Source organism: Corylus avellana, chromosome 9 (assembly GCF_965113065.1).
Source record: "Corylus avellana chromosome 9, dhCorAvel1.hap1.2, whole genome shotgun sequence".
Taxonomy (NCBI): domain Eukaryota; kingdom Viridiplantae; phylum Streptophyta; class Magnoliopsida; order Fagales; family Betulaceae; genus Corylus; species Corylus avellana.
The window spans coordinates 5,802,564-5,871,344 of NC_142498.1; the positions used below are offsets into that span (position 1 = coordinate 5,802,564).

At 37.3% G+C, this 68,781-nt stretch overlaps 2 protein-coding genes and 1 pseudogene across 3 annotated transcripts; 2 read left to right on the forward strand and 1 right to left on the reverse strand.

The window, feature by feature from the left end:
* Positions 1–6,345: 6,345 nt before the first annotated feature.
* Positions 6,346–12,968, reverse strand: LOC132190640 (glutaredoxin-like). Of its 2 annotated transcripts, XM_088510590.1 has the most exons (5): positions 12,912–12,968; positions 12,729–12,817; positions 11,941–12,039; positions 11,753–11,811; positions 6,346–6,378 (listed from the first exon to the last, which is right to left on the reverse strand). In XM_088510590.1, exons 1-5 carry the CDS (start codon positions 12,965–12,967, stop codon positions 6,346–6,348), a joined length of 336 nt encoding a protein of 111 aa, XP_088366716.1. In that variant the 5' UTR covers position 12,968. The 2 variants fall into 2 exon arrangements, with proteins under 2 accessions (XP_088366716.1, XP_088366715.1); XM_088510589.1 differs by lacking the exon at positions 6,346–6,378 and having other exon boundaries at positions 11,732–11,811.
* Positions 12,969–13,062: 94 nt separating this feature from the next.
* Positions 13,063–21,332, forward strand: LOC148583630 (plasma membrane ATPase 4-like; annotated as a pseudogene).
* A 24,644-nt stretch (positions 21,333–45,976) lies between these two features.
* On the forward strand, positions 45,977–51,610 carry LOC132190588 (COP9 signalosome complex subunit 5a). Its single transcript, XM_059605622.2, has 6 exons — positions 45,977–46,439; positions 47,534–47,815; positions 47,898–48,045; positions 48,167–48,249; positions 51,060–51,137; positions 51,244–51,610. The coding sequence occupies exons 1-6, from the start codon at positions 46,005–46,007 to the stop codon at positions 51,331–51,333; spliced, it is 1,116 nt and encodes a 371-aa protein (XP_059461605.2). The 5' UTR covers positions 45,977–46,004; the 3' UTR covers positions 51,334–51,610.
* The last annotated feature ends 17,171 nt before the right edge of the window (positions 51,611–68,781 follow it).

Sequence of the window (68,781 nt, forward strand, 5' to 3'; positions counted from 1 at the left end):
CTTTTAATAAATAAGTAATCTTGTTATCATATCTGTTTACAATCTAGATCCTGCATATATCAATGAAGATATGTCAGTTGATATCTAAGATCACAAAAGCGATCGAGTCCTACGCGGACGCTCTAATTTAGCATGGCCTAAAAGATTACAAAGCTGATTCTCTGATCTCAAGCCACTGAAATCATGGAGCAACTAACAAACATGATCTCTCATTCAAATGTTTGATCAGCCGATATCAAGGGATAAGATTCCTGAATGTGTGGGAAATCAAATTCTCCCCCTGCCTATAAATATAAGTCATATTATCAAAGCAAAGGTAATCACAACTCTCGTTATCTGAGCTCCGTAGTTGTTGACAATATCCTTTCTCTTTCTCATTCTGACTTAGGCATTGGAGTGTTCCCGCCGGCTCACCCCCGGTCACTTCGATCCTTCTTTCTTATTTGTTGTGCAGTCAAATAGTTCGTGTGTTGGTCAACTCAAGCTCGGCAGGCGTGCCACGTCATCATTTGGAAAACGGTGCATCAACAGTTTGGCATCGTCTATGGGAACTTCGATTTTCATCAGTTCTCTACTAATCCAAAATGGTGACTACCCGTTCCACTGCTACAGCCTCCAACGCACCGCCACCATCCGACCTAGCCGAATTCATGAAGCAGATGTCTGAATCCATGAAGGCTCTGAAGAAGCAGAATGAAGACCTGGCTGTAAGGCTCACAGCCGCTGAGGGCCGTAATAGCCAGAGGGACCAAGACCGAGCAAGAAGGCGAGGAGAACGGCTTGAGAGGGAAAGATGAAGGGAGATTTGCGATGGGAAGCGAACTGCAGGTTCGCATCGCGATGAAGAAGCAAGTTCAGTCCAAGCTAGCCATCATACTACTGTCCAGAATGAGGAGCATCATGAGCAGCAGAACCCAGAAAGGTCTCATCATACGAGGCCTCGACGGGAACAACTCCACGACCGGAATGAAGGCCAAATGAGTGCTGACATGGAAGATCTGAAGAAGAAGTACGAAGAGCTAACTCGCAAGTTGGCTGCAAAGGATGAAAAAACCCCTGCTGTGGGGTTTATGGATAACACCGACCTGCCTTTCACCGATATAGTGTTAGGTTTCCCTTTGCCTGACAACTTCAAGATGCCTCGCGTCAAGGAGTTCAACGGTAGTGGCGACCCTTCTGAACATATGGAAAGCGTCTGTGTTCACTTTTCCCTTCATAGGTTTCCAGATGAAATAGCATGCAGGATCTTTCCTCCCACTTTGGAAGGAGTCGCTCAGGACTGGTTCGCCAGATTGCTTGCCAAGTCAATAAACAGTTTCAAAGAACTTGGATGCCTCTTTTTAAGCCAATTCTTGGCTACCAAGAAGAGGATGAAGCACTTGGCTTGTTTACTGTCATTGTGTCAAGGGAAAGAAGAAAGCCTAAAAGATTTCATGCATAGGTTCAATAAAGAAAAATTGTTGGTAGATAACCCGGGGGATCAAACGGTATTATCCGCATTATGGCACGGAGGCAGGCCAAACGGGCCTCTAATGGCTGAAGTATCAAAGAATTCGACAGAGATAACTCTTCCCGAGTTTATAGCCAAGACGGAGGAGTATATTAATCAGGAGGAAATGATTAAGGCTCTCACGAAAGGTCAGGAGGAAGAAGACCAAGAAAAGGAGGACGCCAAAAAGGAGCTACCTGTAGCATCTGCTCCGAAGGAAGAGAAGTTTCAGAAAAAAGTAGTGAAGAAGGCTGTACCATCATTCCCAAAGATAGAACCCCGGCGACGTGAAGATCGAACGTTCACACCTTTGAATACCAGGGTCAACGAAGTGTTTATGGAGATCAGAAGAGACCCATCTTTCAGGTGACCGAGCAAGTAGCGGGGTGATCCGAGGAAGAGAGATCGTACGAAGTTCTGTGAGTACCATAATGATCACGGGCATTTAACGGAAGACTGTATAACCTTGCGACAGGAAATCGAAACTTTCATTAGAAATGGAAGGTTAGTAAGATTCCTAGCAGGAGAAAGGAATCGAGACCCAGTTCACCAGCAGCCCCTCCTGTTGGATGCAAACCGAGCTGAAGGGGGACGAGAGCCGAGACGTGATCGGGATGATGGTCCCAGAAAAGATCCGAGACCCTCTAGGGATCAAGGAGTGGTAGGTGAAATCCACACCATCGCTGGGGGAATAGCTAGTGGAGGACAGTCTAACTCGGCCAGAAAAGCCTACGCTAGGAAAACGCAGGCCGAGGAAGTCTTTACAGTACAAAGACCCTCCAAAGTTGCAAAAAAGGATTCAGTGGTCCTTTCTTTCTCCGAAGAAGATGCTAGGGGGGTAATGCAGCCACATGATGACCCGCTAGTTGTAACAGTGACGGTGGCTAATCACATGATCCATCGAATTTTGGTGGACAATGGGAGCTCGGCTGATGTTTTATATTGGCCAGTCTTTAAGCAAATGGGTATTGATTGTGAGAGGATCGAACCGTTTAGCTCTCCCCTAGTTGGATTTGCAGGAGAGCAAGTCCAGCCGATTGGCCTTATTTCACTCCCTGTAACGGCAGGAACGGCGCCCAAACAAAAGACCGTCATGGTAGATTTCCTGGTTATTGACCGACCAGGTGCCTACAATGCCATCCTTGGTAGACCCGCTTTGAATAAGTTGAAGGCCATAACTTCGACGTACCACCTAACGATAAAGTTCCCGATAGAAGAAGGAGTCGGAGAAGTGAAGGGAGATCAAACCCAGGCGAGAAGATGTTACAATACGTCTCTCAAGAGGGTCTTGGATCTGACTCCTATTGTCGTTGGTACAGTAGGTGGTAATAGCAGGAATGATCTGAAGGGAGAGCCAACTGAACTTCTGGAAGATGTGATAGTTGCAGAAGGCAAGGTTTTGAAAATTGAGACACAGCTCAATCCCATAATTCGAGACGGTCTCGTCATCTTCCTGTGAGGAAACTTAGAAGTCTTCGCATGGACCCATGAGGATATGCCAGGAATCGCTCCTGAAAACATCCTCCACCAACTAAATGTGGATCCAAGTGTGAAACCGGTGAAACAAAAGATAAGGAAATTTGCTCCTGAACGGAATATGGCTATAGCTGAGGAGGTGGAGAAGCTTCTCAAGGCTCGTTTCATTGAAGAAGTATATTATCCTGATTGGTTAGCCAATGTAGTATTGGTGAAAAAATCCAATGGGAAATGGAAGATGTGCGTGGATTTTACCGACCTCAACAAAGCTTGTCCAAAAGATAGCTTTCCACTACCCCGCATCGATGTATTGGTGGACTCAACAGCTGGGTATGGCTTACTCAGCTTCATAAACGCTTTCTCTGGTTACAACCAGATATACATGCATCAAGAAGATCGTGAGAAAACTACGTTCATAACTGACCGAGGCCTGTACTGTTATAAAGTCATGCCCTTCGGTTTGAAGAATGCAACAGCAACATACCAAAGGCTGGTAAACAAGATGTTCCAAGACCAGATCGGACGCAGTATGGAGGTGTACGTCGATGATATGCTAGTCAAGAGTGTGCTACCGGCCTACCGCAGGACCATGTACTCGATTTGCAAGAGACGTTTACAACCTTGAAAAAATACGGGATGAAGTTGAATCCCTCAAAGTGTGTGTTTGGAGTCTCATCAGGAAAGTTCCTCGGTTACATGGTATCAAGCCGAGGAATAGAAGCCAATCCTGAGAAGATACAAGCTGTCTTGGATATGCAGTCTCCAAGAAACTTGAAGCAGCTTCAGCAATTGACAGGGATAATAGCGGCACTAAATCGGTTTGTTTCACGATCAACCGATAAATGTCTTCCATTTTTTAAAGTCTTGCGAAAGGCTTTTGAATGGACGGACGAATGTGAAGAAGCCTTCGAGCAGCTAAAAGAGTATCTGGTGAGCCCGCCTTTGCTAAGCCAGACAATACCCGAAGAAGTACTGTATTTGTATTTAGCCGTATCTCCAACGGCTATCAGTGCTGCATTAATCCGAGAAGAAGAAGGAATTCAAAAGCCTGTATACTTCATAAGTAGAGCTTTGAGAGGCGCTGAAGAAAGATATCCTCAGATGGAGAAACTGGCTTTTGCCTTGGTCATAGCATCCAGAAAACTCCGACCTTATTTTCAAGCTCATACTATCAGGGTGTTAACTGAATACCCTTTGAAGAAAGTACTAAGAAAGCTAGATCTGTCAGGAAGATTAGCTAACTGGGCGATTGAGCTGGGAGAGTTCGACATTGAATTTCTCCGTCGAAGTTCTCTAAAGGGCCAGACACTGCCTAATTTTCTGGCAGAATTCACTAATCTGCCAGAAGTTACCAGTTGGCCGGGTGATGAGACTTGGGTAATTTATGTGGATGGATCATCTACGAAGAAGCATGGTGGAGCTAGGATAGTAATGATTACTCCCGATGGAGAAGAATTGTGTAGTTCCTTGAAGTTAAAATTTAAAACCACAAATAACGAGGCCGAGTACGAGGCGGTCCTAGCAGGACTCGATTTAGCTCTCGAAATGGGAGACAAATTTGTGAAAATGCGGAGTGACTCCCAGGTGGTCGTGGGGCACATCCGAGGTGAATTTGAAGCCAAAGGAGAAAAAAATGAAGTTATACTTAACTAAAGTGCAAGAAATGAAAAGTTTATTCAATAAGTTTAGCATTGTGAAAATTCCGAGGCCAGAAAATGAGAGAGCAGACCAGTTGGCCCGAATAGCCTCAACAGCCACTTGAGAGATTGAAGCCGAGACTCCTATCCAAATTTTTCCACAATCATCAGTTACCAAGACGGTGTCGGTCTCGATAGCCGAGACCATACCTGATTGGCAACTAGAAATCGTGGAATACCTGGAAAGAGGAGTACTTCCCTCAGATAAAAGGCTGGCTACCCGGTTGAAGGTAAGAGCAGAAAGGTTTACAATGGTAAATGAAATCCTATACAAGCGGGGTTTCATGTTGCCACTCTTAAAGTGTGTTTCGAAGGAATAAGGAAATTATATCCTTAGCGAAATCCATGAAGGGATTTGTGGAAGCCATTCTGGAGCCAGAATTCTGGCACATAAAGTAGTCTGAGCGGGTTTCTATTGGCCCAACATGAATCGGGACTCGGCAGGATTAGTCAGAAATTGTGACAAGTGCCAGCGGTTCGCTAATATAACTCATCAACCTCCTGAAGACCTGAGTGCAATCTCTTCACCTTGGCCCTTCTCTCAAAGGGGGGTAGATATAGTTGGACTATTGCCTCGGAGCAGGGGAGGTCTACGGTTTGCCGTTGTTGCTGTGGATTATTTCACCAAGTGGGTAGAGGTTGAAGCCTTAGTGAATATCACAGCTAAGGCAATATAGCGATTTTTATGGAAGAACGTCATATGCCGGTATGGCATTCCCCATGCTTTTATCACAGATAATGGCAAGCAGTGTGACTGCGACTCATTCCGGGCCTGGTGCGCCCAGCTGCGAATAAGGAACTATTACTCGTCTTCAGGGCACTCCCAAGCAAATGGGCAGGTAGAGGCTACCAACAAAACAATTTTCAAGATCTTGAAGAAGAAGCTGGATGATCGGAAAGGAAACTGGGCAGAAGACCTTCCAGAAGTATTATGGGCATACCGAACAACCAAGAGAATTCCAACCGAAGAGACACTATATGCCTTAGCATTCGGAACTGAGGCAGTCATTCCAGCCGAGGTAGGCTCAGGCAGCTATCGTGTAGAGACCTTCCAATCCGAGACTAATAACGAGGCTTTACAACTGCACTTGGACTTGCTACAAGAGAAGTGGGATCAAGCCCAGGTGGCTATGGCAGCATATCAGGCAAGAGTGACTCGGTATTTCAACAAAAAGGTCAAGCCTCAAAGCTTCAAAGTTGGAGATATGGTCCTGCGTAAAGCTACTCTCGCAACCAAGGACCCAGCTGAGGGAAAACTGGCTCCTAATTGGGAAGGACCTTATAAGGTGGTTGAATGCAAACGAGCAGGAGCATACCACTTGGAAGATTCCAAAGGTAAGGCTCTTCCGAGGCCTTGGAACGCTGAGCACCTTAAAAAGTACTATGTCTAAATGCAGTGATATGTGATTTATTTGTCATTTCATTATTTTCATGAATAAAAGTATCTCGGAGTTATGCAGCATATAAAGTTCATATGTACAAATTAAATTATTAGTCTCGGAGAAGACAGCTGAAAAGGCTCTTCCGAGCCCTAAAATGATGCAACCGAAAGGAGCATTCTCTTAACATAACATAACCCAGACTCGAAAAACCTAATAGAACTACCCGAGACCTAACTCGAAATAGCATAACTATGGGCAAGTCTGAGGATAGATCAAAAAACCTAATCAAACTCCCCGAGACTTAACTCGAGGTAGCAGCCGAACTCCCCGAGACCTAACTCGGGGTAGCAACCAAACTCCCCGAGACTTAACTCGAGGTAGCAATTAAATTCCCCGAGGCCTAACTCGGGGTAGCAATCAAAATCTCCGAGACCAAACTCGGGGTAGTACAGCTAAAGGATAAGTCGAAATCTTCGAGACCTAACTCGGAGAAATATAATTATAAATTTTCTGACTACCATAAGCAATAAAAAAGTTATTATCTCAAGATTCGTATAAACACGAAAACTCATTTCATTAAAAAAGAAACTTGAAATATATACAAGGAACCATTAAAAAATGATACATCATTTTGCCTTGGGAGCAAAAACAGGAGTAACATCAGGGGCTTCGGCAGATGCAGACTCGGCAATGTAGGCCTCGGTAGAGCGGGCATCATCAGGAAAGGACTCGGTGCCTTGGTGCTGTCGATCCAAAAAAGGATTGTAGAAACATTCTTTTATTCCTGCTGCATCAGGCATTTGTTCTTGGCCTAGGTTTACCAGTTGTGCCATAGTTGCATCCGAACAGGGGATGTCCTCGACTTTCACCTTGTCAAGATCTATCCTCTGAGTCGAGTCCTTAGCCCATGCTCGAAAAGTTTTGAAGCCAAGGATGAGCCTGTCGGCCCAGACAGAATTCCGAACCCATGAGGCAAAGGACAGCTGACGTAAATAATCGGCAACTCGGGTTTTAGCTTCCTTCAGCTGAGCCCTTCCTTGGGTGTACTTTCCCTTAAAGAATTTGAGCTTTTCCTCGGCTACCACTTTGGCTTCATTTGTCTTGGTCACCAAAGCCTTCAAATCCGAGACCTCATCTTGAGCCAATTTCAGCTGGTCCGAGACCCCTGCATATGTTTCTTCCAGCTGATTGAAGTCCTCCTTAATAATAGAGTTATCCTCTTGCAGGCAGTTCACTTCAGCTCGGAGGCTTTCAATTTCAGTCAGTAGATTATTAACCTTTGATTCAGCCTTTGCCCGAGCCGCGGCGGCCTGGAAGTCTCGCCCAGCAATTTAGACTGTTCCTGACCCGAGATTAGCAGCTCCTCGTCTTGCGCCACAATAACTTTCGTCAGTTTTGCATTCTTGGCTTCCAGTTCAGTGACCTTGTCTTTAAGGCGACTTGTCTCAGTAGCCGAGCCCTGTGCCGTCTTCTGAAAATAACAGTACAATATCAACGACTTCATGAAACTCTGCAACAAAAATTCAGTTAGCCTGAGTAGGGAAGGAAAAGCAAATCAAGGCAAAAATCAGAGAACTTACGACAAGTTGGTAGAAGAGCATCTTCTCAGTCATGCCTTGAGCAGTGGTGTCACGTTCCATAATGAGTCCCTCATGAGGAATCAAATCCACTAGTGCCTGGAAAGGATTGCCCCTCAGGTCGCCACCGAACGTAGCAAGGGGTCTGCGGACTGTCCAATCCACCCCTTTCGGTCTCACAAGAGCCTCGGAAGAAGAGGAGGTCTCGGCCGCAGGAGCCTTAGCTGCAGAGGCCTTCTCAGCACCAGGATCCATCTTGGCAGTAGAGGCCTTTTCGGCATTTGAAGGTGTCGACTGACAGGCCTCGACAGGCTTCGGAGCCTGAACCATACGCTCACCTTCAGCGATGGGTGATAACGGCCTTACTCCTTCCTCTGCGGCCGCGGTGGTATGACCCTTGGTTCCCTCCTGTACCATCCCTACTGAGGCCTTGGAATTCTCTTCTAGCTCTATATCATCCAAAATATATTGGATGTTCGAACCAAGAGGTTGGAACAACAGGGACCCAATGGGGATAGTATTATTTGCAACAGCTCTCGCTGAGCCGAGAGGTGTAGCGTTCAGCGGCCGAGCTGAGATGGGCTCGTTTGCAAGGAAGGCCTCGACTTTCGCAGCAGATCTCACCACGGGCTCAGGACCCGCCTTTCTCCTAGCAGCAAGAAAGTTAGCAAGTTGGTCTTGCGCTTTTACTTCAGCCACCTTCTTCGATTTCTTTTTTTCCGGTTGAGGGACCTCGAGGTCCTCAGGCTCGTCAACGAACCTCAAAACTCTGGCTGCCCGAGGAGGAGTGCTAGGCTTTTTGGCCTTGGCATCCATTTTTAGGGGGCCAGTAGTCTGAAACTGAGGGACCACAGGTGGGGCTGGACCACCACGTATTTTTAAGGCCCCGCCGATTTGAAGAGGGATATTCTTCTGCTTAGGCTGTTCAACCATTTTGCCCTTGCCTTTGTTAAGACGAGATTTTCGCGGAGTAGCTCCTCGAGTGTTTGCGGCCGGAGAACCTAAGGTGGCAAGACTTGGGTCTCGGACGACCACGGAGGCGAGTCTCTTCCTTTTTCCGCCAGCGCCTCCATCAAGGTTTTCGATGCCCTTCCCTTCAGAGAAGGTCTCCATCAATTTGGTGTAAAACATCAAGTTTTCATGTCTCCGAGCCCATGCGGCAACGTTCGGTGTAAAAACGGTTCCTTGGAAGCGTTTTTAGCAGGAACACTCGTCTCCCGCGGCACCCTTGGACCTTCAGCAATTTCGGTGGGGTGAAACTCCCATTGACCAGTGGCGAAAAAATACTTAGCTTTCCACCCGTGATTTCTGGAATATTTGCCATCCATGTGTATAAACTTCCCCCGTCGAGACTGGAAGTTGTACAAGCCCTCACACTTCGGGTTCTTCTGAAGCCGATAGAACCACAAAAACTCTCGGGCGGAGAGGTAACGGCTTGGTCTAAGGGCCATTGGCCAGAGTAAAGTACAGGCATAAAAGACCCGCCATCCGTTAGGAACAATCTGGTGCGGGGCCAGATTTATGAGACTCAACAGCCCTCGCACTACCCTTGGGAAAGGTAGTCGGAAACCAGAACGAAACATAGTTTTGTATAAACAGACCTCGTGTGCGTCAGCTCGCACAATGGCACCTACTTGCTCCTTATCGAACCGAAGCTTCACTGATTTGGGAATAAAGCATTCCTCTCGGATTCTAGCCTTGTCTACTTTGGCTAGTTCTGACCGCCAGCAAGCTGGATAAGTATTGCCATCGAGACCATCGGAGCCAGATCCCTCGTCGCCGGACATATTGATAAGGAAAGAGAGAGAGTATAGGAGCAGGCGTTTGGAGAATGAAGAAGAGAAACCAGAATTTTATCACCATAACAGAAAATGGATAGATACAAAAAAGATAGCACCTTATTTAAAAAGGATCTCACCTCGGTAGCAGGGGTATTAAATGGGCCAGATGCGACAGGGTCTCGGGATGCCAACCGACGCCGCATGTAGGTGAGGCGTGCAGGGTACTCAAACGCCAGAATTAATGATGCGACAAGGTCTCGGGATGCCAACCGACGCCGCCTAGAAATTTGAAATTTGGAATTTGAAATTCGAATTTTGCCGCCTTAGTTGTCCGAGATGAGGTGGGAAAGTCATTGACTATCTCAGAACTTCTCCTAATAAAGCTGGTCTCGGTAAGTAGGCCCGTTCCGTCAAGACATAAAATTTCCTTAGTTCTACAAACATCGAAATTGAGGGGTAATTGTTGGGTCATGGACTAGCCCACTATTTATTCAGCAGTCCCCAAGCACAGCCTGAAAAGGCCCAAACCCGCGACCATGAATCCGAGACCTGCTTATCTGAGTTTGAGAGTCCGAGTCTGGGAGTCCGAGACCATGAATCCGAGACCTGCTTATCCGAGTTTGAGAGTCCAACTCCACGAGTCCGAGACCATGAAATCCGAGACCCCCTCTAGCCGAGATCGTAAAGTCCAAGATTAACTCAGGACACGCAAGTCTTGGTAAAGGGGATAACTCCGATATCTTGAAAGATGCTACTTTTAATAAATAAGTAATCTTGTTATCATATCTATTTACAATCTAGATCCTGCATATATCAATGAAGATATGTCAGTTGATATCTAAGATCACAAAAGCGATTGAGTCCTACGCGGACGCTCTAATTTAGCATGGCCTAAATGATTACAAAGCTGATCCTCTGATCTCAAGCCACTGAATTCATGGAGCAACTAACAAACATGATCTCTCATTCAAATGTTTGATCAGCCGATATCAAGGGATAAGATTCCTGAATGTGTGGGAAATCAAATTCTCCCCCTGCCTATAAATACAAGTCATATTATCAAAGCAAAGGTAATCACAACTCTTGTTATCTGAGCTCCGTAGTTGTTGACAATATCCTTTCTCTTTCTCATTCTGACTTAGGCATTGGAGTGTTCCCGCCGGCTCACCCCCGATCACTTCGATCCTTCTTTCTTATTTGTTGTGCAGTCAAAGAGTTCGTGTGTTGGTCAACTCAAGCTCGGTAGGCGTGCCACGTCATCATTTGAAAAACTGTGCATCAACATATTCTTTTTTTGTTTTTGTTTTTTTTAATGACTTTTGGAAAAATTAGAAATTATATAGGCTTTTTATAAATTTTGATTGAATTCCAATTATGAAATGTGTTGCTACCAAACTAAATAATTGAAATAATTATTCCACTCCAACCTCTTCTATTCCCAGTAAATAGTAATACTTATTCCGCAAACCAAACGAGACATAAAAGAATAAAAAATCAATAAAACTTCAGTCATCTCTCTCCTCCACTTGTTTTTATTCTTATTTCGTTCTCGTTTTCGTTTTTGAACCAGGATTTGCCTCGGGGGCTTCAGCCTTAAAAATTTTAAAAATTCAATTAAATATATAATTTTTATAATATTGACACCCAAAAATTAAAATTACCCCCCTCCCCCCTGAATGAAAAAGTCTTTTTATAGTTTTACTCCCATATCACAATTTCCCGTTCCGCCCCTGACCTCATCGGCCTCAGATCAACTGCCTTGAATCCGAATGACTTGCTGCATACACCCATAGTGATCCACAATCCACAATGACCAAAACCCACGAGTGCCAATCACTCCCCTTTGTGACAACTTCCTAAAGGAAAGTTATTAATTTGAGTATAATGATCCAGCTAATAATCACAACCTAAAAAGGAAGGTTATTAATTTGAGTATAATGATCCAGCTAATAATCACAACCGAAAAGGGACCTCCTTCACATCCAAAATCAGAATCAAAAGCCAGGGCAGCTAGGGTCGCACCATGGAAACACAAAATCAGGTTTGGACAAACCCAAGCCCACAAACAAGAATAATCAATTCCTAAAATGACAAACTACATAACTCTAAACCTATAAGCAATGCACAATTCATATCTTCTGACTGGGAGTAACAAGAATATCAGGAAAATTTCAAAACAGAAATATCAAATACCCACTAGATTCTACCTCAATACACCACTTCAAGTCCAATTTTATTTAGGATTTTGAAAAGTTTGACACAAAATACAGAAACACCATAAAGCTACCTCTTATAAAACTTTACTCATTAACAAGATAACTACATTTCTTCAAGCAGAAAGCTTGGCAACAGCTCCAGCTTGTGTCAGCAGAGGAACCAGCTTTCCTTCCTTGTGCAAAGCAGTAGTAGCTGCAAGACAATAAAATAGAATAGAATATTTAAACCTAAAGGCCCAAAACAAACAATTAATCTTTACATTCATATCGATATGAACGTGATTAGTGATCCTATAGTTTGTTTAAGGGATTGAGATCCTACTGTCACAGCCACCGATGTGGTTCCCGCCAATGAATACATTGGGCACAGTCTTTTGTTTGGTCCACTCAGCGAGTGCTGATTGTATCTCGCTTCCATCGCCTTCAAAACATCAAAACACAAACAATATAAGTTAACCATTTGCACACTATAAATAATTCACACGTAGAATTTTTCCTAGGGTAACTTCATATTAGAGTGGTTAAAATCCTAACCATTGTTTTAATCTATTGTATCTTCACTAAGTTATATGCCGAGATGGTAAAAACTGAACCCATTTAATTAAAAGTAATGATTAGGGTTTAAGAACTTTACCAAAGAGCCATCCTAGAAAATCAAGAAAATCCTAATCCAATCGAAGTAATCATGAAGCAACAGCTTCATTGTTCATGATAGCCCTCAAACCTTACAACCAGAGCTCCACAACACAATGCATTACTTCCTATTATGCATTTACACACTTTCAAACCGCTTTTAAGGCAAGATAGAGCAATTAGGCTAAAATCATGCTAATATTGCATCTATTATATATGGCTTTCTAACACATGCAATCAAAAATTAAATTGCGTGAAAGCTATAATTCTCTAAAATTACAAAGCTAAAGTATTTGAAGCAAATATATTCAAAGCCATAATAAATTAAACCAATCCTTCTGCACACAAAGAATCCGATTTAATTGATTAATTCCATAATCAAATGCCCTTAGAATTCAAATTCTCAATCCCACATATATACAGAACAACCGAAAATTGGATTCAAAAACAAAAGAAAAAGAAAAAAAATTATCTCACTTTCAGTGTCCAACTCAATAGCCTTGAAATTCGCTCCCAATTGAGTCAACAGCTGCTTCACGTTCACGCAGAACGGACAGTGCGTCTTGCTGTGGTTACAACCCCCGACATCAACGTCCATATATGTATAAACATGTAATTTATCAAATCAAAAAACGAACGGTTTGATAAACGAAGAGAAACCTGAAAACGACGACGGGATTGGACGAAACGATCTCCTTGGCCTTCGGCAACGCCATTTCTCTCTGCCTTTAGTAAATTTTCTTCGCACAAAATATCTCAGTAAACAAGAACCGGTCTCGGGCTTTCGCAATTCGCATACGTAGCGATAGAAATGGCGGTGGTTATTACGTTACGTGGCCATCTTTCAAACCCGAGTGATGTGGAATGAGAAATGATCTAGACCGTAGATGTCTATAAGGGAATAAGGCATTTTGGATTTTAGATACTATGGTGGGCATTTTAAAGTTTGAGGGTAAATTTGAAATTTGAAAAAATAGTTAGGGGTATAAGAGTCATTTGATCATTTTTAATGTTTAAAATCTGATGAAAATGGTATATTACATCAAATTGAAAGTTCAGAATGTAAAATTTGAAAGAGTTTTCTAAAAGAGAAATGTTGTACATCCCAAATTTTCTTCGTAAAAGTTGATTCCCAAATGATTTCGCCAAATAAAACGTGGAGGTGATAATAAGTGAAAAACCAAACCAGCAATAATTTTTCTTCTTTCTCAAAGAAAATATAGGAAACCAATAAAAGTGGGATTTGTAGATACGTACTTCTCTAGTGGGATTATATATATATATATATATATAAAAGTAATGTTATAAGTCTTTCTAAAATCTTTCTAGAGTCATTCAAATGTAATGTGACTTTTAAAATCATTAATAGATCAAAAGTCAATAAATCACATCTCAAATTCAACGGTAATTTTAAAAGCCACATCATATTTGAAATGACTCTAAGAAGACTCTAAGAAGCCTTATAACATTACTCATATATATATATATATAACTCTTTCACAACTCAATATATATAAAAGTGAGTGCTGACCTTTTCCAAGACTAATGGATATGAGTAAATGACAAACGGTGATAACATATGATGAATAGTTAGTGTACTTTTTGTGTGATCTTTGTCTAGAATCAGCTAACATTTGTTGGCAATGCTTTAACAAAGTAAATAATCATGAGACGCTACATGGCGAGTTGCACTTGATTAATTCAAAACACTTTTTGAGTCATTCATCCATTTAGCATGAAGAATATTAACATTTACATGAACAGATACCAATTGAGGAAGTGTTTGAGAAGTTGAAATGTACCAGGGAAGGTCTAACATCACAGGAAGGAGCCAACAGGCTTCATGTTTTTGGACCAAACAAACTAGAAGAGAAAAAGGTCTACTGCATGATCTCTTGTAGATAACAATTGTTTCCTACTCTTCATTTTTCCATATTATTTTCTTTTCAGTTGGCATGCAATGATTTCATGTTTTGCTAATAGGAAAGCAAACTTCATAAGTTCTTGGGTTTTGTGTGGAACCCATTATCTTGGATCATGGAAGTTTCTACTATCATTGTCCTATGCAGATCAACTCCACAATCAGATTTCTCGTAGAAAGCAATGCTGGTAATGCACATACAACCCTTATGGCTAGTCTTGCTCCCAAGACTAAGGTGAGAAATATATGATCAAAATGTGAGATTGAATTTTGTGTAATTGCCTATTGTTAACGTAGGAGTACTTTGCTCATTATAGATGAAATAGTTATAAATCATTTTACATTCATTTATAATCTATTACAATTTACAAGTTTGAAATACAAATGTACACAATAACATCTTATCCTTTCATTGAAGTTGATCACGGGTTATGATCCACTACACCTACTCAATCTCGACGTGCTAGTGTAAAGGTTGAGATTGGAGTATAACCATCAAAACCAAGTGGATACAAGAGTCTTGGTGAGAACATCAGCTACTTGATCCTTACTAGATAGGAATTGGACATTCAAATCCTTGGCTGCTACCTTGTCTCGCACAAAGTGATAATCGATTTCGATGTGCTTTGTGTGAGTGTGAAAAATAGGATTGGAAGAAAGGTAGGTAGCACAAATAGTATCATAGTAATGAATGGGGTGGTAGATAGAGCAATACTAAGCTCACAAAATAATGATTGCAGGCAAAAAATTTCTGCGGTACCATTCGTCAAGGCTTTATATTCAGATTCGATGCTTGACCTTGAGACTGTGGGCTGCTTCTTAGAGATCAAAGATAGATGATTTCGATTAAGGAAGATGCAATAACCAGAAGTTGACTTCTGACCATTAGGACAACCCACCCAGTTGGCATCAGAGTAAAGAAACAATTGAGAGGAGGAGGATTGATGAATGAGTAAACCATGAAAGATTATATGTTTCAAATAGTGAATAATTTGCTTGACTGGAGTCCAATGTACATCTCTAAGGGCGTGCATGAACTGTGCAACCTTGTTAACATTAAAGGCGATATTAGCCAGTGTAAGAGCAAGGTATTACATTGAATCCACAACACTTGTATACAACATAGCATCAGTGAGACCACTGGCATCAAATTTGCTAAGTGGAGAGCAAGAAGACATTGGAGGTGCTAAGTGGTTTAGTGATACAGCATGACTTGGTGGGTTGCAACGAAGAACATCAATAAGGAACGGATAAATAATTCTAGATCTAGAGTTTATCAATGATCTGAGAATTCTTCTCAAAATATAGAGTCTATCTATGATTTCAAGGAAAAATATGAAGAAAACTCACCTATGAAAAATTCTTATTCAACAAAGTTCAATAAACAACATAAACTGATAAACTAGAGGTTATAAGCATGCATTTATAGCCCCAAGACTCCTAAACCTAATAAAATATGACATAAATACCCCTAAAACCCTAAACCTAATAAAATAACGAAATAAAGACTTTTGAAACCCTAATCCTATTAAAACAATGAAATAAAGTCGGTTTAACCTAATTAAAACACGGAAACATAGCATAAGGCCCTGTGTGCGATAGATCGTAGGCACAAGGGTGATCGATCGCACAACTAGAGGCCTGGTTCGCATAAGTGTCCCCGTATGCGCTCGATCGCAGGCACACGAGCGCTCGATTGCACTTCCAGGGGCTCTGCGATCTGCATTATTCTCCCTTTTTGGAGAGAATTCGCCATCGAATTCAGCCGGTTCTTTCCACGGTCCTTTGGATGTCCTGTAAGCTCATTCCATTCTCCTCTTCTTAAAATCACAACAAGGCCACACCCTATAAAAAACATGATGGCTCTAATCGTTAGCAGATTGCGATGATGATGTTGAAGGCCTCGCACTTCACCTTGCCGTGTAGACTTGCCATGCTTTTCTCGTGCCTTGTCTTTCCCATATACCATGAAAATCTTCAAATAACTAGCAACGACCCCGTCACTTTTTGATAGAACATTCTCCTCTGCCATATAGATTTCATCACAAATTTGGTTAGAAGAATTTGACAAAATAGCATCTACCCCAATGAAATCAACATAATTAATTGGCATAACACTCAAATCAAAGGCTTTATCATTGGGGCTCTTATCAAGCACATGATGTGTAGAATTGTCATAAAAAATTACAAAACTATCCGAAAGATTTACCTCTTTCAATGGTTCCTCTTCTTCATGAAAAATTGTAGTACTCTCTGAAAGGTTTACCTCTTCCACTTGCTCCCCCAATTCTTCAAGCTTTTTAGGGCTCTTGATGTGAAGTGGATGATTAGGAAGTTTAGACCCTGGCACCAACTCAAGTTGAGGTTGAATATCTCGCAATGGTGGCACCTCTTTCGGTAACTCTTTGGGTTGCAAGCAACCTTGGAATTCCGGTGTATCGGGTTTGAATCTACTCACCCGCTGATTGGCATGAGCTTGTGCAAGGTGTTGACATCCCTGCGTTCGACACTCCGCAAACAGGCTTCTAGATTCATTCCCATTGTGACTACACCAGTTGGATACTTGGGTAGTGAGGTTTTCAATTTGATCCCTCATAGCCCTAAGTCGATCCTCCATGTGTTGCCAACATTCAGCGATAGATTTGCCTTCCGCTTCTGCGAATCGCGGTCTTGGTTGGCGGCGACAATCGTACAGCCCACCGCCCATGTACCGTAAACGAATTGTCTGTTGCTCCTTACGTGCTACTTCCGTGCGCACGTGTACCTCATTCATGTCTGCACAACAATCACTCCTCCCCATTCATGAAAAGTAATTGAACTCTAATACCAACTGATGCAGTGTGACTTGGTGGGCTGCAGCGAAGAACATCAATAAGGAACATAATAAATAATTCTAGATCTTAAGTCTATCAATGATCTGAGAATTCTTCTCAAAATATAGAGTCTATCTATGATTTAAAGAAAAATATAACGAAAACTTACCTATGAGTAATTCTTATTCAAGAAAATTCAATAAACAACATAAACGGATAAACTAGAGGCTATAAGCATGTATTTATAGCCCCAAGACTCCTGAACCTAATAAAATATGACATAAATACCCCCCGAACCCTAAACCTACTAAAATAAATAAATAAAGACTCCCGAAACCCTAATCCTATTAAAACAATGAAATAAAGTCGGTTTAGCCTAATTAAAACGCGAAAACATCACATAAGGCCCCTTGTGCGATCGATCCCAGGCACAAGGGCGATCGATCGCACAATTAGAGGCCTGATGGTGTGTTGTCGCAGGCAACCAAAAATAAAACCTATAATTCTAAAAATACATGTAGTAGTGCGAGTAAGGGTCATTCCCACGGAGAGTATTTAGCCTAGTTTTATGCTACGTGAACAAGGATGGGGGGGTTTAAGCATAACAAAAACAATTTTAAGAAGAACAACTAAGGAACAATTCAAATTAAAATATCGAAATCAATCAAAAGAACAAACATTGGTCTAAGTCAACATCCACCATCGGAATTTTACAACTGATCATCGATGCAAATATATATGAATTCATACTTTGAATATTCACCTTTGGAACTATTTTCCTATCTCTCCTTAGTCACAGTTAATTAGAAAACAAGCGATCTAATTAACCTTAACTACTAAACAACCTAAGAAAAGTGCAAAAGGTTTAATCTAGTAGTAGCCTTAAGAATTAGAGAGATCAATGAAGTTAAACAACACAAGCACAAGCGGTTGCATTTAATTTCGTCGAACATTCTTCCAAAGATCTAATAATTTCTAACGCAGTAAAAATCATAGTTGCTTCACAAATTGGAGGGATCAAACAATTACAGATTTGATATGTAACCTAGCAGTAGATTGCAACGAATAATAAACTAGTAGGCCTCCTAGTAATTAAAAGAGACAATCATGAAAATAGGCATAGAAGAACATCCAATACTCAAAGCATAAATTGAACAATAAGAACAAATTAGATCTCACAGTTTTATTGATTCTGAGGCTTTCGTTTCCTTCGACCAATTATAAAAGTTTAGCCGCCCAAGGCCATGATTAAAACTCAAAGAAGAAGTTAGAGAGGAGGGGAGAAGATGCATGTAGTCTGATGATTCCCCCCCTCTTTATACACGTTCATGCCCCATATTAGAAGCCTACAAAATCTCCTAAAAAATATTCTAAAGATTATCCTAAAAGAACAATATCCAAATCTGACCAATTAAGGAAAATATTAAAAATAAAAATAAAGTCCTAATATAATTAGGAAGGTGGTACTTTCAGCTGGAACTTTCGTGCACCAGATCTGAAAACTTCCGCAAATAAACCGCGTCAAATCCGCGTATTAGATTTGCATGCTAAGGAACGTTCCAGAACGTCAACAGTGTAGATGCAGCAAATTCAAGCCCGATTTCGACCTTGATGCATTCAGTATCTCTCAAAACTCAAAACATTAAAGTTGTATAGATTTTTCTTGGTGTTCCATAGCATCTTGAATCATTTCAATCGGAGCTCGGATGAGAGAGTTATACCCAGATTACGAAGTGATGTCGAAACTGTCCAAAATTGCCCAATTAGCTTTGTTTTGCATTTAATGCCTCCATTTGCATCCTAAATCAAAAGAAAAGAATAATGAGTACATTTAAGCACCAAATAAGTATAGAAGACTAAACATTAAGGGAGAAAAATGTAACATTTTGCATTCTCATCACCTGGTGTGCATAAGTGTCCCCGCGTGCGCTCGGTTGCAGGCACATGAGCGCTCGATTGCACTTTCAGGGGCTCTGCGATCTTCATCATTTGGCAAGATGCATCTTTGTGCGATGTAAAATGTCTGATATATACCGATGCTCATAAAGCAAAAGACCATCAGAAACTTGTTGCACTTTAATACCCAAGGAAAAGCTTAGGTGTCCAAGATCCTTGACTGGAAATTCAGCTGTGTGAGTATGAATGAGGCCGTCCAATGCTGCAAAGCTTGTCCTTATAAGAATAATGTCGTCCACATACACTAAGGCAAATAGTTGGACAATAGCAGATTTAAAAATAAATAGAGAGCTATCAAATTTAGAACCCAAGAATCCAAGTTCCAACAAATAATTTCTCAGCCTTGGATACCAAGCGCGGGGGGCTTGCTTGAGGCAATAAATGACCTTTTTTAGCTTACACACAATATGAGGATGATGAAATCCAAGGGATAAACGATGCGTATAATTTCAAATAAGAAGCCATCTAAGAAAGCATTACTGATGTCGATTTGTTTGATAGGCCATCTAACAGTAACAACAAGAGAGAGGACAATGCAGATTGTAATTTACTTGATCACACTGGATTGTGTGTCTCTCTAAAATCCACTCCCGGCTGTTGGTGAAAGCCTTTGGCTACCAATCGATCCACACTCCCATTTGTCTTCATTTTAATATGAAAAACCCACTTAGAGCCAACAATGTTCATCAAGGGAGATGATGGAATTAAAGACTAGGTTCCATTCTTGAGAAGTGCATTCAACTCCGTAGACATAGCAATGCACCAAGTTGCATGCTTGACGACATAAGAGAAACACGGTCGCTCAACTTCAGTAGAATCAAGAGTTGTTGTTAAGGCATGGGAGAAGGGGAATTTGGTTGTTTAATCAATAAATCTTTTAGGCTTATGGGTATTGTTTTGTGATTTAGTGATCATTTGGTGAGTTCTAGGAGGAGAAGGGGAGAGTGCTAATCAACTGGAAGAGGCTGATAGTCATCTCGAGAATAAGTGGAAATATGAAACTACCCTAATCCCAAAAAACATAAAATAAAGTTTTGGATTCTGAATGAGCGAATTACATAATCTAATAATTTCCTACTATTAACATAGAGTTACTACTATGCTCATATAGATGACGTAGTTACATTTCAATTTACATTCAATCCTAATCTATCATGATTTACGGGAAAGATTTGAGACGCAAATGTACAAAATAATGTTGTATCCTTTAGTTGAAGCTAATCCATTGTCCTGGGGTTTTGATGCTTATCTACTTGATGACATGGATGGATCCAGAGATGGTGGTCCAATAAGAAACACATATTTACAAACTTCGTATGTCATGCTTAAGTTGGTGTTGCTACTATTCCCTTTCTTCCTTTTTTCTTTGGTTTAATAGTTTCTTGAGGTGATAAAATGCAGGTTTTGAGAGATGGTCGATGGAGTGAACAAAATGTTGCGGTTTTGGTTCCAGGAGACATTATCAGCACTAAATTGGGAGATATTATTCCGGCTGATGTTCGCCTTCTCGAGGGTGATCCATTAAAGATTGATCAAACTGCTCTCACTGGAGAATCCCTTCTTGTCACCAAGAACCCCTCGGATGAAGTATTTTCTGGCTCAACATGTAAACAGGGTGAAATAGAAGCAGTTGTAATTGCCACTGGTGTCCACACCTTTTTTGGTAAAGCTGCCTACTTGGCGGACAACACCAATCAAGTTGGTCACTTCCAGAGAGTTCTCATTGCCATTTGTAATTTCTGTATTTGTTCAACTGCTGTCAAATTTGTCATTGAGCTTATAGTCATGTACCCAATACAACATCGCAAGTATAGGGATGGAATTGAAAATCTGCTGGTTCTCTTGATTGGAGGAATTCCTATTGCCATGCCAACTGCTTTATCTATCATGATGGCCAGTGGTTTACACAGGCTCTCTCAGTTGGGTGCTATTATAAAGAGAATGACTACCATTGAGAAAATGGCGAGTATGGATGTTCTCTGCAGTAATGATGCAGGGACTCTAACCCTGAATAAGTTTCTCATTGACAAAAATTTGATTCAAGTGTTTGCTGAGAGAGTGGAGAAAGAGTATGCTATCCTTCTTGCTGCAAGAGCTTCTAGGATTGACAATAAAGATGCCATTGATGCTGCTATCATAGGGATGCTTGATGATCCAAATGAGGTATGTCATTCGAGTCTTTTTCCCCTACTTCGTACTGATTTACATCTTAGAATTTTTAAAGAATCGTGCTCTATAGTTATATTATTGTTAAATGAGCAGGCAGGAGCTAGTATCAGAGAGGTTCATTTCCTTCCATTTAACTTTGTAGATAAGTGGACTGCTCTAACCTACATTGATGAAAATGGAAATTGGCATCGAGCTAGTCACTACAAGAAATTAGATCTTTAGGGGTGACTTTGAGCCAACCCTAAAGGTCCTAAAGTGGACGTTGTTGCCAACAGTGTCGACTTTTCGACCCTAAAGGTGTCGACGCTAATAGTTCGACCCTAATGATCAAATGTCTGATTATCAGGGTCCATTTAAAAGTCGACCCTAATGATCACTTTTAGCGTCCACTTTATCGACCCTAAAAGTCGCAATGTTTTGACCCTAAAGATGATGTAAACGGAAGCGAAAGTCGACCCTAATAGTCAACCATTAGCGTCCACTTTTAGTTAACCATGAGCGTCCACAAAGTGGACCCTAATGGTCCTTAAAAAAAAAAATAAATAAATAACTATTAGCGTCCAAACCAAAGTGGACGCTGATAGTTAGCCATTAGCGTCCACAAAGTGGACCCTAATGGTCCTAAAAAATTAAAAAAAAAATTAACTATCAGCGTCCACTTAGAGTCGACCCTAATGATCACTTTTAGCGTCCACTTTATCAACCCTAAAAGGCGCAATGTTTTGACCCTAAAGATGATGTAAACGAAAGAATTAGTCGACGTTGATAGTCAACCATTAGCATCCACAAAGTGGACGCTAATGGTCCAAAAAAAATTTAAAAAATTGACTATCAGCGTCCAAATCAAAGTGGACGCTGATAGTTAACCATTTTGTGGACCCTAATGGTCCTAAAAAATAAAATAAAAAATAATAATCTGCGATCGATCGCACTTGGAGTGCGATCGATCGCAGCATCAGTAGGTTTTCGAAATTTGGAGATCAATCGCACTTAAATTTGGCGATCGATCGCAGCATTAGTAGGTTTTCTAATGATTTCTAGTTCAAGTGAAGAACCACTTGGTTTTGTTCACTGCAAATAACATCAAAAGTGAACTGACCATATCTAGTCTTAGCAAAAGAGTCACTAATAGAGCCTAGATCTTGAAGGCTTAAGAACATAGCATATTTGTAACTCTGACAAATGACAACTAAAAGGCCAAACTGCAGTCCATTCTTATCCATGCAACACATGCATATCAACTGATGTTAAAAATTAGACTTTCAGTCAGCTCATTATTTATCAACCCACTTAGCTTGTCTCAAGTGTCATGGAGAGATCAAGACCACATGAAATTAGTCAAAATACAACCACCAACCTCTTGTTGAATGTGGACACCGAAATCTCCAAATACAATGTTCCTAGACGCATCTTTAGCATTAGTTTTCTGAAGAAAATTATGCATCAAAAAACAACGACATACTGAATTTTACTCTTCATCTTGGGAAAAAATATAATGAAGAAGTTATAAGATCTATGCAATGCAATGAAATGAACACAGGCAGTTTTTCATAGTATTTCATGAAGCCAAAAAAGGACTGCACAATTTAAATCACCTGATCAATTAATAGTATTCAACCCACAAGCGAAAATATGAATTCCTTACGTAACTCACCTGCCCTGCTCCCTCTGCGACACATATAACAGCCGAACCCTTTGTCTCAATCAGGTATTTCAGATGACTCAAAACATCATGAGGCCCGTGCAAATTAAAAGATACCTTAGATGTGCAGATCAGTAGAATCAGTAACAGCTCACAAAGATAACTATCCAATTAATTGCTAGTAATAAGTACCTCAGGAATCAAACATATGTCAATTTGTCCACTAGCTAGGGATGCTTGCATAGCTATATATCCACTGCTACGGCCCATCAATTTCACAATACCAACACCATGATAAGCACTGTGCGCCTAATAACAAGATTGAGACAAAAAAAAAAAAAAAAAAGTTCACTATGAAGAAACCAACACTGAAAGAATTCAGCAGGAAAACTTATCCGGAGAAACATAACTCCATGCATGGGCAAGTAAAATGCACGTAGAGTACCTCTATAAGAAACATTGCATTTATGTTTAAGTACACAACAACATTGTTTGATGAATCAATTAATGTATGAAATAATCAAACTAATCTAAATGCCCGCAAGAAACGTAACTCAAAATGACTAACCTCATCAAAATCATAAAAAAATATGTGAGAACTGCCCCATTAACCAAACCTGCCAAACCTGCCAAGGGAGAAAACTATTAAATATATGTTTTACAATCCATGGGCCGCAAAATTCCAGAACCCAAAATAAAGTACTTATCTGCATCCTCTTCCTTGCCAATTCATCCTCATAAGCAATTTGAGTAATCTACCAGAATGAACCAATATATAATATCAAAGACAATGAGAATGAAACCCAACATGATAGAGAAAGAGATACTAAAAATGTGTTTCTTCATGAAATATATTAAAGCGAGAACCTACTTGGGTGGTTTAACTTTCTTGTACTCTTGTCATCCTGCATACACTTAAAAATAAAATTTAAAAATATATTATTACTCCCTTGCATTGTTTACTCAAAGTTCTTTAACCTTGATAACCATGTCAAGGAAGATTTACTAACTCAAAAGTTCTTGAACCAAAAATTTTGCGAATATCTTAACATAATATAAACCAACTAAAAAGTACCAACAAATATACATTACCAAACAGATCACGATCAACAAATAGTCAAATACACATTAGCAAATAGAAAGTACCAACAACTATCCAAATACATAGTATCAAAAAATATATCCCAAATAGATGCTATCAAAAAGTACATCCTAAATAAATGGTTATTCCAAAGCTCCCTCAATTGTTGGCTTCACTTGATGCACCTCCAAGCAAGCTCCCTCCAGACCTAAGAAGAATAAAATTTCATATAATGATCAATAAGCTTTTTAATGATTACTTAGTATGTGTGTTTTTGTAAAATTAATGCATAGGTAGAGTTTCACTAACCCTCCAATACATGACATTAAGAACTCAACAGTGGCTTTCAATTTGTTCGTTTCCTCAACGTTGGCTTGCAAATTCTCCTTGTACTGATGAAGTTCGATTCTAGTCTGTTGAAGCTCGCTTTGAGTATCTTCTTGTCTCTTCCTACACTCGTTGTGGTTGTCGAAGTGGGTGAACGCTTGAGATGAAGTACTTAAAGGAGTAGGAATAAGACCGCATCCCATTCCTCTAACGTGCCCAGCTCGTCGGCCCCCTAGTACTTGTGTGACTATTTCTTGCATTCGGTCATCCACACTTGTTCCTTCCACATTGCCTTCCTCTAAGGCCTCACTGGTTGTTAATTCTTGCATTTGAAGCTGCACAAGTCATAGTTGGCCTTAGTTTAATATATACTTCATGCAAGTTTACTATTCATGTTCTTCACTAATCAACTTAATGATCAGAGCGTAAACAGTTACTTACATATAGACTTTTACATTTGTCGTTCACAAACTGTTTATCCTTTTTTCTTATATGGGTAGCCTCATATAGTTCAACAGGATTGGGCTTCACTTTTGTTTCTTGTTCCTACACATAATACATATAATCAAAGTTTACACTGAATAATGTTACTTTCATTAAATTATGGTACGAGATATTTACCTTTTTGTAAATGACGTTGACAAATGAACAAGTCCCAGCTGTGTGCTTTGTTTCCAATTTGCTTCTGTTTTTTATATTTCGTTTAGACTTTTTCTATGAAATTTGGAGAAAAAAAAAACACAATTATTCATAAAATGTCTTCAAGTGCATGCAAATTATATCAATCTGAATTTTCTAATCAGTATAATAATATATATTTACCTTCCATTTACCGTCATCAAATGAGTCACATACTAGGTTCCACTATTCAGGACCATACCCTGCTGGCACGTTTTCCCTCCCAATAGCCTTAGCCTTGGCAATCCCCTCATCATCGTCTTTATCAATGCCGTCAAAATATTTCTTGTAATGGTCCCTATACAAGTTCGAATGAAGCCTAGCATATGCACGACCCAATTTATGTTCAATAGCTTTGATGTGCTCGTATCGTTCCATATTCAGTGCGAAGTTTGACTGATATATAATAGATAAGAAAACAATGGTAAAAAATGTGTCACATTATTTTTTCATACGAAACATATTATTAAACATTACATTGATATTCATACCTGAACATGAAATAACAACTTGCTCTTTTCCTCAGCTGGGGCCTTTTTCCATTCACCGTGATGGAGTTCGCACATGTTACGAATAATCTCCCCAATCTTGCTTGTAAACCATGATGCATTCTCGCCTACAGGTGCCCGGTGTCTATTTGGGATGTTTAGCACTAAGGGACCATTCTTAAGTACGTGGTCACCCAACTTCTTACACTTGGCCTTACCACTTACACTCCTAACAGACGTGGTAGCTGTTACGCAAAACATGGTAACGTAGTAAGTTATATTTGGAAAAGTATATTGTCAAATGTCTATAACAAACCAAAATAATACAAAAATAACATTTCATAAACATATAATTCATGAACTTACAAAATGTAGTAGGGGCGGCTCCCTGTGAATCCAATCCTGCCACTAAGTGAATAGGATTATTAGAATCGTGCGAATGATGCCCTTCCACTGACTCGAGGAGGAGGGGGGCCGAGGGCGACACTTGCATATCTGTATCACCAAACCCAGAATTGAGAGTCAGACTCTCATGCTCGTCAATAAGGCCCCGACCTTGACCTTGGCCTCAGCCTCGTGCTGCTGGAACACGTTTACGTCCTGTTGTTGTCATTGTTATGATCAATCTGCTAACAAGTCAAAAACCACAAAATTATATTAGTCAAATTATAACCATATAACATGTTCAATATTTTTGACAAACATACAATAATCATGCTAGTAAAAAAAAAAAAAAAAACACCACAATATATATATATAGAGAGAGAGAGAGAGCATCAACTTCATTAAATATGCTAATACACTTTGTACTTACACCAAATGTGAGCTTATGTTCAACACATTTCATCATCAGATTCATATTCAGAATCTGTATCACTGTTACTTGAAGATGATTGTTCGTGTTCAGAGTCCTCTTCGTGTTCAGAGTCTATATTGTTGTTACTACATAACTCCTCTTCCTCATCAAAGTTTGTATCATGGTCCTCGTCCAGCAAGTTATCGTTGGCAAACATGCTTGCATCAAGTTGAATAGATAATTCGTCAATTGCTATTGTCGCATCATCTCTACGTAATTTAGTGGAGGCTTCAACATTTGCTTCATCAACAAAGACCATATTACCCCCAACACATTCACCTTCCTGGTATACGTCATCACTGAGTCTTTGGTCATCTTCTGTACTATCTCCCTTTTGTACTGTTGGAATATCATAGATGTCTCTCTTGATCCACTTCTGCACCACTTTCTAATTACCACCCAATTTGGGATCATCCAAGTAAAACACTTGCGAAGCTTGACATGCTAAGATGAACGGGTCGGATTCACACCATTTACGAGAAGTATTCACAATCGTGAAGCCTTGGTCCATTCGTACTCCTGTTGCACTCCCAGTGTCCCACCAATCGCACACAAACAAGTACACGAGATTTTGGCCAGGGTAACGTAACTCTAAAATATTTTTTAACTTACCATAATACTCCGTTATTGAGGTTTCGTCCTCACCTGAAATAGAAACACCACTGTTCTGGGTAGTACGAGTTTCTGCACATTCTTTCGTGTGGTACCTAACCCCATTCACGATGCAATATCTATACGATCTAACATGACGATCAAGCCCACATGCAAGATTATATAATTGTTTTGAGCCATTGTCTGCAGTACGCCCACTATTGTATAAACGTTTATGGAACCAATGTTCAAAGTTAGCCTCATGCTTTTTATCAATGTCACGGTCGCCTTCTCTTTTGATCATATTATAATGTTCACTGCATGAAAAATAAACGTATTAGTAAATGATCATCAACCCTACAATTATAACATGTCGTAACAGATAAAACACAAAGACCATTACTAAACTTACTCCAAATATGAGGCCGTTTCGTTACAGTTGGTAAGCACATACCATCATGCCCTACCAAAATCATTAGCATCCAGTGTTACTAATTTAGCTACTCCTAACAGCCGAACTCGTTGGGAGAACACATCCAAGCGCTGGCACATTTCTACAACATCAACGTCAACATTTCTCCGTTCACAGTTCCATCTTGTCTCAATCCCCCGAAGATACCTGGAACAGAAGGTCAAGCTCTCCTCAGCTAGGTAACACTCGACAACAGACCCCTCTGGATGCGCTTTGTTACGCGTCCACTTCTTATATCTTCCAAGTTCTCTTTCGAACAGATACATCCAACGGTTTTGTACGGGACCGGCAAGCTCGGCCTCCCGAGGTAAATGAAGTGCTAGATGGATCATAACATCAAAAAAAGCTGGCAGAAATATTTTTTCCATTTTGCATAAAATTATTACAATGTCGACTTTCATTTGTTTTAGGATATCAACTTTAAACGTCCGTGCACATAACTGTGTAAAAAAGGTACTGAACTCGGTCAATGTTGTTCGTATTTCTGACGTAGAGAAATTTCGAATTGCAACAGGAAGCAAGCGTTGTAAGAAGACATGACAATCGTGACCTTTCATACCCGAAATTTTACCAGGAAGCTTGTTCACACATCGACCAATGTTAGATGCATACTCGTCAGGAAATTTAACACCTTTCAACCACTCACATAAACTCTTCTTCTCATCTCTTGTCAAGGTGTACTTCGCAAGTGGCATCATATAAGTTTCACCATTTGGCTGCACATGCAATTCTTTACGTATACCCATCAACTGTAAATCTCTTCGTGCCTTGACTGTGTCCTTGGTCTTCCCATCAATATTCATCAACGTACCTAAGATACTTTCACATATGTTCTTCTCAATATGCATTACATCTAAATTATGACGTAGTTTCAAGCTTGACCAGTAAGGCAACTCAAAGAAAATACTTCTCTTCTTCTAATTCAACACAACATCTGTGTACTTTCTCTTTCTCCCACTTGTTTTTTGAAATTGTAAACCCTCAGCATCCCTTAGCTGTTTCAACAATTGACTTGCAAACAATTCTTCAGGTTCCAATCTATGCTCCTCTGTACCATTGAACAAATCTCCTCTTTTGCGCCATGGATGCTCTTGAGGAAGCCACCGACGATGACACATGAAGCACACCATATGCCCATACTTCAAATACCTGAACGATGTATCCTTATTACATATTGGACATGCAAGATTTCCAATTGTAGACCACCCAGATATTTTTCCATACGCGGGAAAATCATTTATAATCCATAGTAATGTCGCATGCAATTGAAATGTCTCTTTCTTTGATGCATTGTACTCGTGTATGCCTTCATTCCATAAATCTTTCAAGTCATCAACCAATGGCCGCAAACATACATCAATATTCTTTCCAGGATCTGAAGGCCCTAGATAATAAGGGGCAACATCAAATTTGGACTCTTCATACACATCCACGGAGGGAGATTGTACACTGTTAACATTACTGCCCATATGCTATATGTTGTACTCATATTACCATATGGGTTGAAACCATCACTTGCTAAACCAAGCCGCACGTTGCGGGAATCACTTGCAAACCACTCATGTCTTTTATCAAACTCTTTCCATACAATAGAATCGGCGGAGTGTCTGAGAGTATTGCCATCATCTTCTCGACCTTCTTTGTGCCACCGCATTTCCTTGGCCATTTCTTTTGTCATAAACAACCATTGTAACCTTGATTTTATTGGGAAATACCGTAAGACCTTTTGAGGAATATTACTTTTTCTGCCTTTGCCATCAATCCATTTTGAATTGTTGCACTTAGGGCATACCACTTTGTCTGCATGTTCTTTCCAAAAAAGCACACAACCATTCTTGCATGCGTGTATCTTATCGTAACCGAATCTCAAGTGTCGCCTAAACTGTATTGCTTCTCTATACGAGCGTGGCAATGTCTCTCCATCTAGGAGGGCCGTCTTTATCAAGTCAATCATCATATCAAACGCCTTGTTACTCATGTTGCAGAACGCCTTTATATGAAGCATCTTCAGTACAAAAGCAATTTGTGTAAATTCCTTGCAGCCTGGATAAAATTCTCGTAAACCATCTTCCCAAAATTGGTAGGAGCGTGTTTGTTCGTGATTATCAGTTGTGGGGCCCTGTGAAGTAGAGGATTCTCCGATGTTAGCATCAACAAATGTCCCCATACATACATCGTCTAACAATTCTTCAACTGCATCAACCTCCTCCATCATTTCACTTGTATGTGTGTGCATGTTTGTAGAAGTGTTTTCCCTAAAATGATCTTCTTCCCCGTGAAATATCCATCGAGTGTATGTCGGAGTAAATCCATTCATATACAAATGACCCTTCACTTCGCTAATATGAGAATAATATCGATTTGCACAATCACGGCATGGACACTTTGTCATATCATGTGAATCAACTGATTTAACTGCCATTCCCATGAATTCTTCCACACCTTTTTGAAATCGTTCTAAACATCGAGTACTTTCCCGCATCCAACTCCTATCCATATTGATGTCCCTATTAGAGGTTATTCGTTACATACATGTACGCACACAAGGAAATTAGAAGATCAGATTCTTAAGAATTAATAGAATTAAATGGGAGGTCTGTTCTCAAATATTAAGGGAGGGAAAGTTTAAAAGGAGCATGGGTAATGAGAGAATTCTAGAAGTGGGTTACTAGTTTAGAACAAATATACACGAAATGATGCTAGCTCAATGCGATGTTACCTAACAAAATATTCTAGAAGTGGGTTACTAGTTTAGAACAAATTTCTATTTGTAATTTATTTACTAGTTTAGCTCAATAACAGTTTTACATTTTTTAGTATTGTTGTTAGGTTTGATATTTATTATAGAATGTTGTCTTGTTTCAAGTTTACTGTACTGCTTCCCTATTGAACTTAAATAGAAAAGACAATACAATCATAATCCATACCAACTTTGATAACAGAAGTAGATGTGAAGTAGAAAATTAATAACATAATCCTAATATAAGAATAAGACTTAATATTAATCTAAAAGTAATAATAAGAGAAGAAGCAAGGTTTAATACAACCACAAGAGAAGAAGAGAGGTTTAATGGAACCACAAAAGATTATATGTGTTTATATATGTTAAAGCTTGTCCTTAGGGGATCGAGCGCAGGTCACGTGCGATCGATCGCAGGATCGATCGCAGTATCAGAAGCTCAAAATGAGAATCAAAGTACTCTGCGATCGATCGCAGGCCTGATGCGATCGATCGCAGGCCTGATGCGATTGATCGCAGATAGGCGTTCAATGCCATAAAAACAGAAGGAACAAACTTCATTGTAGCCTGTATTTCATGTAAACTTGAAATAGGACATGTTCTGAAAAGGGAGCATGTGCCTAGGCATAAACGGGGGATGGCATAAATATAGGAGGGTAGGAAGCAACTGTCATTATCTTTGTCATATGCATGCATTGGTGATGGGAGTTTGGGAACACGGAAACCTGAATTTATTTAGCCAAATTTCGCTATGGGCCATATGGCATGCATGTTCTTTGCCAGTAGAAAATTAAATATGAAAACCATCCGAAAAATGACTTTTTCCATGTCATAGTGGATGACTTTTAGGAAACCTAACAACTCTGTAAATAGAGAAATGAGAGAGGAGACATTTCTCTTCTAGAGGAAGAATTCCAAATTTCCAATGCAGCTTTATTGAATACTTTCAAAGCCATCCACTAAATTATAATAATAATAGAGAGACAACTGCCAAACACACCCTAACATTTTAGCCTACCCAAAAAGGGCATGAACAGATAAATGGTGGGAGTTTACTTGTAATCTTGTTTTTAGGCCCTAACATGTGCCTAAAGAAAAATCTTTAGACTATTTCCCTCTAACTCTTTAAACTTTAGTCAATTTGTCAAATAAACTACTCTCTATTATTATTCGCTCTCCATTTAAATATTATTTCTTTCCGCCAATTAGATTTTTGAACATTTCTCTTTTTTCTTTTTTTCTAACTTTTGTATTTTAAAAAATCTGAAATATTTTTTTTGCGAGCGATGACCCAATCAGAATGTAGAATTTTATTTAGAATAGAAAATATGAGAATTATAATGGAAGCAGAAAGAGAGGGAGAGAAGAACAAGTAGTGCTACATCTTGAATATTGAAATATATTAAATTGTATTACAATGATCTCAATTTGCAAAGATGCTAATTAAAGAATGGTGAACAAGAAAACCTAAACTAAATAAGGAAGATAATAAACCTAAAAGGAAATATAATAAAGAGATTACAATCAAACTTAAATGAGAAATATGCTTACAAATAAAAATAAAAAAAATAAATAAAAAAACAAATCATGACAATACAGATTACTAATCACTCATTTAGCCAAATTTAGAAGAATTTACAGGTCCATGGCAGTTTTTGAATGAAACCAATCAGTTCTATAGGGAAAAAAATATAAAGAGAGGAAGAGAGGAAGTACCCAAATACTTAATTTCTTCAAATCACAATTCATGGATACTATTTGAGTGATTGAGAGGCATTTAAGGTTTGCAAGGGTTTAGGAGAAACTCATACCTGAGAGAGCTACAAGAGAGCGTTAAGTTCGCCGGAGTGAGAGCTGGCAGTGAGAGAGGTTCGCCGGAACCAGCTGCCGGAGAGAGAGAAATTGGCGTGGAGTGAGTGAGAGAGAGAGAGAGAGACAGAGAGAGAGAGAGAGAGAGAGGGAGGGAGAGAGTGAGAGTGAGAGACAGAGTGAGAGTGAGAGACGATTGGTGGGAGGTGTGGGATTTGGTGAAAAATTTGTTCCGAAAATGTTAGAACCCTCGCGCCAGTTTACCGCCATATATTGGTAAACTATTTTGTGCAGCTAAATATTTGGGGTATTTTATTTACAAAAAAAATAAAAGAGAAAAATATAAATAAAAACCATCCAAACTACGAGCCGTTGTAATATAGTCCTTCAATGTTCATAACAGACTAAAGTAGCCTGTCAAACTACCAAATTGTATCAAAAAGTGTACTTATTTTGTTATATTTCTATGATACACCTATTCTTTTAACAAAGTAAAATCAAATGTACGATTCTTTAGATATTTTAAAAAAATAAACAGTTTATTCCCTGAAGTCAAATTTTGTACCTTTAATTTTACTTTAATACGATATGAAGCAATTTGTAATTTAGGCAAACTACAGTGATTAATTATTTATTATTTATTCCAAAAAACATTTTCTTTTTTTTGTTTTTATTCACCCATTGGTTTTCTTGTATTTCTTAAAAAATTGTTTCGTTCTTTTTTCAATTATTTTATTATTTATTTGTTAAAATAATAGGGGTATTCTAGGAATATTCAAAATAAGTGGCATTTTTATACAATTTGGTAGTTCGGGAGGCTACTTTAGTATATTTTGAACATTTGAGGGTTATATTACAAACGACTGGTACTTTTGGTGGCTTTTTTATATTTTTTCCAAACAAAAAATATACTTCCAATTTTTTAATTTTTATTTATTTATTTATTTTAAATTTTTTATATGTTTTTATTATTATAATATTAACTAAAAAATTTCGTTTAATAAATTTTTATGATAAAGATCATTAAGTTGATATTTATCTTATAATTAATTATAAAATAATACAAAATCCAAAGGTAATATAAGGTCAATATAACTAAGGCACTAAGATAATATAAAAAGCTAACAGTTCAATTGAATGTTCGATTGAACCTTCAATTGTATCCAGTTCGATTTATCAATTGATCATACCACAGTCAATCGAACTAATTCAGTAGGATCGATCGGACATTTGATTCTATCACGATCAATCGAACTAATTCATTATGATCAATCAGATGTTTCATCGAACGATTGATCCTATCGCGATCAATCGAACTAATTCATTATGAGCGATGAGATGTTTGATCGATCATTTAATCATATCACGATCAATCGAATTAATGAATTAGGATCGATCGGATGTTTGATCGATCATTTAATCATATCGCGATCAATCGAACTAATTCATTAGGATCGATCGGATGTTTGATCGATCATTTAATCATATCACGATCAATCGAACTAATTCATTATGATCGATCGGATGTTTGATCGAACATTTGATCCCATTACGATAGATAAAACTAATATGTAATACTATCGATCGGAATTGATTTTATCAGATGTTTGATTGAACCTTCAATCATGTCAAGTTTTATTGATTCTATCCCGATCAATTTAAGTAATGCACTAATATAATATAAAATGCTTAGAGTTCAATTCAATGTTCGATCGAACATTTAATTTGTTTGAATTTTGTTCAATCATTTGATCTTATCACGATCGATCAAACGAATGCACTTGGTAGGACCAATTGGATGTTTGATCAAACATTCAATTTCAATTATTTCAAGTTTGATCGATCATTTGATCATATCATGATCGAAGTTGTTGTACATTATGCAATAAAAATTAAAAAAAAATAATTGCATAAAATATATATATATATATATATATATATATATATATGAGCCATTCTGTTATTGCAATCGATCGCACTCTGACAGCACACCACGTGACCTATTTTAGGTCACTTTCCCCTCCCACCCCCACAAAATTTTCTTCCCCTGCGCCGTACACCTCTCCAAGCACCCACACACCTCCGGCACAACTACTCGTCCACCATTTTTTAATCACCTCTGCCACACAACCACCACACGGTTCTCTTCTACGGCAACCATACCAGGTACTTTTCACCACCTCTACTTTACACCCCATTCCCCATTCCCATCAACACCCCAACCACGATCACTTTCGCAACTTTTTTTTTTTCTCATATTTCTGCAATTGTGGGTGTTCATCCACCCACATTGCTTTGTTGTGGTTGGATTTTGGTGTTTTTGCAGGGGGTTTTGAGCGGAGTTGCATTGTTTTGCAATTTTGGCTATCTCTAGCGCACACCAGGTGTTCGACAAAAGTCCCCAATCAAGATCATCATGCCAAGAACTCGAGCTTCGTCCTCCCGAGGGTCCGATACCCGAGCCATTTCTCCCCCGCCCACTTTTGAGGAGCGGGAGCTGCTATTTGAGACCACTTTCGTCATTCGTGAAGACTTTGAAAATCTTGAGGGGACTCAATAAGCGGTCGTCGAGTTCAAGCGACGGGGGCTCAAGAAGCTTTTCAAGCCGGTCACCCCCACTGCTTACAGAAAATTGGTGATCGAGTTTTATGCCCACCTGTCTCATGACTGCAGGAGGCAGGCTGCCCTCTCTTCGAAAGTGCAAGGCAAAGCTATTGACGTAACACTAGCCGACATTGCTGCTGCCCTTCAATGCAATGATGAGCAACCTCCAGAAGCCGTACAACTTGCTGACCAACCGGCCACCTTCTATGTGGCGGAAATCATTGAGGACATGTGTGAAGTTATATATGCCGATGCCCACCATAATGCCGGCAGCCGATCCAAGCTACCTCAACGGCTTTGGTTTGTGGACTCCATATTACACCGTAACGCTTTTCCCTTGGGGCACGAAAGTCAGAGGCGGGATCAATTTCTTCAAACACTCTACGCCTTCCATAAAGGTGCTTGGTACTCCATTCCCGACATAATTTGGAAGCAAATTTACAAATTTTGGAATGGGGTGCACGTTGGAGGAGCGGGGTCCACACATTCATGGGGGTTGCCTTTCCCATACTTAATCTCCTACATCCTCCAGAAGAAAGGCGTCAAGGGTACCGCAGCTGATGAACCAGTCACTACTACTCCCATATTTGGCATTCACCAATGGAACAAGAGCCTCTCTCACATGCCCCAAGTAGCTCCAGCACCAGTAGCTGGTGCGGAAGAGTATGAGGCCGAGCCAATGGCCGAAGATGAACCTGTAGTTAATTCAGAGACAGCTGAGGAGGAGGCCCCGAGAATTTTTCGTGAAGCGCGAAACCGCTCACTTAGTGAAGAAATAGCGGGCCTTCGGAGAGAGTTGGCAGGCCAAAGAAAGGAGGCTCGAACAAATAACGAATTGATGGACAAACGCCTAGGCACCTTAAAAGAATTGATGCAGTCCATTGTCAACCGGTTGCCACCGCCATCTGCAGGAGCATCATCTTCTGGACAACAGTAAGCAGGGACTACCGTCTGGCTGAAGACGTTAAACTTAGCGCTCATGGGAGGCACCCCATAGTTTACCCTTTTTATTTTGTTTAGTATGTTTTAAGTTAATCTTTTTATTTGACTTTAGTTTGTTTCTTTTTACTTGCTTTTCTGTTTTCTTATGGGAATGACCCCGTATTTGCACATGACCGGTTTTTGAATTGCAAGGTATCAATATATTTTCACTTACAACTGAGAGGAATTATTTTACGGTTTAGATTTTATTTTCTTATATTTAACAGTGTAAAATCTTTCCATAAAGTATCAATATATTCATCATATAATATATATACACTATTAGATCTGTAAAATTTAATATGAATTATGAAATGGGAATTAACTCTTCAAATTAGTCCAAATGTAACTCCTAACCAAATGACAAGTATATACAAATTAAAATATTTCTTTAGGAGGATGGAATTGACGGTGTATATTGTGTCACTTTATTTGAAAATTTTAAATAATGTAGTGATATATACACAATTTTAGTAGACGTTACTGGGCAGCAATATATATATATATATTTGAGCCTTTCTGTTATTGCCATGGTGCGATCGATCGCATTCGGACAGCACACCATGCACGTACGTGACCTAGGTCACTTATTTTTATTTTTCTACATACTCTTTAGGGTTGATAAAGTCGACCCTAATACTTAAGCATTAGGGTCGACTTTGAAAGTTGACCGTAATAATGCGTCTTCAGCGTCCACTTTTAGTGGACACTATTGCTCATCAATTTTAATTTTTTAATTTTTGAACCTACTCTTTAGGGGCGACAAAGTCGACCCTAATACGTAAGCACTAGAGTCGACCCTAATAATGTGTCTTCAGCGTCCGCTTTCATAGGACACTATTGCTCATCAATTTTAATTTTTAATTTTTTATTAATTTTTTTACCTACTCTTTAGGGTCAATAAAGTCGACCCTAATACTTAAGCATTAGGGTCGACTTTCAAAGTCGACCCTAATAATGTGTATTCAGCGTCCACTAAAAGTGGACGCTATTGGTCATCAAGTTTAATTTTTTATTTATTTTTTAACTTTTCAACCTACTCTTTAGGGGCGACAAAGTCGACCCTAATACTGAAGTACTAGGGTCGACCCTATTGATCTTTTATTTATTTTATTTTATTTTTTCCTTCTTTTTTTTCAGCTTTTAGCATCCACTTAAGTGGATGCTATTGGTGTACTATCAAGGTCGACTATTGTCTACGCTAAAAGTTTTTTTTTAGCCCCTTAAATTTTTCCTGCCCCTTTAATAATTCCCGCGTGTATATTAGGGTCGACATATTAGCGTCCACTGTAAAGTGGATGCTAATAGTCAACCTTTCGACCCATTATTAGCGTCCACTTACAAGTCACCCCTAATAGTTGAGTATTAGGGGTGACTTGCAAAAGTCGCCCCTAATAAGGCGCCCTTGATGAGTCAGTTTCTTGTAGTGTAAGGATGTCTTGTAAGTCTTTCTTCTCTTCCTTTGCTGGGACGATAACGAATGCCTAAAACACCTGCTCTCGTCCAAGAATAAGCTTCTTGGCCTGAACGGCAGAAATAGTTGGAGATAAAGACCTCAATCGCGATCCAACGTATGTCACTTCTCCTTCTCCTCACAGCCTAAGCGTAACTTCCTTTTGAGTGCAGTCGATAATCGCCAGATGCTTCGCCAACCAATCCATTCCGAGAATAACGTCGTAACTAATTATAGGAAGAACAACTAAGTTTGTGGGAAGTACTCTTCCATAGATGCTAACAGGGCATCCGCAAACTGCAAGCTTACAAACTATAGTCTTTCTACATAAGTAATTACAGTAAGACCAGGTTCCAAAGTCTGTACTACAAGTCTAGATAGTCTTACAAACATAACTGATACAAAAGAGTGGGTACCTCCTGAATCAAACAAAACTGAAGCTTCAAATCCAAGTATAAGGACAGTACCTGTCACTACTTCTAATCCCCCTCTGAGTCTCCCGGAACAAGCGCGTAAACTCGTGCTAGTGCTAAAGCTTTTTGAGCATCTCCTTCGCCCACGCAGTCCTTGCTGATGTGACCAAATTGGCCTCACTGGTAGCAAGTCTCGGTTGCCAGTCTACATGGTCCCCAATGAACCATGTTACACTTCCTACACAGCTTCGATATCTGACTCTTCTACGGTGGAACTTGAGGGTTACTGGAGGTACGTCCTTATGACCTCTGGGGTGGAAAGCTCCCCACCGCCATCCTTTTAGCTGGCCAAACTCCTCCTACAGAAGTACCAGGTCCTTGGGCCATCCTCTTCTGATTCGCATACTCAGCCACATTCACTTCCAAGCACTCCTCATAGATTGAAGCTCGATCCACCAATTGAGAGAAATCACCGATGTCGAAGCAACTTATCATAATTCAAATACAAGAATTCAGACCTCATTCGAACTCAATCACCGTCATACCTCCCAAGACCAAGTCCAAAAATTCTCACGCCTTAACCTCCTACACAACTCTGGGAAAGAAGTGCCGATTAAACTCATGCTTGAAGATATCCCAAGTAATAACATTCTTTGATCCCAAGTCAGCGACAAATACCACTTTCTTGTCCTGCCACCAACGCTTAGCTTCCCCAGTCAGCTTATAAGTAGCATAAGCCACCTTCTATTCATTGGCGCATCCAATAGTGGTCAACAATTCCCCCATATCGTTCAGCCAATTCTCTGCCCTCTATCGAAATTCTCCGAATGATGACTACAAAAATCCTTCAAAGAACAACCAGCTCCTTCAACTAGCTGCCTTGCGACCTTATTTCGATCTGAGGCTGACACTAGCTGGCCAATCACGTCCATCACCGGACTTCTTGAAGGTGCTGCTTCGTACACCGAAATGTCCACAGCCTCAGGGTGAACATTGTCCTCAGGGCTTCCAATTTCTAACGCGTTAGGTCCGATTATCTGGTTCCTTCGGGGCGGCATTCTCTGCAATGAAGAGCAGAGTTAGAACCGACTCGTCTAGAATCGAACGACCAACCTAAAGAATAAGTCCTAATAGCTTATCTAACCTATACTATGGTGTGATCATAGCCTAAATGCTCTTTTCCTTTTATCCTATAGTCCTCTCAGAGCATAAGGCTCTGATACCAACTGTAACGACTCTTATGGGCAAATCAATTAACTAGTAATTGATCTCATGGTTTGTCTCTCAGCTCTATCCCCCGCAGGACAAGACTTAGGGATTTCAACCACTTAGAGACAAGAGACATCAACGGAAGACTTTCTAAACTATAGGAATATAGAGCATTACATACACAACCACACATTCATACACCAGAGTAAACAAAATACCTCATAATATAAAGATAATCATCAAATGTACCGGTCATCAAACCATCATCAAATAAGGTTACAACCCATAATATAAATGTCTTAACAAAAGCTTAATAGATCAAATCCTAAGTTTAAGTAAAGCTAGAGAAATAACAATATCGATCATATCAATTTGGGTGGTTCCTCCATCGGTCCACATAGAATGTAACCAAATTGGTTCCAAGTCCTTAAAAACTACTCGAATCAGATCCTGTGCAATCACCCACATTTGCTCCAAAGGCATCTCCGCCTAAGCTAGCTAAACCGCCAATTATTCGTAATGGAGAGGGAAAACATAAAATAAAGGGTTAAGTCTAAAGACTTAAAGAATGCTAACGCATATAATGCCCATGCTAGTTTTTGTAATGAACTCTGGTTTTTATAAAGTATACAAAAGTTTCATCATGACAGTTTATCATTGATGTGATATAGATATATGATATATGCATATTATATAAAGTAACAGTCATAGTTCAACAGTATGGTCTACCCGAGATATTACCCATTCTCAACAGGATTAGCACTATCCCAAATGACTTGTAATACAATGCCAGTGCCCCAGTCATTGTACGCTACCATAGATCCCATTAGTGGCACGACCGAGTCCGACCTCGGGTGGCCCACACCACTAATGATGTCCATCCTATAATGACCAACTATTAGGGAATGGCTGCGCTTGGTCACAAAACCATTGGATCCAAAGCCTATATAATGATATACAATATTTGACCATAAAGTTAACATGTATAATAATTCCATGGCCATTATACAGCACGTACCGGTGTACCATGTTATACGATGCAACTTATTTTGTCTGTATTTTACATGCATGCTTTTTACAAGTCTCACTTTGTTAACATATTCAGCACAACGTTTTTCTCAAAAATGCTAGAGTTCATGTGCAACAAGTGTAAATCGTGAGAATTGCAAATATGCATGTTTTAATATACAAAATAGTTGCAAATATGCATGTTTTGCAAATAACAGCGAGCATTATGTGAGTTAAAACTTACTTGGGTTAATTAAATCCTCCGAATATCCCTCCAATAAGTTCGGGTCCTCCAAACCTGTGAAAAACCTTCTATTAATCCTAATTCCACTAAAACAACCCTATAACAGGAAAACTAGAGCTATCGAACTGTCGATCAAAATAGCGTTCACTGGAATGCTTTGGACTATACATCCGAGCTCGATGTCGTAAGTCCGCTCGGAAGGATTTCAGGTAAAACCTCATTTTGTTCACTCGTCCTCCTATCCTCCTAAATCGACTTCTAAAGCTACCGAAAAGGCTTCTAAGATTACCTATCTCAACATAATGCCTCCATGCATAAGAAAACACGTTAAATCAAGATAAACTACTAAACCATCAAGATTAAAGCTTAACCTAGCTAGAAACTTAAAACCAACAGCTAAGCTAACAATTAAACAACATAACATCTAAGAAATGAACTAGGCTTAAGGATATTACCTCCTTGAAGCGAAACTTCAAGAACCTCCTTTCCTTCTCTACCAAAACTCACAACATCTCACAAAACACACTCACACAAAGTTTTGGGAGCTTAGGGGCATAAATGAGCGTGTTAGAGTGAGGGGGTAAGGGGTATTTATAGTAGAGGGCGCTACCAACTTCTCTGAAAAGTAGCAGACGTCCTGGTACTATTGGGGCGTATGTCCGGTACTATTTACACAGTGGTCCAAAAGCTATATCGTACCTCAAAGTATTACCCATGGGTTATTCCAAAAGTAGCATACATCCGTGTGGTCCCCATCATACATCTATGTACTATTAGCAGAGTACGGCGTACAATTGACAGCATACTTACGATGGTCCCCATGCGTACGTCCTCTATAAACGACAAGAGCGTATGTCTGCCAACCCTAGTGTACGTCCGGTCCAAAAGTCCAAATTCTCAAAATGCCCCTCTAGCTGTCCTCAGTGACCCAAAACCCAAATTAACCCCTAACTAAGAGACCTAAGCTTAGTTAATTATTTTGGTCATTACATGTTTGGGGTGTCCAGACATGGAGCAAGGCTGTCCGGACATGGGTGTCTAGACATGGATCAAGGCTGTTAGAACATCAAAAGCAAAAACTCAGTTTTCCCATCTCCTCAAGTTACTGTCCAGACATCCACTTACCCTGTCTAGACACCCCGTAGATTTTATGCCCAAAATGTGTTTTTATGTGGACCCAGGTCTAAGGTTTTATTGAGGGTATATATACATCTTTATAGAGAGAGATATACGAAATTCTACCCCAGGTTTCGTAAGAGGCTGTGCTTAGAGAGAAAATCTGTGTAAGCCTGATTATTCCTCTTAAAGGATTATTATTAGTTTCATTGAGCATCATTAAGAAGTCTATCGAAAGGGTCTGGTAAAAAAAATCACGTTGAAGAAGATTGTGAGCAATGAGACGAGTCATAGGCTTGTCGATTTTACAGAGCCAAGGTCTTGCAAAGGGTTGTAAGTGTTCTTAGTGTTTGTAATCTCTTGATAATCTTTTGGTGGTGATTTCCTGGGTTTGGCTACCTGAGAGAAGTTTTACTTTTAGAATGTTTTCTAAAAGGTTTCCTCTTACTCACCAAAATATCTTTGTCTGATTGTTTTATTGTCTTACTTATTTTGGTGATTATTTGCTTATATTTAAATATTGTTAATTCCGCATTAATTGGGGTTTTGGAGTCTGCATAGTATTTTTCAATTAGTATCAGAGACCGTTCACTCTGTTTGGATTAAATTCCTTAGTAAGATTTGTTGACTCCTGTTTGTTATGAATACTTCTCACGGGGAATATGATCTTATAAACTCCTTCAACAATTTGTTGAAAAAATTCACTCTGTTGAGACATCAATACACAAATTGTTTGGAGGATTTTCAAGATCTTGCACATGTGAAAGATTGTATTGCTACTAAATTGTCTGAATCACATGCTTTAATTGATTCTTTAAAATCTAAAAATCTTGTTTTAGGTTGTAAAGTTGATTTGCTAGAGAATAAATTAAAAGAGTCAGAAACTCAATTGGAATATTTTTCTAGCAATTCCCTTAAGAATATGTTGCATACTCAGAATTCTGATTGTGATAAATCTAAGTTAAGTTTTGATTATCATACTGCTTTGTCTTCTAACAATGATTCTACTTCCGAGATAATATTTGTTAAATCATAAAAAGTAGAACCTTGTGTATCTTACCCCAAGTATAGAGTCGTCCATCCTCCTAGGAATCTATCTCCTAAAAGATTTATCCCTACGTGTCATCATTGTGGAAAAGTTTGTCAAATTCGACCCAACTATTTTAAATTGAAACCTCATGTGCATAAAAATAAAAATTATGTTTCTAGGAAAGAGAGTGAGGGTTTGGTAATGATGATGGGGGGTTTGTCTAGATTAGAAAAGTTTGAAAATGTTCACGTCTCTACACCTTCATTCAAGAAGGTTTGGGTTAGGAAGGATTATACCATTCAACCATTGAGGGGGAGTGGTAGTGATTTCACCTTAATTTAGGTGAGTCAATAACATGCCTAGGATTAGTTGTTTTGCTTATGCTTGTTAATATCCTAGAGCATTTTTTTTTCTTTGTTTGCTTTGCATTTTTTTTGTTTTGTTTTCTTGTTTATGCATTTCATTTTTTTTGTTTTTTTTTTGTTGTTGTTGTTACACTTTTTGTGTGAAGAGAGTATACATGGTTGTGTTTGAGATTCGTGATTTGAGGCAAATTCATGAAGGACTTTTCAAGATGTTCATATGCCATGATCCTTGAAAGGCTTATAGATTAGATGTTGTGTGCGGACCACCAAGATTTTTGTCTACTTGCTAGTCAAATGTTCATTAATGTGTAATGTTTTGTGAAGACCTAGAAGTAGTTATTAAACTAAATCATTAGTTTGTAGTGGGACCTATAATATGTGATGAAAGTTGAATGCTAAAGGACATTCATGTATTGCATGTTGTAATCTCAATTCAAACGTGTTGTTTTTCTTAGCTGCCCTTCTTTGTGTTTTATTTGTGTTAATAAATTGTTGAGAAATGTATTGTTGTTGCAAAGATGTTTGAAAAATTAAGATGGATATATGCTTTAAATGCTCTTTAATTGCTTAATTGAAAATCCTCTTAATTTATGTACCTATGGAATACACTTATCGTGCTTGAGTTGATTATCTTTATAATGAACTGTCATTGATCCATTCAAGTATGTGTTATTATGGTACATTTCATTTATGTTATCTCTATGCACTTAAGCTTAAAGAAGGAATGTCAATCCATGACAAATTTGTTGTGTTGGACAAACCATATGAATAGGATGGATTTTCTTTGTGGGTTAAAATTGACTAAATGCTGGTTGAACCTAGAACCTATAAATTCCAGCTCAAACTCTTATGTCTTGTATTTAATTTTTATTAAAGACACGTTCTCAAAGTGAAAATCTAAAGTGAAATGTCCAAAATGCCAAAATATTCCAAAAAATGAATTTTCATTGTGTCATTCTTTTTGTGTTTTATCCAAAATTAAAATTCTAGATGTAGCTTTGAGCCTTGTGATAAGACTAAAGGGGAGAGTATTGGATGAGGATGACTAGGCCCTAGTAAGGTTTGACTTCTAACCTAACAAATTATGAATTTCTTTCATATGGTTTGGAAGTTTTAATGTACCTTCTTTGTCAATATTTGTTTGTCCATTGATTGGTTATTGATTGTGGCTTATCACACACAACATATATAGCATGAATAGTGATGGTACATAATGGCATGACATGAGTTACAACAATGATTTTGTTTATTCATCTTTTGATATTCTTGCATGCTTTGGGTATTTTTGGCACATCCAACAAGAGTTTATCCTAATCTGTAATTTTTGATCATTTATTGAATATACTCTTCTTATGAATACTCCTATTTGCAAATTTTTTTTCCCTCGTTTATATTGAGTCATACATTGAGGAGGAGTTTTTGCTAATGTGCCTTCATGATCATGCATTATACTTCATGTGTTTTCTTTTATCTGTGATCATGAGTTTTAATGTTATTCCTGTTCCACATATGTAATCATGAGTTTCGTGAAGTGTTTCAAGAAACATGAAGACCTTTTGTCATTCTGTGACAAAAATGGGGAGTAAATATGGGGAGAGGAGATGATGAGATGTCTCGGTATATTGGTTTTGTCACCGAATTAGCAAAGGGGGAGTTTGTTAGTTCTTGTGTTGGCTTATTCGGTGTTCAAAACAGACATTCCAAACACCTAATCCCATCTACAAGATTGGCAGTTTGGATAAGAAGATTTACGGTCCGAACACGAAAACCAAAGAGCAACAATTCTTCACCAACATAGTTGTTGTCTGGGGTGTCCGGACTTGGAGCAAGGCTGTCCGGACATCAAAAACAGAAACTCAGTTTTCCCGTCTCCGCAAGTTGCTGTCTGGACACCCCGTAGATTTTATGCCTAAAACGTGTTTTTATGTGGGCCCAGGTCTAGGGTTTAGTTGAGGGTATATATACATCTTTATAGAGAGAGATGTACGAAATTTTACACCAGGTTTCGTGAAAGGCTGTGCTTAGAGAGAAAATCTGTGTGAGCTTGATTATTCCTCTTAGAGGATTATTGTTAGTTTCATTGAGCGTCATTGAGAAGTCTATCGGAAGGGTCCGGTAAAGGAGAATCATGTTGAAGAAGATTGTGAGGAAGGAGACGAGTTGTAGGCTTGTCGATCTTACAGAGCCAAGGTCTTGCAAATGGTTTTAAGTGTTCCTAGTGTTTGTAATTTCTGAATAATCTTTTGATAGTAACTTCTTGGGTTTGGCTGCCCGAAGAGGTTTTACTTTTAGATCATTTTCTAAAAAGTTTCATCTTCTTCACCAAAATATATGTGTCTAATTCTTTTATTGTCTTACTTATTTTGGTGATTGTTTGCTTATATTTAAATCTTGTTAATTCCGCTTTAATTGGGGTTTTGGAGTCTGCATAGTGTTTTTAAAAAATGTTTGGGCTCTTAGCCTCTCATACACAAAAGTCCTTTAAATAGACATGTGAATCCTAATTTTATTTACTTTGATCCACAAGATCATTGATGGAATTTGGTTTAGAGAGTAACCTTTTTTTAGTTTGTTTAATGCAAAAACCAGAGACTACTAACAATTTCACAGTTCATTTTGAAAACCATTTAATATTGGATCAAAAGTTACTTTTTACTTTTTTCTGCAAACTTCAAATTTACAAAAGAAAATTAAAAAAAAAAATGCGTTTTATAAAACACACTTCCTCTTCCGATTCGAAAACACAATTTTTTTTACGTTTTTAAAATGTACTATCAAAAGATACACTTTCTACAATTTGATTTAAAATTGCACTTTTACAACAAAATCACATTCTCAAACCCATTCTCAACCAAAGAAATTGGGACTAAAGGGCTGTCAAACGGGTTGGCAAAACGGGTTGGCGTGTCGTGTTCATGTCAACCCGTTTATGCCAACCCGAACCCGACACGTTTATATACACGTGTTGAACACCCAAACTCGAACAAGACACGTTTTCTTTACTGGTAACACGACCCAACACGTGTAATCTGTTTAGATAAACGTGTTGTTTCGGGTTGACATGACCCAACCTATGAACACATTTAATTTAACTGTCAATAGATTCCAACCCGGCACACCTGACCCGACCCAACTCGACAGTGAAATCATTTTAATTTTTATAACCTAACCAAAATGGCAAAATCCCAGTAACCAAGCAGCAATGTGGCAGTTTTCAATTGAAAAATAATGGTGGTCGGGAGAATTGATAGAAAGTCTCCAAAACAACAAAAGCTAATTCATGGATCTATTATTAGTGTTGATTGAGCTTGAGCATGTACTTCTCAACATATCTTAAAATAACTTGCATGAATTCAAGAAACATATGGACAATCTATTTAGCTCAATTTTAAGATACATCTATAGCATGCAATACAAAACAAATGAATGACAATTCTTTCTTTCATTTTTTTTTTTTTTTTTGGTTAATAATTTAAGTTAAAAAAATAATAATAATAAACGGCTTAACCCGCAAACACAAAGGTTGATACGACCTGTTTATTGAACGAGTTACCCATTTATGACCCTAACCTTGTTAACTTAAATTTTAACCTAAATTTAGGTGTTGTATTCGTGGGACGAGGGTTAAATTGCCAGCCCAAATCAATCTCTCCAAGTCCATAGGAACATTGAGTTGAATGGGCCTCCTCCTAACCAACTAGGCCCACTTGAAGAGTGTTTTCTATATTTCACGCAACTTTCCCACACAAAAGTAATCAAGGCAGTGCAATCTCCCAAAGGAATAACAATGGAGCCCTTTCCTTCCTCCTCTTCCTCCGCTTATACGTCTTCACAGATAGGCATAGCCCAGAAGACATGGGAGTTGGAGAACAACATAATCTCGATGGACACTCCCACGGCGAACCCGGACCCGGCGTCAGACGCCATATTCTACTACGACGACGCAGCGCAGGCCAAGTACCAGCAGGAGAAGCCGTGGACGACCGACCCACACTACTTCAAGCGCGTCAAGATCTCGGCCCTAGCGCTGCTGAAGATGGTGGTCCACGCGCGCTCCGGAGGGACCATCGAGGTCATGGGGCTCATGCAGGGAAAGACCGACGGCGACGCCATTATCGTCATGGACGCCTTTGCCTTGCCCGTCGAAGGAACCGAGACTAGGGTTAATGCCCAGGCCGATGCCTACGAGTATATGGTTGATTATTCCCAGACTAACAAGCAGGTCTTTTTCTTTAGTTCTTTTCTTTGTTTCTTTTTTATTAGCTATTAGAAAGTAAGAAACCCTAGCTGAGATTGTTTTTGGGGGGTTTAGGATGTTGCATTGTTGGTGGTTAGATTCTGATTTATAAGAAACCCTAGTGGCCGCTGCAAACTTTCAGTTTTTTAATTCATTATTTAAAAAAAAAATTAAAAAATTAAATAAGGGTTTTTGTTTGGCTGATGAGTAGAAATTGGTGCATGTGTAAGACTTTAAGTTTTGGGTTTATTCACAAAGTAATCTAACTTGAAGCACATGACTAGTATGAAGCACTCTCTGTCTTGTTCTTTCCACTTGTGCACAGTTCAGTTGTGTCCCATGGATGGATAAGCTGATTGAGTGGCAGCTATAGTTTTTTAATTCATGATTTTTTTTATAAAAAAAATTGGTAAATTACACTTCCCAAAAAACTACCACCCTATTCTCAGATTGACCTCTAAACTACACCTCACTACAATTCGGACCTATAACTACCATTGTCCTATGTCAAAATTGGTGAGAGGTGGCCGCGCAGCCATCCTTCTGAACAGATGAGGGTGGTTGCACGACCACCCCTTCTGAACATTTGAACAGATGGAGGTGGCTGCTTGACCACCCCCTTTGTAATGTTGTGCGGCCAACCTTCTGTACTGCTCGACCAACCCCTCTGAATAGGTGAGCAACCCCTTTAAGCAATGGCCACTCTATCTTGTTGGGGGCTAGCTATGTGACCGCACCGGGTGGCCGTGCAACCATCTCCTCTGAATAGGTGCAGCCACCCCTTTGAACATATGAGAGTTGCCACACATTGAACAGATGTGGTGGCTGGGTAAACTTTAATTTACCCAAAAAAAAAAAAAAAAAAAACTGGATTTTGAAGAAGAAGAAGAAGATTGAATTGTTTTTCTCTAAATTGGTCATCTTAGAAACTTCTATTTAAGCACATTGTCTACCTCTACTGGAATTGGTAGTTATTTTGCAGGCATTGTATCTCAATAAAAGTCTTCATCTGCATCCCATATATAATTTATGCTATTCCATGGAGATTGTTCCCTTACAGTATATGTTTAATGGAGCAGGCAGGGCGGTTGGAGAATGTGGTTGGGTGGTACCATTCTCATCCTGGCTATGGATGCTGGCTTTCGGGTATTGATGTTTCAACACAAATGCTAAACCAGCAATATCAGGAGCCTTTTCTGGCAGTTGTTATAGATCCAACAAGGACTGTTTCTGCTGGAAAAGTTGAGATTGGAGCGTTCAGAACATACCCAGAGGGATATAAGCCTCCAGATGAGCCTGTCTCTGAGTATCAGACCATCCCTCTGAATAAGATTGAAGACTTTGGTGTACACTGTAAACAGGTTATCATCTCATCATCTTCTGCTCCTCGAGAAAGCTTGCTGTCCAGTATGGTTTTAACTCCATTTGTATGTGTTTTTGCAGTATTATTCTTTGGATATAACCTATTTTAAGTCTTCTCTTGATTCCCACCTCTTGGATCTGCTATGGAACAAGTATTGGGTGAATACCCTTTCATCTTCACCTTTATTGGGTAACGGAGACTATGTTGCTGGACAAATCTCAGATCTAGGTAATTTCTTACTTCTTGTACCATACAAGTTTCTTCGGTTTTATTTCAAATTACTTGTCACGGTTGACTAGAGTAATTGTGAAAATTAAAGTAATTAAGTGGTGTCGTCTGCACCATGCAGCTGAAAAGCTGGAGCAGGCGGAGAACCAACTATCTCACTCCCGCTTTGGGCCACTATTAGCACCCCCTCCAAGAAAGAAAGAGGTCCGTTTACTTATCTTGCCTCATAAATTGTAATGTCTTTTTGTTTACTCAAAGATGGGCATCCATGGTGTTTTCCTAGTCATGTGATCCTGAATGGCATTCAAATCTGTGCATCACTTAGGTGGATATCAATTGACAAGGATTTGTGTTTGTTTTTACATAAAAACAGTTTCTGTTGTTTGTTTCGCATAGTAGTTCTTTACTATTTATGTGATTTCCTATAATCATGTAATTAACAGTTTCCATTTTATAGCATGAATATTAATAGAGAGTGACTCGAGAATCAACCTACAAATTATTTTGAAAAGAAAATGACTCCCACATTCGCTAGTCTATAAGTAGATAACCATTGATAAATCCATAATCCATATGGTTCCAATGAAAAAAATCACAAATAACATTCAGTAACACAGTAAATGGGCAAGGGACAATTAATATTCTTCCATATCCAACATACTATCATCAAAGTTCAATGATTTACATAACTATATCCAACATACTCTCTTTCCTATTCCGGTTAGCGTTGCCAAGCGCATAGAGAAACTTCAGCGTAACTTCTTATGGGGTGGGCTAGGTGACGAGTTTAAATACCATCTAGTGAAGTGGTCGCAGGTGTGCACTCCAATTAAGGAAGGCTGGTTGGGGATCAGAAATCTGCTGGACTTTAACCGATCACTTCTAGGAAAATGGTTGTGGCGCTACGGTTTGGAAAGAGATGCTTGGTGGAGGGGTGTGGTGGATGCGAAGTATGGTAGCTTATGGGGAGGGTGGTGCTCCTTGGAGTGTGGAGGTACTTTTGGGGTTGGGTTATGGAAGAATATTAGGAAGGATTGGGATACCTTCCAAGGCTTTACGCGTTTTGAGGTGGGGGAAGGGACTAGGGTTCGATTTTGGCATGATGTGTGGTGCGGTGATACGGCTCTTAAGGTAGCCTTCCCTGGTCTCTTCAATATGGCTTGTGAGAAGGATGCCTTAGTAGCGGCTATCTTGGAGGTGAGTGGTGGCCACAACCTGTGGAATGTGACGTTTTCTAGAGGGGCTCATGATTGGGAAGTGGATGTTTTTGCCTCTTTTTTCCAGTTGTTGCAGTCAGCTCAAGTGAGACCAGGGTGTGAAGATAGGTTGTGGTGGAACTCCTCCAAAAGAGGCCAGTTTAAGGTCAAACTTCTTTATGCGTCCTTGGCTGGTTCTGGAAGGGGGCACTTCCCTTGGAAGAGTGTATGGCGTACACATGCTCCGCCGAGGGCAAGTTTTTTTGTGTGGTCGGCAGCTATGGGCAAAATTCTGACCCTAGACAACCTAAGGAAGCGGCATGTGATCGTGACAAACTGGTGTTGGATGTGCAAGAAGGATGAGGAGACGGTGGACCACCTTCTTCTTCATTGCGAGGTAGCTTATGCTTTGTGGTGCGCCTTCTTTGGGCGGTTTGGATTGTCTTGGGTGATGCCGAGACGGGTTTCGGACCTGCTCGCTTGTTGGTGGTCTATGGGAAGGAGAGGGAGCGCTGCGGTTTGGAAAATGGTGCCTACTTGCTTCTTTTGGTGCATTTGGAGGGAGAGGAACAATAGGTGTTTTGAAGATCTGGAAGGTTCTTTGGAAGACTTACTATCCTTATGTCTACACACTTTGTATCTATGGACTGTAGCGTATGTCTTCCCGGTGTCGATTAGCTATAATGACTTCCTTGTTCGCTTTTCTCTTTCTAGCTAGGTGATCCTATTGTATACTCCCGGTGTACTTTGGGGCGCCTTTACGCTTTCAATAAAACTGGCTATTACTTATCAAAAAAAAAAAACTATAATTAAATAGTGATAGTTGCATTGGTTCATGTCCTGGCACAAATTTGAACCATAAATTCCGATTTCCTATGTCCATCACTTTTGTTAGATTTCTCCTCCCAAAGGTTTTGAAGTTTAACATTGTTGGTCATAACTACAACCCTCTCATTGTCTGCCAAATAGTCAAAGTCAAAATGCAAGCATAATTCTATCAAAACCTTCCATATTCATCACTTCTTCATAAAGGTCACTTACAATAAGTTGATCCTTACTAAGTCTTTTAATTGCTAATGCAACCTCCCCAAACTTTTCGGCTAGCTTTTTATAACTAGCATCTTCATCGACAGCAGCATGACTTTCTTTTCTATGGGACCTTGGTTGATTTGAAGATACATTGGAAGAACTAGCTTGCTTCCCTTTTGATACCTCTTCAGACTCAAGGTTCAGATCAATTGACTCTGAGTCGACAGGACTCTCTTGTGAATCCAATCAGCAAAGGGATCAAATGTGTGACTACAACACATTTAGGGCAATGGGGACATTTTTGATTTATTGAATAGTACGATTCCTCCTCTTATACGTAGGGCCAATAGTATCCTCATATTTGATATAAGTACTTAAATTGATGTTGAAGTATTCATCTAACCTTGGTTAGAAGTTGTATCACATTAATGGGAATGAAAATCCTAGGATTACTTATCCGGATCTAGTATCTCCATCGAGGATTTGAGGTAGCGATGCACGTATATGACCATTTTTATTTAATAATGACTCAGATGTAGGAAGATTTTGAAATGAATAAATGAAGAATACGAAAGATGGACTTCCATGACTTTTATATTCAAGTATGCATTTTGCATAACATTTTTCTTTATAAATCCTTTGAATCTGGAATGAGTTTATTGAAGGAAAGAGGAATGTGTACCGCACATGATTGTACTATGTTTATGATTTTGACATCTCTCTCTCTCTCTCTCTCTCTCTCTCTCTCTCTCCTTGTAATATTGAATTTAATACCTTTATTAATTGCAGGAAGAATCTCAACTTGCTAAGATTACTCGGGATAGTGCAAAGATAACTGTGGAGCAGGTTCATGGTCTAATGTCACAGGTGACTAGCCTCTGCAGTTTTTGGGCATTCAGGCTTTTTTACACAAAAGTTTTAACAGTTAGTAGGTTTGTGTTTTGAACAAATATGATCTACATTTTCCACTCAGGTTCTCAAAGATATCCTTTTCAACTCTGTGAGGCAATCCAACCGGTCTCGCTCAGAGCCGTCTGACCCTGAGCCAATGATTGAATCCTGATTTTTGGCATACTGTTTGTGAAGCAAATGATGAAGGCTTTCCATCATGAAGCTTTAATTTTCCTGGATACCCGGCTTAAATTGAAGAAAAAAGACATTATTAAGTTCAACGTTCTGGAAGTTTTATTACTACTGCTGATGTACATTTCTTTCACCTCAAGTCATGGTTGATTTTTTGTAATATTTATATAACATTTCCTTGACAAAGGTAATCACAGTTAGTTGACTCTTTGATAGCCATTTTTATCGGAAATTAAAACATGCAGTTGAAAGTAGTAGCACCGCACCTCCCCCTTCTTTCTTCTTGTTTGGCTGGACTTGTGGAGTAATCTGATTATTCAAACAATTTGATTTACTTTAGTGGGACAAGCTTTCATTAGTCTTTAATCTCACATAATTCATCATAATCTGGACTTTTGGTGGTGGAAGCAACAGTTGATTATAATGGTGTTGATGATGATGATCTGCATACTCTACATGGTCACTAAATTCTTTCCGTTTGCTGACTTGCTATCTTTTATATGAAAACACCATTCAAAGAGCCGCGTGATAGGGGTATCCCACAACAACTATCTTTATTATTATTTTTTTGTCAAAACAACTATCTTTATTATTTTAACAATCAAGCCTTAGGCCCGTTTGGGTTTTGAAATATAATTTTAAAATTTATGATTTATAAATAGTGATTTTTAGAAGTACACTTAAGTACTTGGTAAGTAAAATTGCAATTTGGCCTTTAAAACTACAACTTAATATTTTAACATCATGTATTTAAAAATGCGCTCCTTACGGGGCAATTTGAAAATGCATATTTTTTATTGTTTTTAAATTGCAAATAAAATAAAATAAACACTTAAACAATACAAAATTAGGGTTTGATTTAAAATCGTACTTTTGATTTGCAAAATTGTAGCACCAAATATATTCTTAAGCTCTATTTGTTTTGATATAAAATATTTTTCAACGTCTCTAACTCAAAAAATGGTTTACGAAATTCAAAAACGGAAACTATTTTTCTAAACCAAATAAGCTTTTTTGCCAAATCAAAAATATTTTTAGTTTAATTATTATTTTCGATCGTAAAAAATATGAAAATATTTTCATTTTTCCACTAAAACAAATCTTTAGTAGTTTAAAAAAAAAAAAAAAAAAAAAAGTTTTGATCCCTTTTTCTCTTCAATGCACGGTGTTAGACATATTCCCTATGCAGCATTAATATGGGATGTAATAGATAGGCACCCAATATTATTTCTTGTTAAAGAGGACAATGATTCGAAGTTCTTTCGGAAAACAAAAAATAAAGAAAAGGAGATTCCTAGCAAAATATGACAAAGGGTAAATGGATGAACTATATATGGGATGTCACCAGCAGCAGGCAGAAAGTTTGCAAAAAACAATAAAAATAAAAAAATAAAAAAGAGTGAGAAATGGACAGGTCCAGCATTGTTGCTATCCACGTGTGAAGAAAGAGAAGGCCTTGTGAGTCTTTTTCTTTTTGTAGGTTTTTGATACCAAAATTACCTTTGATGCCAAATACGGCTGCAACTGATGACATGAAGCAATTCACATGTCAGACCTGAAGAAAATAATTTAAAAAGAAAAAAAAAAAAAATCCATTATCCCACTGAAAGAAAAAGGGCAAGAGGAAAAGAAAAGCCCAACCAAATCTCCTACTTTATATCTTTAGTGGGTATGGGGATGGACTCTCTTAGAAATCATGCCTTTCATGACTCTCCCCTCCAACTTCTCTCTCTCTCTCTCTCTCTCTCCAAATCCAATCCCTACCCCTTCTTCCCCTTCCACAATTAGGCTAGATTCTTGCAAGATAACAAAAAAAAGATAGGGCATTCACAGGAATGGTCCCCCTTTTTCATGGGTTTGGACTATTTTATACATCACCCTCAAAAGTACTAGACACACTTTCACATGGGACTAATCCTTCACCACTAGAATAGGCAAAAGAAAGAAAGAAAAAAACCCTAGACTCTTTCTCTCTCTCTCTCTCTTCACTTATGGGTATGTATTTGCAGCATCATGTTTTTATAGACATGCTAGTGAGTGCATTTCTAGAGCCAAGGCCCTCATTTCTAGAGACATGCACACTTGTAGACTCAATCAGTTACAATCGGTTATTGGTTGTCGGGGCGGTTCAAAGATTAGGCGGTTAAGGCAGCCCCCACAAATGGAACATGATCTTCTTTAGTTCATATGAACTGGAAAGTATTAAATTAGTTATATTTTATGAGTATTTTTGTTTTTTTACTTTTTGAAGGAACAAAAATACTTTATAATATAACTAACTGGATATTCTAATTCAAGATAATATAAGGCCTCCTTAAGAAATAAAATATCTTTAAAATATTATTAAAAAGCCTCTTAAGAATTAGAAACCCCCTAAAAATAGCAACTTTTTTTTTATCGAGTCGCCCCACCCGCTGTCAAGGGCATTTTTGACTACTTTCAAACTTCATATTTTACTCATTTTAATCCATGTGATATCTCCTATCCAACTTCAATGACTTCATTGATCCAAAGTGTCTTTTTTTTCATTTGTTTAAACTTGGCACTTTCTCGTGAGTACTCTAGCTTTGAAGTCAAAGTGTTAAATCTTGTCACGGCTTGGAATTCTGAAGAAACAACTCTCTTCTCTCAAGCTAACACACAGGCATAGAGACAGATTTGATCAATCCAATACTTCGAACCTTATACTGTTCTTCATCGTTGTCACTTTTTAAAAACTCATATGCTTTTCTGTAAGATTGTTGGATATTGATTTGATTAAATTGATTCGAAGTTAACGTTCGGTATTGATTCAGATCCTATTACAAGGTCAAAATACAAGATATGTGGCCCCCTATTGGGAGATATTGAGTCCATGACATGCACCTTTCATACTCTAATTTAGGGTCAAACGAGGGTGTTCATTGAAATTGCATGGGTCCTAAGCTTCTCATGCATTATTAGACCACATAAAATTTATGTATTAATACAATTGTTTTGGGGCTTTCTTCACACACACATATATATTATGGCTGGCAGGGGTTCGGCAAGAGGGGGGTGGGGGTTGGAGGTGGGGGAGGTGATAGCTAGGAATAATCATAAAATGCTCTACCCACTTTCTAAGTGGATTGTCTACTCCACGTCAACTCAAAAGATTAGAAGCAAGTGGTTACCTTTTGCTGTTCCTAAAGTACATGAATAACACTTCTCATTGTTAAATCCTATGCAATTAGACTAGTGAGTTTTGGATTCATATCCCATGTAATATTTAGGGTATTGTGTGAGATGAACGGTTCATTTTAAATGAACAGTTCACATCGTTCTACTAACTATGTAGAAATGAGAAAAGAAAATTTGAGTTTGGTTATTGAATGGGGGTGGGATAGAACCATCTTCTAATTAGGGTTTTGGCCACTCTCGAACTACCTTTTTGGGGGTGGGCCAAGAGGTGGTTACCGACCCTCTTAAAAATATGATCTAGACCGTTTATTTTAAATGCATGGCCTAAAACAAACTTATCTCACCCCATGCAATAGCATCCTAGAGGTCTAACAATCTTTGTGTAAAATTGTCTCTCTTTGATGTCCCTCAATTGTCAGTCTTGGGACAACCCAAACCTACCATAAGAACAGAATCTTCCTCTTAATGAGGTACATTGAAACAAATACTAAAAGCACCGGTGCCTGTGAAATTGGAGGCCATAGCCATTCACCTTTAGTAGCCTCAAATTATTCCCATGGCATCTTTTCTCTCTACCTTTCTTTTTCTGCCCTCCATCTACTTTTACACTTTTCATGTACGTTATTTTCTGGTCAGTACCCTATTGGCTTGAGTGGGTCAAAAATGTCATTTTGTAGTAGGTGGGCCTTTGTGGAACCATAAAAAAATATGGACCATAGCCTCATTCCTACATTGCATAATAATGTCTTGATGATCTGGAGAAGCTTGTGAGTGGGGAATATAATGTTTGTTGTTTCATTCAAAACCATATAATATGGCTTTCCCATTTTCATTCAACTGTAACCACCACTTGCTTGTACTATGTGGGGATTTCATTCTATTTAGATTCTTACATTTGTGTGAAGCATATAGATTTTAAGTGTCCATTTGATTTTGCAGTTCCAAAACGTGCAGCTTGAAAACCCAGTTATCGAAAACGCGATATTCTTACATTTTTGTGAAGCATATAGATTTTAAGTGTCCGTTTGGCTTCAAAACGTACAACTGAAAACGAGATATAAATTTTTTTCACATTCTATTTAAAAACGTACTTTAATAAAACCATTTGAATGGACGGATATAAAACAATTTCCAAAGAGATGTGAAACATGTGATGGTAGATAGGATGAAGAGATGTGTAGAAGTCATTCAAATTTTTGCTGTTGAAATTTTTGCTATGGGTCTATTGTTCTGGATGGAGTGAAATTTCTCCATGTCCTATTAAACCATTGATATAGAGGTTAGCCATTCCTATGGCATCTATGGGTTTGTTTTGCACTATGTAGTCAAAACCTAACCTATGACCCTTTGTTGATAAAATAAAAGCATGTTTATTCAACCTTATAAAATTTAAAAAGGAACTGTATTTAGATTTTTTTTTTTTAAAGAGAAATCTCTATTTGTGAACATTGTCTCTGGTCAAACCATTGGGTTTCTAACCACTGAAAGTCTGAAACCTACAGCCTAGTTGTGAATCTCCTTCCAAAAAGACCAACAGAGCCACGGAAATCAGCATTGTGGGTCCCCTTCAACAGTTCTTTTTTCCTTTTAAAGATATCTTTATTTATGACTTCTGAATTATCAAGTGTTTTAAAAAGACTTTTTCAAATTTCAAAAAGTCTCAATTTTGTCCCTAAACTTTTAATCTAGTGCAATTGACCCCTCCGACAATTTTTGTCATTAAACCCTAACGGAAACTATTAGAAAAACCAAATTACTCTAAAAATTTTTTTTTTAATTTTTAATTTGAAAATAAGGATAAATTTGAAATTTTATGAAAAATGCCAAGGATATAAAGGTTATTTTATCACTTTACCTTCCAAAAATTGACGGAATGAGATACATTGCAACAAATTTAAAGTTCGGGAGATAAAATTGAAAATTTTTAAAATTTATGATGATCTTTTCAAAATAAATGATAATTCAAGGGTCTTAAATAAATGATCTTTTCACATGACTCATCCGGCAAATTGAAAATGCCAAATAATTGAAGGGGGTATTGTATTTTTTAAAGTTGGGAGATATTGCAAATGAGATGTAAGTTTGAATGAGCTAATTATTATTATTATTATTATTATTATATGAGAGAGAGAGAGAAAAAGCTCTTGAATATGTTCTTTTTAGTGCGAAAGTCAAAAGTTTTTTTTCCAAATATGATATTCTAGGATTGTATACCTCAACTGAACACCGCGGTAATGGAAGACTTAAGACAGCCTATACCCAAAAGGCACTTCACAATCCACTTGGCTGTACAACTTTGACTAAACCCCTTAACAACATTAATCTCATTAAACACAAACCTCTTCCAATTCCGCACGTTAATTTGTCACCAGCCCTCCCCACCTTATTCTTTTAGGTCGGTGCATAGATAATTACATTTTTGTCTTATAATTATGGAATAGAATCTTCTTCATTGGAAAATATTAAGTTACCATAAATAGAACATATGTTTCATTAATAAAACACAATAATAATAAAATATATTTTTAAAAAAAAAAAAAAACCAAAGGGTGGCAATGGAGTGGCCGACCACCTCAGTTGGGGTTGGGAGTGGCTTCGGCCACCCCATACCGCAACATTAGAGGTGGCCGGCCACCCCTTAGTTCTTTTTGTTTGTAATTATTTTTAAAATATATATTATTTTATTATTTTTTATTAATAGGATAGATGTCCTATTTATAATCTCAAAATCTCTCTAGAGAGATATTAACTATTAACTAGATATTATTTAGTCTATATTAAAATAAATTAATTATTTTATCATGTTAACGTGGCAATGTGATCAACTTTTGGATGTAAACTACTACATTTTTATTTTATTATTATCTTATTATGACGTCTTTGTTAAGAAAGGAAAAAAAATTGAAGGACTATTAATACCGTTATAGTACCGTTATACGAGTTGAATGAGATAATAATAAAATAAAAATGTGTTTTTAAAGTCCAAACGCTATTAGGAAAACATATATAGAGAGAGGATGCTAGAATACATTCCCCTCACCATCTTATTCCCTCTTTCAACATTTTGATTTTTTCAAACAAACAAAAAAAACAAGAGAGGAGAGAGGGTGAGGTGAATGAAAAATAGCATTTGGCTATATATATATATATATATATATATATATGCGCGCGAGCTTGCTTGCTTGGAAGTCGAAAAAACCAAACCGTCACGCCAACGTTGACAGGCCACGCCAATTTCAAACATGTTAGGAGCAAATCTAAGGGCTTGGATTTGATCACGCAACTTGTGGGAGATGAATGGGAGGTCATGAGTTGAAGGGGCCCACTCGTGGGGTGTGATTGGGCAGAAGAGTCTGTCAGACGTTTGAGAGGGTGGGGGTGCACTTGACTTTGTAGGGGACCCCTCCACCCTCCAAGTTGTTTGTAGAGGGTCAATGACTATTTTTCTCAATATTATCTTGTTTCTTTGGAAAATCTACCACAAGCAATAAATAAAGAAATAATATAGCAATCCATTGAAAAATCTAAAAAATACGACTTTTTTTTAAAAAAAAAAAAAAAATCATCATTCATGGTCCTCCCTCGTGCTACTCAAAGGTCATCAACAGTATCCGAATTAAATACTACTTCCATTTCTTCTTCTCTTTCCTTTTAATTCGTACACAAAAAATAGAGGATTAGAACTCTATTTTATAAATTATCATGACCATATCAAGGCTGCTATTGGATGGTATATTACAATCACAATCACAATCACAATGATATCTCTATCTTCTTTATTTTCATATATCTTTTTCTCTCTTTTTTAGAAATAATGTTATTTGGGTACGTTTAGATTTGCGATTTTAAAAAGTGTGACTTAAAAATAGCTATTTGAAAATGTAATTTTAAAAAGGCAGTTAAGCATTTGACAAAATTACAATTTAGCATTTAAAATTGTGTGTTTTCAAAAAGCAACATTGTCAACCCTTTTTGAAAACGTAAATTTTCTGAATTTTCAAATCGTAATTTTAAAAAACGCAATCCTAAACGTACCCTTAATAAACTGTTATTCAACTTAATGATATGACAATTAAGATTAGCACTTACAAAAAATAAATAGCGATTAATATTCATAACCATGTCATTCTAATTATATAATAATCGTATAAAGTCTAACTAAGTACTTTTTTTTAGTTATTGTGCTATGTCTTGGAAATAAAAGGCACTTGTTTTTTATATATAGAATTATTAACTATCAATTCTAAACACTTAACACTTTTATTTTTTAAATGTAAATCTCACAGAAATTTTTTTAAAATTTTTATATCACATTGAAACACTTTAACCCAAAAAAATAAATAAAATAAAAAAAATAAATAAAAAAGAGAACCAAAAACCATCTGGTGCTTGTTCAAGATAAGAGTTGACCTAAATTGAACACATTTTTAAATTTATAATTTATTGGATCAGAATTATTCCTAATGGAAACATGTATATCCATGGCATTATTGGCATTAATGGTAATTGTCACCATGTGCAAAATATGAGGTTGAGTATTGTTCATTGCATTTGGCCTCCCCCACCCCCTTACCCCCAAATTTACAGAAGTTGTGAAACATTAGAATTTGAGAAAATCTAAACGTTATTTTTCTATTATTTTTTCATTCAACATTTTTAAAAATTAATCATTAAATTTGTACGATTTACATGAATAAAAGTGGATTCTGCCATTTCTACGGATCCAATAATTGTTTTTTAAAAAAGTTGGACAAGAAAAGAGTAAATAACCATTCTTTTAGAATTTCTGCAATTAGATGATGAAATATTCAACTCTCCTAATACAAAAGAGACGTGCCGTTCTTCTATCTCTCATCTATAATTTTTTCAAATTCATCATTGGATTAAGCGGAGTGTTTCGCACCCTTAAATAAAAAACAAACACTTCAGTTTGAAACACCAAAAAATAATATAACCCTTCACACCAAATAATTTTTTTTATCTTGGTTAGTTTTTGAGACTAGGGTGTTGAGGGCTCAGAGGCGAGTGGGGGGATTCAGTAGTGGCTGGTGGGCGTTAGGTTAGAACGAATGAAAAAATCTATTAGATTGATTTGAATTTAAGATACAATTTATTTATTATTATTATTATTATTTTTTATTTTATTTTATTTTATTTTATCTCCATTATATTTTGTGTTCTTATTTTATTGAAGGCTGTAAAAGGGACTTTTACACAACATCCCGATAAAAGGAATTCTCAAAAAATAAAATAAAATAAAATTCTCAATCCAAAAACATTTAAGATTAACATGTGGGATATATCTAGTTCATTAGAAAATAAATAACTACTACTAAGAATAGAAGAATGTGGAATAAAATAGTTATTCTTATTTCTTAGTTTGGTAACAACACACATGCAAAAATTGGAATTAAATCAAAATTATGAAGAAAAAACCCCATATTATTTTTTTTTTTTTGAACTCATATTATAAAAAAAAAAAAAAAAAAAAAAAAAAAAAAAAAAACTGAAATAAAATGGGTTGCTGACCACCCAAAGAAGTGGCCGGGGGTGGCCTTGACCAACTCTGAAGCAAATCTGGGGTGGCCATAACCACCCAAAATGCGACGGGGGTGGTCGCACCACCCCCGACCTCTTATGTGGGTGGCCGACCACCCCAATGGGTGGTCAAGCCACCCACTTTATTTTTCATATTTTTTTATTTTATTTTATGTTTAAAATATACATATATGGGGTATTTTTGAAAAATGTATTCAATTCCTTAAAGATTAGTTAAGCCTGTGTGTATGGGATTACTAGCCCCATGGTATTAAACTATTTCCTGAAATAGCGTGTAACCAAACAAATTGATAGTTATACCGTATGATTAACTATTCTTTTTTAAGGGTCTATTCCACGGAGCAAACGAAGCCTTAAGGTGTATTATTATATGTAAATATGGACGTAGCAATATTTAGATATTGGATCATTTTGGAATTTTGTATATGGTAACATCTAGCAACTATCATTTAAAAGGGATATTTTTGGAAATTTCGATACTCCGTACGTTCACATAACAAGTAGTCAATTTAATCTCATTAAAGCAGTCGAAACCAGTAATTTTTTACAATCGAATCACATAAACTTATTGTAAACATTATCGATAAAGCAAAAAAGAAATAAATTTATTTTTAGAAATTAAAATATGGCGATATTTTATCTTATTGGATTTTGAAATATAATTTTAAAAAGTAAAAATATAAAAATAGGATTGAGAGAGAAAGGTTGGCACATGATACTATTATATGTTGGTCAATTACTTGTACGGGCAAAAGGGTCATTTTGTAGTTTTTTATTTGAAAAAATATCACATTTAGTCCCTACATTTCACTTGATTTCAATTTAGTTCCTAGATTTTTAATCTAGACAACCAAGCCTTTAAATTTTAATATAGATTTTAAGTAAGTTTTTCTATTATTTTACTATCAAAGCTAACGATTTTTTGTCTACCATGTGTGCAACATTTGATAGATCATGTGCACGGTGTCAACACTATTCTTACCTCCACACTACAATAGAGAGGTGACCGAGCATCCACCTCTTCTCTAACCTATTGAGCTTTTATCTGTTTTCTTTCACTTATTTAGGGTGGGGTGTTTTTTTTACTGTGTGAATGATGGGGCACTTGACGTAGCAAATTTGTTGATGTAACACTGACACTCGTGCACATGACGTGGCAAATAAAAAATTGTTAACTTGACCAATGAGGAATTTATTTAAAATTTGGACAAAATTTCAAAACTTAATTATTAAAATTATAGATTCAAAAATTAAATTCAAATCAGAAAAAAAAATACTAAAGCTAAATATAATTTCGGGATAAATGCAAAATTGGTCCTTATAGTTAGCCTAAATTACAAATCAATCCTTATGGTATAACAAATAATTTATAGCTCCTTGTAATGTGCCTAAATTATAAATCACTCCATTTGGTATAAAAAATAATTTATAGGTCTTCAAGGTAGGCCAAAATAACAGTTTACTCCCTAAAATTAATTTCCGTTAAGTAACTTAACATAATCCGTTACTTTGTCACATTATATTGTTATAGTAAATTAACCTAATCTCTTATATCTCCAAAATTTTATTTTGTGCATAACCCTTCCTAATTTTCATTTTCTTTGCTATGATTTTGGAGCATTTTGCGATAATTTGATGTTCGCATTTTGTGAAGTGGTTAACAAAGATAAAGATAAGGGAGAGTTACGCAAGGGATAAAATTTTGGGATATAAGAGATTATGTTAATATACTGTAATCGTATGATGTGGAGTGAGAGCTGATGTGTAATCTTAATTGGCATCGTAAAATGATGTGAAACATTTTAATTGTCATTTTTAAAAGTCAGAAATTAATAATAACATGTGTCTCCTTTTTATTTGGTACGACGTCACAAAGTGACAAATTTTGTAAAGTTACTTAACAGAAATTGATTTCAGGAAGTAAACTGCTATTTTGGCATATCTTGAGGACCTATAAATTATTTTTATACCACAATGAGTGATTTGTAATTTATTTCAACTACGGAGACCTATAAATTATTTTTTATACCACATGAAATAATTTATAATTTAAGTCAATCACAATAATCAAATTTGCATTTATCCCTATAATTTATCCCTTTTTTATTTTGGTTTGCAGGAGATTTATTGTTCACTCACGGATGAATTCCAAAGTCGATTGTGTGAGTGGTAAATGCTAAGTCGACTCAACACTACTTGTACGGCAAAGGGTTATTTTGTAGTATTTTAGTGTCGTCGGTGGCAAGAAGCATTGTACCTGAAATTCTTTTATTTTATTTTATCAATAACAGAGAAACAATTCATATTTAACTAATAACAATATTATACTATTTGATCAAGGGTTTTTTCAAAATTGAATTGGACATTTTTACTAAAGCATGTGAAATACGAATATTTTGTCAAAAAATTCTCTTCAAACTTTGTTAATACTATTAAAAAAAATATGTGTTTTCACATGTTTTATAGCTTCATGACATTTTTATAGCCTTACAGGCAGTGGAATTTTGTGGGAAAATGGGTTTCTATGATGTGATTATAGAGAGAGATGCTCTGCAAATTGTATACGCTATTAAAGTGAAGCACAAAAATTGGAGTCAATTTCGGCATATTGTAGAAGGTGTCTGAGAATGTATGCGGTTGCTGAGATCATGCAGGATTGAACATGTTAGAAGGGACGCAAACTCAGCATCTCACGAATTGACTAGAGAAGCCACTATGAATGTCATATATAATGTTTGGCTTGAAGAAATTCCAAATTGTATTTATCCTGGATCAATATGTTCCTGTCTAATATATTTTTATCAATGGAGAAGATTCTGTTAAAAAAAAAAAGAGAGAGAGACTGAGTTATTGCAAAAGCTCTACTGATAATAATGCTCGGTCCTCTCTCTCGATCTGCCCGCTTAATGCCCTTCGAGTTTGTTGCTTTGGTCCAGATTTTTGGATTGTGGATGTAAACGTTATCCTAGCTTTTGGGTTGAGGATGATGAGCTTTGGTTTGAGGTTCTCTACCCTTAATATCGAGAAATAAGAGCTACCTATACATTAGTTTGAGTCTGTTTGACGCAAATCTACTGTTTAATTTAAAAATTAGTCATATGTTAGCGAATTTTGTTTGAGTCTAGAATCTAATACATCATCTTTGACTCTTATAACCTCGTAACTTCGGCCATAACATAATGCTATATACTATCAACAAAGTCCTACTATACTAACATGGTAGTGTTAATAAATAATTATTAAAAAAAAAACAAAAAAAATTAAAAGCTAATAAATACCGCTACACTAACTCGATAAAATAAAAGTGAAATGAGGACATAATATTTAAGAATTTAACTCAATAATAAATTGGGAGCATTTATAGACCGAATTAAAGAGTTTAATCCAGTTAAAAAGGAATCTCTATCCACGTTATATTAACTCACCAATAAATTATATTAGAAAAAAAAAAACTCACCAATAAATTAAGAAACAATTATCCTAAAAATCAAAAAGCACGTTAATATCAATGGAACCGTATATTAAATGCAATTGCGTCACTGTTTGAAACGCTTGTGTTTGAAAGCTGCGGTGGGGGCACAAGAAAAGGACGCCGTCCATTTGTAATCGTGCCGGCGAGGGAACGGAAGTCTTCTGCCTCTGTTCCGCTCTGACTGGCACGTCGATATATTTACCCAACCTAATAAATAGAGATTACGAGAGAGAGATAGAGACAGAGACAGAGACAGATATGAAGATTACGCTTTGATTTCTTAGGTAGCGTGGGGGACGCAATTGTCAGGCCGCGTGAACCTAACAGCGCGTGCACTCTACGCGTCAATTTGATCCCGTAGTAGTAGGCCTTTCGCTTTCCGGCACAAAAATTAATAAGCGCGGTTTCACCTGTACGGACCAATTACACCCGTACGGTACTTTGTAATTTCTCACGAAAATTCTCGACGACTCCAATAAATTGTTTTTTTTTTTTTTAAAGTGCCGTGCGAATCCGATCGTCTACGTACGAATCCTTAAAGTTGTCATTAGATGGAACACTATATAATTTATTTATTATTTACGTGTACAGAAGTTTTTTCTTATTTGTTAGATAAAAAAGAGAAAATCTATGTATCCTTCCAAACTATTAAAACATTGTCAATATTTATTTTATGGACGAAACTATTCTTAGTAAAATTTTTTAAAAAAATATTAAAATTTCTAGAAAAACCTAAAATAAAATAAAAAAAGGTTAAATACCCTCTGAGGTTTGATAACTTTATTTTTACTCCATTGAGGTTTCATTTTTATCACAGAACCCTCCCAGGGTTTTGATAAAAGACCAAGTTAGTCCATCCGTTAGTTGACCGTTATGACTGACACGTGGACCAATCAGATGTTGACACGTGTCACCTATTTAATTTTTCTTTTTAAATTAAAAAAAATGTATTTAAAAAAAAAATTCGGCCACCCCCATAACCACTGGTTATTGGGGGTGGTTTCGGCCACCCCCAGTTTTTACAAGAGGTGGTTTCGGCCACCCCCTTGGAGCCCAAGGGGGTGGCCGAGCCACCCCCTGGCCCCATCCGGCCAGGCCACCCCCATGGCCAAAGGGGGTGGCCAAGTCACCCCCAAATGGCCAAAGGGGGTGGCCAAGTCACCCCCAAATGGCCAAGGAGCCACCCCCAATTTGTTTTCTTTTCTTTTTTTTTTTTTTTAAAAAAAAATTTTTTAAAAATTAAATATGTGCCACGTGTTAACATCTGATTGGTCCACGTGTCAGTCCTAAAGGTCATCTAACGGTCAACTAACGGAAGGACTAACTCGGTCCTTTATCAAAACCTCAAGGAGGTCCTGTGATAAAAATGAAACCCCAGGGGGTAAAAATAAAATTACTAAACCACAAGGGGTATTTGGTATTTAACCCAATAAAAAATCTTTTTATTAGAAAAAAAAAATTAAAAATTTTGATTTTTTTTTTTTTTTTTTATAAAAATTGAAAATTTTTCGTTTGTTTTTTTGTTTTTTTAAAAAAAAACGTTTTCTTTTATAATTTTTAAATAAAAATTTCTGTTTTAAGAAAAAAATTAAAATATTTTCGTTTAAAAAAATAAAATTTTCATTTTTAAAACATCTTAAAAAAAATCTAAAAAAATAAAAATTGATTTTTTTTAAATAAAAATTTCGGTTTAAAAAGATCGTTTAAAAATTAAAATAATTTTTTAAATAAAAAAAAAAAAATTGTTTTGAATTTTAGGGGTATTTTTGTCATATTGATAAATATATAGGGACATTTTGATCTTTTTGCTAGCTTTGGTGGGGATATTGACAATGTTTTGGTAGTTTGGGGGGTGGGGTACATTGTCGCAATTAAAAGTTTGGGAGGAACATTATCAATTGGGTGGTAGTTTGAGTGGGATATAGAGACTTTACCCTAAAAAAAAAATAATAAATTATTTTTTGACTTGCACCAATTGTTCTATTTATTTATTTTTTAAGGTTGTGATTGGAGGGAGCAAGGTGGATGGCACGACAACGTAGGAAATGAGGAGGGGAGAGGTCAAAATGATGAGAGAAGAGGTAATCTACATATGAGCTCAACATAAACAAAAATGATTTTGATTTAAACCAATAAAAATAAAATGGTTCTCTAGAAGGGATCAATAGTTAGAATACGAATCTCTCAATTTCAAATGAAAGGATGCTGAAAAGTTTATAAGAATTTCGGGTTGAATATATGGCTGAGAATGCAACTTCAAGCTTGGATATTTTATAAGTTGGTTATACTTTTCAATACACATAAACAAACTATTTCTACTTGTAGAATTCTTGATTGAATGAAGGTGAATTATTTCACTGTCTATATTACATTTCACACATTTAAGAAGGTGTATATGGTGCCATGTCAGTTTCAGTTTTTAATGACATGGCATCATGTAGGGGTGCAAAGGCGGTTACGGTTAGCGGTTAGTGGCAATAACCGCTAACCGTAACCGCCCTAGCGGTTAGTAAATTTCACTAACCGCAACCGCTAACCGCCTAGCGGTTAACGGTTAGCGGTTAGTGGCCGGTTAGCGGTTAGTGAAATAGATAACCGCCCGCTAACCGCTTTTTTAAAATTGGACTTTTTTTTTGGGCTTTTTGGGCTTTTTTTTACCCTCATTTTTTTTTTTTTTTTTTGTATTTTTAATATCTTCTTGGGCTCAATTGCTATAAATATTTGAATTGTCATTGGATCATATGATTAAGTGTTGATCTTATAAACTTACAAACAAACAAAAATACTTCAATTGTAGTTATAAGTAACACATTGTTTAATCCAATGGCAATTACTTAATTTGATATTATATGAATCACATTGTCATTGTCATTGTACATGAATAATTGATTAAGTATTGGAATTGTAATTGGATCATATAGTTAAATATTTATCTTATACATTTATATTATTCAATATGCATATAATATAACTATAAGCAATTATATATATATATATATATATATATATATATAAAATTCAAAATTATTCAAAATTGTTAATTTTTTTTTTCTTTCAAAAAATGGTTAAATTTCTTTTTCTAAAAAATGTTCAAAAAAATACATTAATACTTCAATTGTGATTATAAGTAACACATTGTTGAATCTAATGTCAATTACTTAATTTGATATTATATAATCATATAGTCTCATTAAATTATATCATATGATTCATATGATTAATTATTTAAATTCTTATCATATTTACTTATAATCTTTTTTCTTTGAATTGAACTTAATATCTAATGGTAAATGGTAATGTTCAAACTCTTAAATCCTAAATTCCTAAAGTATCTAATAATGCTTTAATTAAATTGTAGACTTGTAGTTATAAGTAACATATTGTTTAATTCAATTGAATCAATTGTGATTATCATTGTACATGAATCATATGATTAACTTGTAGACTTATGACTTATGAGTTATGTCATATTATATATGTATTATTTATTATTATATAATCATATGATTTAATAATCAAGTCATCATGTGATATAATCATATCAATTATAGTGATAATATATAAATTACTAAAATTAAAATGATAATACATTAATACTTAAATTATGTTTATAAGTAACACATTGGTCATTGTTTAATCCAATGTCAATTACTTAATTTGATATTATACGAATCATATCATCATTGTACATTAATAATATGATTCACTTGAAGTCTTGAATAAAGTATTTGAATTGTCATTGAATCATATGATTAACTATTGATATTATACATTTATATTATTCATATACATATGTAGACTTATATAGACTTATAGGTTTATAACATACATTGGAAATAAGTCTCTAGATATTTAATTGTTGTATTAGTATGAATTAGTATACTTATGAGTTATGTCATATTATATATGTATAATTTGTTATTATATAATCAAATGATTTAATAATCAATCTCATGTGATATAATCATATAAATTATAGTGATAATATATTAATACTCAAATTGTGATTTAATTATTTTTTAAAAAAAATTGTGATTTAATGATCAAGTGATTATATGATATAATCATATAAATTATAGTGATAATATATTAATACTCAAATTGTGATTTAATTATTTTTTTAAAAAATTGTGATTTAATGATCAAGTGATTATGTTATATGTATAAATATTTTTATAATTATAATTATAAAAATATATTATATAAAAAGGCGGTTAGCGGTTAGCGGTTACGGTTAGTAGACCCAATAACCGCTAACCGCTAACCGCTAGGCGGTTATGGCGGTTAGGCGGTTAGCGGTTAATGCGGTTAGACGGTTAGGCGGTTAGGCGGTTGACGGTTATAGCGGTTAGCGGTTAGCGGGCGGTTAAAAACCGCCCGCCTTTGCACCCCTAGCATCATGTAGACATTTGAATAGTTTAAAAACGAATCTTAACCATGAAATGGTTTATCTCCGTTTCAACTGTTGCTATAAATACGCTTGAGTAATGACCCCTTGGGTTGGTATTTAGTCCTTATTGATAGACGTAGGTAGTCAATTTCGAAAATCGACAGATGACAAATTAAGGGGATTAGCTTCCGAAATGGACCGATTCCTCTCAATCAATAAGAAGTCTATTTAATGATTGACAAAATCAACTGTATTAGTTATTTGGTTGCGAGAGTTTGAAGCAAATTGAACCTAAATCACTCAAGCAAATAGAGATATCAATGAGGAAATACAATGGTAGATTCAATTTGTATGAAGTAATTTTTTAAAACACCTAGAGGTGACATATGAAAATGAAAAAAAAAGAAAAAAAAAAAGAAAAAAAAAAAGAAGGTATCTAGGCTTAATTAACTCCTTTTAAAAATAACCTCTTAGAATTCTAAAAGCGAAAAAGAAACCCCCTCCACCCTTTCGTGTAAACTCCATCCACCTTTACATATTTCTTATTCTCCTACTTTGCCTAGTGAGCTCAACATTTGCACTAAAACATGTTGATTACTTGTTAAATTGAAAAGTCTTTTTTTTTTCTTAACCATTTCATTAAAAGTAATACTAGATTTTATATTTTTATTATACAATTGTCTAATAATTATGACGTGACACTCCTAATTAATCCTTAAATTAATCGTTGTTAAATAAAAGAAAGATCCAATTAATGGTTCATTTGGAGTATCATGTTTATGTTGTTGAACAATTGTACTATCTAGCATTACTTTTTCTCATATCAGTTCGTAAGAAAACTTATAATT

Excerpts from the sequence above, each read along its gene's own strand:
- LOC132190588 (XM_059605622.2), top strand. The coding sequence starts at position 46,005 with ATGGAGCCCTTTCCTTCCTCCTCTTCCTCCGCTTATACGTCTTCACAG. Across the intron at positions 48,046-48,166 it reads TGGACAAATCTCAGATCTAG|CTGAAAAGCTGGAGCAGGCG; the intron begins GTAATTTCTTAC and ends TGCACCATGCAG. Across the intron at positions 48,250-51,059 it reads CCCCTCCAAGAAAGAAAGAG|GAAGAATCTCAACTTGCTAA; the intron begins GTCCGTTTACTT and ends TATTAATTGCAG.
- LOC132190640 (XM_088510590.1), bottom strand. The coding sequence starts at position 12,967 with ATGGCGTTGCCGAAGGCCAAGGAGATCGTTTCGTCCAATCCCGTCGTC. Across the intron at positions 12,818-12,911 it reads AATCCCGTCGTCGTTTTCAG|CAAGACGCACTGTCCGTTCT; the intron begins GTTTCTCTTCGT and ends TTGTAACCACAG. Across the intron at positions 11,812-11,940 it reads CCACATCGGTGGCTGTGACA|CTACTACTGCTTTGCACAAG; the intron begins GTAGGATCTCAA and ends ATTGTCTTGCAG.